At 44.9% G+C, this 57,646-nt stretch overlaps 3 protein-coding genes across 3 annotated transcripts; all 3 read left to right on the top strand.

Annotated features, from left to right (window-relative positions):
* The first annotated feature begins 1,107 nt into the window (after positions 1-1,107).
* Positions 1,108-19,390, top strand: GOLGA7 (golgin A7). The gene is made up of 6 exons (XM_060250742.1): positions 1,108-1,364; positions 3,279-3,411; positions 8,641-8,793; positions 13,786-13,887; positions 15,018-15,081; positions 18,082-19,390. The coding sequence occupies exons 1-5, from the start codon at positions 1,216-1,218 to the stop codon at positions 15,063-15,065; spliced, it is 585 nt and encodes a 194-aa protein (XP_060106725.1). The 5' UTR covers positions 1,108-1,215; the 3' UTR covers positions 15,066-15,081; positions 18,082-19,390.
* An 8,877-nt stretch (positions 19,391-28,267) lies between these two features.
* GINS4 (GINS complex subunit 4) lies at positions 28,268-41,073 on the top strand. The gene is made up of 7 exons (XM_060251109.1): positions 28,268-28,502; positions 30,683-30,769; positions 31,784-31,897; positions 33,390-33,487; positions 35,973-36,061; positions 36,656-36,746; positions 40,181-41,073. The coding sequence occupies exons 1-7, from the start codon at positions 28,419-28,421 to the stop codon at positions 40,275-40,277; spliced, it is 660 nt and encodes a 219-aa protein (XP_060107092.1). The 5' UTR covers positions 28,268-28,418; the 3' UTR covers positions 40,278-41,073.
* Positions 41,074-44,277: 3,204 nt separating this feature from the next.
* On the top strand, positions 44,278-48,970 carry LOC132580265 (protein phosphatase 1 regulatory subunit 3C-B-like). Its single transcript, XM_060250974.1, has 2 exons — positions 44,278-44,329; positions 47,738-48,970. The coding sequence occupies exons 1-2, from the start codon at positions 44,316-44,318 to the stop codon at positions 48,636-48,638; spliced, it is 915 nt and encodes a 304-aa protein (XP_060106957.1). The 5' UTR covers positions 44,278-44,315; the 3' UTR covers positions 48,639-48,970.
* Positions 48,971-57,646: the final 8,676 nt, after the last annotated feature.

A 57,646-nucleotide genomic window follows, 5' to 3' on the forward strand; every position in this document is an offset into this window, starting at 1 on the left:
TTTTCAAGATGGGTGGCGGAGGGTGGATGGGACTTTTCACTTCTATACTATTATTTTCTGCTGTGAAGGGAAGATCTGTGAAAAGTGGACAATTTGTTTTTGTGCTAGTTATGTTCTGTGCTTGGTAGTATTTTATTTTATGCAGCTATTTATATGTCCTCTGAGCTGCTATTATTTCCATTTCTTAAACGCATAGCGCTGGAAGTGGCCTTATAGGCAATTGAATGCAACACTCCTTCTTCCCTTCCCAACCAGTGCAGGAAATCCAGAGCTAGAGCAAGGCAAGTCAATGACTTCCCAGTGACAGTCTCTGCTTGAAGACCTCCAGCAGGCAGCAGCCCTTCTAGATTGCCAGTTCCCATGCTGAACTCTTCTCAGGGGGAATTGTTCACCACCCTGGACATGGGAAGGCAGGATATCAAATGCAAAGAACAGTGACCCAAAGGCATGAAGAGTGGCCTGATGCCTTAGCCTAGTCCAACCTCATCAGAGCTTGCAAGTGAAGCCCAGTTGACCATAGTCAGTACTTAAGATGACAGACCACCAAAGAAGGCTGGGGTTGCTAGGCAAAGGCAAAACCACCTCTGGTCACCTTTTGTCTGGAAAACCCCACGGTCCTGGGGTTGGTGGCACACAATTATTCTTAAAGGCAATGTAGGTTTTACTTTTGTCCATTCAAAAAATAAACCTTTTCAGACACAAAAGTAGCATGCGTCTGTATTTTTACTTTAGAACTGAAAGCGTGTATTTGCCTTTGTACTATTTGCTTTTGTGGGCGCGCGTGACTGCCATGAAGGTTAAGATTAGAACTCTATAGCGTCCTCGAGTCCCACCACCACGACTAAGGCGTGCTATCGGAGAAGAGGCAATGTCAGCATTGCAAATTCTCAATCAACAACTTCCGCTTCGGCAAAAATAAATAAACTGGCGTTTACAGCTGGATTTTAAACCCCTTCGTCACGCCGCAAAACCGACTAACGCACTCCCGCTCTTGGGCAGATAGGGGGCACTCGCTCTCACTGCAGCCAGAAAAGGGGGAAGGAACAACAAGAGAGGAGGATAAAAATTAAAGCAAGGGAAACTTGGCGCATGCGCTAAGGCACGCGCACTTTTTTCCCTCGCTTTCTCCATTCTACCTAGCCCTTCGGAGGGAAAGGGCGCATGCTCCGGCGCTTTAACAGCGGCTCAACCGCTATTTAGGTTGCTTTCCAGTAGATGAGAGGAAGACGGGAAAGGAGGGGCCAGTGTAGTGTTGCTTTTACGGCAGACGTAAGTGAAGGCGTGGAGCTGGCGCGACAGAAGCACGAAGCGGAGGAGGTGGAGGAGGCGGCGGCCGCACTGGCGGAGGGGCTCCGGCTCTGCCCGTAAGGAGGGGAGGAGAGAGAATGGGTGTCTGAGAAGACCGGGGGGCGGTCTCTCCCCTTCGAAGGAGAGCGGCTGTTGAGGGGCGGGGTTTGATGAGGGGCGAAGGGTGATGACGGTTGGCCGTCGGCGGCTGTGGGGGAGGGGTGGCAGTCTGCCTGGAGTGGGGACGTAGTTTGAATTATGAGTATAGGCAGGAAGGGCATCTCGAAATATGCTGACCAAATGAGGTAGGGAGTGTGGAGTAATTCCGTTTACATAATTTTTTTTGGAGGGGGAGGGCAGTGGATGGTGTTCTTAGTAAAGTATTTCAGAGACTTCTTTTGCCATCCTTTCAACAAAGTATCCGTATAAAAGAGGCCCGTATTCTTTGCCCTATACTTCAGTTGAGGGGGAGGGGAGTTGAGAGTGATTTGCTTATGAGCATCTATTGTGAGATGCGCGGTCTGAACTGGAGACTTTGAGTGTTTTCACCCATGCTAAATAATGCAGTTTCAGTCCACTTCAGTGACCGTTTGTAAGTGGATTTTGCCATTTCACACTGTAAAAGCCAATTACAAAGTGCATTGAAAATGGACTGAAAGTGCGTTGTTTAGTGTGTGGGAAAGTGCCTTTCTGAATTGTCAGCTGCTCTCTCAGCTGCTGTGTTATGCCACTTTCTGATTCAGTGTTTGGAAGGGGAGAGAGTAGCAACAGTGGAGTATTTGGACTGAGGCAGTTTGGTTTGAGGTGCTAAGAAGGGCGATCTAAAGACAACTGTGGAATGGGGACGACTTAAATTCATTGTTAAAAATTGGCCTCCTTTCTACATGCAAAGCTGCTTGTTCTTTTAATTGCTTCAAATGAAATTGTGTATTATTGTAAACTGGCTGGCTTCTGTGTGGGTGGTAAAAGCTACGTAGTTAAACCATTTATATATAAAGGAAGGGTCTATACATCCTTGGGGAGATTTTCTAAGTATACAGCAAAATACAGTCTTGTAAATTAACCAGAGGAGAGAACCTCAGAAATCCATTGAGGACTAAGTATATTCTGGGAGGTGTGGACCAGTTGAGAAGAGCCGGGTGACCCTCTAAAGAAAAGGGAGGGGGTAGCAGCCTGCTTAAGTCCTTGAGAGGGAGGACTTGAAGCCTGGAGAGGGAGCTTTTAAGGGGATAGGTTTCCAGTTTTGTTCTTGCCCCCAGTGCTTTATTTATGGCTCATGGTTGTAGACTACTGTAGAAAAACAAAGATGAACAAACTTTTCAATATAACTTTTAAAAGCTTTGCCTGTCATACAAGAGCACAGAACTTATATTTACTTTAGATTTCTATCCTCTCCTCTCCTCAAGGATAACTTTTTTTTTTTAATTGGAATGTTTCCACTTCCAGAGAAAGACAGGTAGCAAAGAGAACGGAGAGACGTACCTCCTGGATGGTTTGAAATGAAGTTTGTGTTATGCATGTTGAGGGAGAAGGGAAGATGCTCGGTACCATTTCTTTTTGTTGGAAATAAACTTTTTATTGGATGGTGAGAAGAGAACAAAGCTTAAAGGCTACAACTTAAGCTTGTGTTTTGATTAGTTATACAGTGTAACAGCAATACACCTATTGCTGCAAGCCTCTTTGTTGTTTTGACTGTGACAGTATTATCAGTGCAGGTCAAATGGTAACCTTAAAATTGAAATGTGGCAGGATCATTTGATGCTGAGTGCAAAGTTGGTTAAGCATACAGATGTTCCTGAAGAAGAACCACATAGGGTGTAAAACAGGTTGTGGGACTGTCTTTGCTAAAGGGTCTTCCTGAATGGCAGTTCAAAATAGAAGGTGGATGATACAATGGCAGCCTCTGTGCTTTGGGATGAGATTGGGCTTCTTCCCTGAATGAGTCTGCATAAGGACCTCTGTGTCTAAGTGTCTTCTCTCCCTACCTCCAGACTGGCCGGTTCGAGCTGCGAGATGAGGCCACAGCAGCCACCTGTTGCTAGCAAGGTCTTTGTCCAGCGGGACTACAGTAGTGGCACCAGGTGCCAGTTCCAGACCAAGTTCCCTCCAGAACTGGAGAACCGGGTAAGTGATTGGTAGCTCTAATCAGCTTTGTTTATAGTTTGACATAGTGAAAAGAATTGAGCAGCACCAAAGCAATGCCAAACTTACTGTGGTGTTGCATATTCTTTCCTGATGCTATAGGGTTTTCTTGAGTGTTGTGGGTTCATGTGTGTGTTGGACTGGATGGGCCATTGGCCTGATCCAACATGGCTTCGCTTATGTTACATCCAGTAAAGTGCCGTTGTGGGGAGTGACGCAGCAAAGTGGTTGCATTCTTATGAGTGCAGGGCTTCTGGTGGAAATTGTTAGGAATCCCTAAACATCTGGTGTTTTAGCTGATCTCTTTTTGATGAACTGTAAACAATTATAAAGCCAATAATGTGTCTTCTGAGTTGTTTTTTTTAAAGCAGTGTATCTTATGTAGTTCTTCATTCTGGCAATGTTAAGACATGTGTGGCAAGTCCAAGAGAACATGTACAGTAAACCCTGAAGTCTTCAACTGTGACTCTGTCCATATCACAGCCCAACTGAAAGCAATAACTGAAATGGATACACTGTCAACTTCACAAGCAAGTCAGATTACCATAATCACGTAATTCCAGTAGTGAGGCAGGAAAACCGGCAATTTCTGGCAGGTCTGCAGACTCTAATTACATCATAGTTTATCACCTTTAAAGATTAAAATCCCTCCCCTGAATCTGTGAAACACACAAGCAAAAGGCTGGGGCTGTTGAAGGGGCTGTATGTTAAACTGATGTATACTGATTCTGTTTTCCCTGCACCAAATTTCATGGAGGGAAAAATCTTAAAGGTGTCATCCTATTCCAAAATTAGTGCTCTGCCTGTTGCCTTGAAACTACTATAGGTTTTCATCCTAGCAGGAATTAGGGGCAGCTAACAGTGCTCTGTGTTGTGGGTCCGTCAGGGCTCAGCAATAGTGAGGACTCCTTGGGAGAAGAGGACTCCTCAGGAGAAGAGGAGTCTCATGTAGTCAGCCCTCAGCAGAAGCTAACAAGCAGGAAGAGGAGCTGCAGGCTTGTTAGAGTTCACAGCCAATGGCTGGTACAGAGCCACCAAGACCCTCCAGCCCAGATTCAACACGTGAATCTCAGGTGGCTATTTCCAGCCCTCCAGTATCACCTACATCATCAGAGCATCACAGACAGAGGCCAAGATTAGCTATAGGAGAGATGATGAAGTGTGCACTTTCTGGCCCAATGCCAGCTGCTCGCTGATAGCAAAGGTTCACCATAGCTGTCCTCCCAAGGAACAAACATCTTTTAATTTCATGGCTATAGTCACCATCTGCAGTGATCTTTGATCCCAGAAATGTGAAGTCTGTCACTACTTCCATGTCTTCCCCTTCTATTTGCCAAGGTGTGATGGGGCCAGATGCCATGATCTTAGTTTTTTTGATGTTGAGTTTCAAGCCTACTTTTGTGCTCTCCTCTTTCACCCTCAACAAGAGGTTCTTTAGGTCCTCCTCACTTTCTGCCATTAGAGTAGTGTCGTCTGCATACCTGAGGTTGTTGATGTTTTCCCGGCAATCTTAATTCCGGCCTGTGCTTCTTCCAGGCCAGCATTCCGCATGATGTACTCTGCATATAAATTAAATAAGCCGGGTGACAATATACATCCTTGTTGAACTCCTTTTCCTATTCTAAACCAATCAGTTGTTCCATATCCTGTTCTGACAGTTGCTTCTTGACTCTTATACAGGTTTTTCAGGAGACATGTGAGGTGGTCTGGTACTCCCATCTCTTTAAGGACTTGCCGCAGTTTGTTGTGATCCACACAATCAAAGGCTTTAGCATAGTCAATGAAGCAGAAATAGACGTTTTTCTGATACTCCCATGCTTTCTCCATAATCCATCGAATGTTGGCAATTTGATCTCTAGTTCCTCTCTACCTTTTATATTTTATGTTTATTTATTGATTTTATTTTATATTATTTTATATAAAGTTATAAAATATGCCAAATAAGTTTTATATAAGGAAAAATTGTGAACATACCCAATATCAGAGCTGCAAAACTGCTCCACTGCGTGCTACCTTACCTCATGTCTTTTACCATCTCAGAAGCAGGAAGAATATTTTAAAAATAGAAAACATACATTTTGCAGTAAACAAAGTGTTACTTGGACAGGAATAGTCTCATAGAGTCACAGTAGGACTAAGAGCATTGAGCTCTTCAATAATGTATTGACACATACATTATAGCATATTAATGGTGAAGAATTATTAGACTTAAACAATATACTTGCCAGTATTATAAGTCTGCAGTATTCTCTAATGCTGTACATTGTCCTGCTTAAAAATATGTTTGTTAAGCATTCTGAATCAAAATCTTGTATTTAAAACCTTTCACTCTTTTGAAAACAATATATTTCAGTTTCCCCACAACTTTCAGTAACTTCCATTTTGGAAGTTATTGGGCTGAGGGCAGAAAAAACATTCCCCGTAATATTTCTTGTTCCACTCCTTCCCACACCTCCAGGACTTCACATCTCTATCCTGTGTTATTTTAGCAGGGAAATCTCATGTTCCACATGCTCACATTTTATTTGAAAAGTTTTTTTCCCATAACAATGGCTAGTGAGTTTTTTAATTGTGAAGTTCCCTTTCTGTTAAAAATGTGTACAAAGTCACTTACAGAAATAGAACAGCCACTCCCAAATGGGAGCAATGATAATGTTTTTGTATCTTGCAACAACTTCTGAGGTGCATAATAAAGGGTGGGGGGCATGCTAGGTACCAGATGAGAAATCCCTGTATGTGAGAGCTGGCCTTTGGGCCCCCAGTTGCCTATTCTTCCACTGAAAAAATCTGAAGATGTGCCAATACATATGACTCATATTAGTGGCACCTTAGGCTGTTGACTCTTCCTTGTGTGAACTATTAGTGCAGAAATTCTCAGGATGCCAAATGAAAGTGAAGACTTTGGATGTCTTTCTGCCATCTCTAGTGGATGTCAGTTCCTGTTTACAAGTTCACTGAACTAGTAGATCCTGCTGAACATTTGAGAGCAGGTAATAACTGGGTGAGTTGTTCTAGTGTCATGTTTGTGTGGGAGTCTTTTCATTACAAAGTCTGACTAATTCAACTGTCACATTACCTGCCTTCCAGAGTCTTGCTTCGGGGCGTGAGGAGACTGTTGCTTTAAGATTGTATTCAAAATTGTTGGCATGCTGGTTCAGATTCCTCATTAAATCTGTGCTGATTGTGAAAAGAAGTTATGGGATTTAGTAGAGTTTGGCTTGGCATCTGTGCCAAGCAAAACGATTTGAACACAGTTGCCGAAATACACTCTCATTTAAGTCTATAGTGAGTCTCCAGATGAGAAATTTTTCTGACCCATCTCTCACTATTTCAATGGGGAGACTTGGGTATATTGGGGAGATCTGTGGTTCACACTGATGATAAAGCTCAGCTGTGACCTGTGTAGCTTCAAACGTTCCCCAGAATTCTCTGTAATAAACACAGGGTTCTTGGTTGCAAAATGATATGGAATGGTTCCCTAGATGTAGAATATTGGGATTACAGTAATTGAAGTGTTTTGTCTTTACAGGTAAATCTGTTGGGCACTGCCCTGAGCCTGCTTGTGGGGTGGGTGGTATAAAAGCCTAATGTAGTAATAAAAAAATCTTTAATGCTAAGAGCAGTTATCTAGAATTGCACAGGTGTCTTTAATAGAATACTGATTATTATGATGTAATGCATATAAGGCAGGGGTGGCCAACGGTAGCTCGCCAGATGTTTTTTGCCTACAACTTCAATCAGCCCCAGCCAGCATGGGGAGGTGCATGTGTGTATGTGTACACACACATCATCCTCAGTCTTTCCTCTAAGGCAGGTCAGTATTATCCCCATCTTGTAGAACTGTGGTTGGTGGGGGGGGGGGGGTTTGCAGCTGAGAACAATGACTTTTCTAAGGCACCTAATGAATTAGTGGCTGAGATTAGATTTGAACTGGAGACTTCTTAGTTACATTCATGCAGCTTTTCCTCCAAGAAGTCCAAAACAACATCATAAAAAGCCTGAGAGGTGGGCTAAACTGAGAATGGCTTGACTCCTTGAGCCTGTGTATATTTACTGAGAAGTAAGTTCTTTCGAGTTCAGTGGAAAGTATGTCATGTGAATGAGCATAAGATTGCAGTCTGAGCCTAGGTTTCCAGTTCCAAGTACCACATGCCATCAGCTCAGAATTTAAACAAAGGGAAGGAGCTTTTGAAGCAACAGTGTGTTGTCATCCATAATTGTTGTGAAAATAATGAAACCCTCATTGTTGCTTAGTGAGGTCATCAGCCTCCCTTGCATTGGTATGTCTTCTGACTCCTGTTCTAATCAAGTGCTTCTTTGAGCCTCCTTATGTCTTTGGTCTCCAGTGCTCCTTAAGTTGCTGGCCAGCTAGTTTTCAACAAACATTAATGAGAGAACTTACTTGCTATATTGACTGCAGTGATAGATCAAAATAAGTACAGCTGTATTATGCACCCATAGCAGAATATTGCTTTAATGGTGGTAGTTGGTAGCTTAATTTTGAAGAGATTTTATTCTCCACTGGAAGGATATTGTGGTTCATACTGTCAAAATCTGCAAGTAGTTTGGAACATAAAAATTGTGAACTGTCAGTTACCCCTCCATGAGAAAGATGATTGAAATGATCTGAACAGCTAGTAAGCTATGTCAGTGGTGGACAGTGATGTCCGATTGTTTCATTCTTGGCACTATATGAATTTATGAACTTTGAAGGATTATAAAGAAATTTTTGCACAAGCACTTTATTGGATTGGATTACTGTGAGCTCATTGCCGATTGAAATCCATTTCATTGTCACAATGCTTGTTTGAATGAGAGACTTCTATATTGATTTAGTAAATATTATAAGTTGGAATATAGTTCAAGTATTGAATTTGTTATTTTTCACGGTCTTTTGGTTTTTGTGAGAGTCTTTTTCCATGATTCTTTTTTGGTTTCTGTTTCTAATTTTATTAACTGGCTTTCATCAACAGTAGCTGCATAATGTACCTTAAAGCGCTCTACTAAACCAGACTGTATTCTGCCAAAACCTGTAATTTAAGATTTTGTATAATCTACAGTCTGTGCTGAAACATTTCAGCCCTAAAGACACAAGTTTAACCCATTAGTCCTTTGCTGTGGAGGTTAAGGAACTGTCACTGTGTAGCAAACCATTTTGACAGAGAAGCTCTGCTGCATGTATTAACTTCTAAATTTGATGGCATTTTTCAGATTGACAGGCAGCAATTTGAAGAAACGGTGCGAACGCTAAACAATCTTTATGCAGAAGCAGAGAAGCTTGGGAGCCAATCTTATCTTGAAGGTTGCCTGGCATGTCTGACTGCCTACACTATATTCTTGTGCATTGAGACACATTATGAAAAGGTATGTTAGCTTTCCGTGGCCTCTTGAAAAGAAGGGAACACATGTGGCTGTTGAAGGTAGGAAGAAATTCTGAGCATAACCATATTAGTCTCTTTCAGTAGAGTCCAATGGCACATGAAAGACTAACTTTTTGCGTCACAGGCTGTTCTGAATGGTATCATTCTAGCTTCCTGACAATAGATAAGGGTGCTGTTCTTTCTAAGTTGTCTGTAAGAAATAGGACTTGATCAGCCTTCCAGGTCTGTGTGACTTCAGGTTGCCAAAAGGAGGTGCTTGCTGACAGAATGGTCCAAAATTTAAAAACCAGCAAACCCTGCACATACACATCAAGGCATGGAGAAGGCTTGGCTAGAACCCTTCTCATGGACATTAGTTTTCTTTTTATGTGTGCAGGAAAATAGAATCATGTGATCCCACACACACACACACACAATCTGAAGTGGTATAGCCCAGCTACAGCTTGACCACTTCGGGAATAAATTACGTAAAGGAAATAGGCCTTAAGTCCAAATCTGTTTACCTCTGTGAAGAGGCATAATAGAAGTGAAAGTCTAGTGTGGCTTGTGTCTATGCTGGCATGTTCAGTTACCATTCATGTTTTTCTTTATTAAGCTGCCACCCAAAGATACAAATAGCATTTATTGCATACAGCCAAAGACTTAATCAGACACAAATAACATAATAACTTAATTGTATTTTCATTAATGCTGACTTCCTACAGTAATTTTGTAGGGAGGAGGTTAGGACAACTTTTGTCCCCATTACCTAACTGTAAATGATGTGGCTTTTAATAAAAGAACTGGAAAAGGCCCAGTTGTCCTCTCAGAGAGGACTTGCCATAAATTAAAGCCATATTCACAAGTACCAGCAGCCAAAAGAGCCACACTGACATTGATTGATGTATCGATATATTAGTTGTTTTAATTATGTAAATTATTATTGTATTTTAATTCTGAATTTTATTGTTAGAACTTTTATGCTGTGAGCCACCCTGAGCCCGCTTTGGTGGGGTAGGGCGGGATATAAATCAAATCAAATAAATAAATAAAAAAACATGATTATTGCATGCCCTGTCCCCCACCTAACATGTACAATAATATAAGATACCTAATAATATTGTAACTATACTTTGATATGTAGGATGGCCACTTCCCACCACTGTTGAACCTTAGCCAGCCCTTGTGTATCTGGAGAGAGGGGAAGATCTTCCGTCTTGCCCTTCTCATTAGCATAAGACACAGCAGGTCCTGTGGTAGTTTTACTGTCTCTTCTCTGCAGCCAGGTTACTATCCTCCTGGAAGTTGCCCTGTGCTGAGATGAGAACCCAGAGGTTGCAGAGAAAAGGGGACCGTTGGAGAGGACTGATCCTTTACTTCTGCCCCTGGAGCAAAGCCCACAGCTCAGGGGGGATCTCAGCTTATCTAGGAGTGGCTGTTCTAAGGTGGTAACTGCCTGCCAATAAGAAGATGAAGAAGAAGATATTGGATTTATATCCCGCCCTCCACTCCGAAGAGTCTCAGAGCGGTTCACAATCTCCTTTACCTTCCTCCCCCACAACAGACACCCTGTGAGGTGGGTGGGGCTGGAGAGGGCTCTCACAGCAGCTGCCCTTTCAAGGACAACCTCTGCCAGAGCTATGGCTGACCCAAGGCCATGCTAGCAGGTGCAAGTGGAGGAGTGGGGAATCAAACCCGGTTCTCCCAGATAAGAGTCCGCACACTTAACCACTACACCAAACTGGCTCTCAATAACGGGCCCTGTTGGGCAATGACCCTCCTCACTTTTCTGATACATGGGAATGGTGTCATATTGGGCAAGAGCTACAGGTATCCTCTCTGACCCACATGTGGCTCCTGAGCTATTAATTATCACTGTCTTAAAGCATCAAAATGACTTTTCAACAACTTCTTGACATTCTACAAGAAGGAAGGCCATCAACAATGGACTGAGCTGATTCTCCCCTATTTCATTTATTTCCATTGGGTTGTGCTCCATATCTGTACACAGTGGTGAGAAAATTTTGTCTGCAGCTGCCACAGAGCTACTCCAGTATCCCAGGGCTTAGAATTATTACTACTTGGAGCAAGGGACTGCCCTGTTTTACTTGCCAGCCATTCACATATACCAGACAACTCCTTCACAGCAGTAAAGAGTACTCCTGTCAGAAACTCCCCTCATGTTGTATTTCTTCCTATTTTCAACATCATACAGGGGTTCTCTCTCTCCTCAATGGAAATGTTTTTCTTGGCTTTTCCATAACAGCATTAGCTAGAGTTGTTCCTGCTTGCCAGCTGGCTATCTAATAATTTACTTTCCTGGATAACTTTAATAAAAAGATGGATGGAAAAAAATCTACCTAAGACCATTTTCTTGGCTTTAAAGTTGCTATCTAAATGTTGGGCATACAGCTGACTTCAGAAGTAAAAGATCTTTACTTTTCTAATAAATCATTCTCCCATATACAGTCAATTTCACATTCTGTTCCTGATTTGTGCAGTCTGAGTCTGATGCCAATTCCATACTACTCAAAGAGCTTAAAAACAGTGCTTTTATAGAGAAGAGATACTCTGCTTTCATGGAGAAGAGGTACTTGGAGTCTAGCAGATATATGTTGTCTTAAAACACTTTGCAAAGGTCATACTTATGTGCAATTTCTTCTGTGAATTAATAGTCTCTTACTGCTACTTCAGAATACAGTGATGAATTTTATGTGCAGTAAAGTTATGTGAATAAACTTGGCCTATCCTCCCATAAAAAGCAACTTTTCTGATATTCTTTTGACAATAAATATGAAATACATTATTCACTTCAATGCTTAAACGTGTTAGCTGGATCAAACTGCCTAAAATTATTTAGATATCTGCTTGAGTCGAAAAGTTTTCTTATATTCCAGTTTTAAAAGTTGGGTGTAGGTAATAAGAATAATTAGTATTTGTGCGGTGTTTTCCCTAAGTATTCAGAGTACCCTAACATTCATTATTTCAGTTATCCATCCATAACATTAGGAATTGTGAGGTATATTTGGCTGAAATGAGCTTCATTGCTCTCGCTGTTTCTACACCTTTAAGAGCATGGGTACAGATCTCTGAAACAAAAGTTATTTAGTTGCATATTAATGTTGCTTGAACTGAGATAAAACACTGACTTCTCTGATAAGCTAGAAAGGGGACAAACTACTTTTGAAAATGTATAATAGTCACTTTAGTGTTTGTCCTTTCAGGCTGTTTGATATACTTCACAATGATAGTATGCTGGACTTGTTCAAAGTCAGTTTCACCTGAGAAACTGGATGTTGCAAAACAAAATTCAGTTTGTGATGGGCATAAGGCTGGTTAAATAGAGGCTAACACCATTTTCCTGCAGGGTGCCAAGGTTGAAAAATAAAAGTTTAACTAATTAGCCATAACGTTCTTGCACCGACTCCATTCAAACAGTTTGCTTTTCCCCTAGTATCTGGAACTGTTACACTTTAATCTGAGAGGGAAGGTAACCTAGGTTTATACAGGAGTCCACATTAGGATATCATGATTACTTGGGATTTCTGCTTTCCATCTCAACATGGTGAGGAAGGGCATATCGCACAGACCGCACATATAATCAGATTCATGGTCTTTATAAATAGATTTATTTGTGACATATGAATGCAGCATTTTTGGACAGTGTACTAAATCTATTACCAGCATGGGTCAGTGAATACAGCCTTAAGGCCTGTATCTGTTAAAACCAAATACTATAATTACAATTTGATGATTTATACAGAGTTGTCGCACAGCAGGAGATCAGGAAGGGCCTTCTACTGGCTCCCACCACGCTGGTAGGGGTCTGCCTGGGAGGGCCCCAGAGCACCCACCCAACCTCTGTGTCTTCCTTATTAACAGATACCTTTTAACCGTGACCAGAGACATGAGGACCCAGGCAGTTCAACAATAACAACAGATTTATTATAAGTGCTCAAACAATAAGTGGGTAGTAAAGACTTTTAGTGCAACAGTGAATGTGGAAAAACAGTAAAGGTTGGTACAAAATGAACAAGAAAAGCCCTAACGTGACTAGATACACATTCCCTTCTCTAAGTCAAACCAGTTCACTCACCCTCCCTGAATGAGGAATATCTCTACAGCTGCAACCGCCTCCAGCCTCAGCAGAGAGAACAACTTCCCTTTCCAGCCAAGCCTATTTATGCTTTCCTCCCAGGTCCCATGCCTCTTGGGCTAGTTTTCCCTCCAAAAACTCTGCTACCTAATCAGAGGGATGGAAGGGATCCTGGGAGATGTAGGCCCACTAGAAACTCCTAGGCAGGCTTCTCCTTGCCCTCTAGGCTGCAGTATGCCTCAGATCATGACAAGAGCCATCAGTGTAAGGGTGATGGATATACATAAGCAATATACATATCTGCCTTTGAAGAGCTCGCAGTCTAAAATTTAACAATAGTAACAAGAAATTTTCTTGACCAGTTGCTACCTTGCATGTCTGTTTTCCTCAATTATAAAATGGGAATGATACAACTAAAGCATGGTGTGTTATAATGCACTTAGAAAAATGAGGCTTTGATAAGCAGGAGGGCATCTCATTTTCCTCTCCCCTGCTGCCACTTCTCTCCCTTTGCTGAAAGCCTTTGTAGCCTCTTTCCTTTTCCTGCTTCCTTCTTTCATTCCCACTCACCAGCCATCTTATCTTTAACTGGCAATACCGATGTGCTTGCTTAGCAATGGCCACAGAGGCCATTTCTTTCTTAAACATACCAGTGCTACTTTCATTATTTTGGGGGGAGCAGGATTTAAGCCCTTGGTATAATTATGTTTCAGTTGCAGATTTCTTTCTAAACCTGTGGCTTTTTTTAGGTTTGTAGAAAGATCTGTCTTGTCCATTCATAGCTCTGGTCTCTGGATTTAAATATACATAGATTTGGCAGTGTTGAGACTTAGATATATTGATGATGATGGAACTGATGCAAATACTATACAGCTTTTCTTTTCTTTTTCCTTTTTCCAGGTTCTAAAGAAAATTGCCAAGTACATTCAGGAACAAAATGAAAAGATTTATGCCCCACAGGGACTCCTCCTGACTGACCCAATTGAGAGAGGACTAAGAGTTGTATCTTTTTTCAGTAGTTCCTTGATCTTTATGTATTGTCCTCAGAAATGTGTCTTCAAGGTTCTAAAAAAGACCAAACTGCTAAAACAAATGATGCAGTTCTCCTGAAGTATAACACATCAGGGTTAAAGATGGGTAGCCATGTTAGTCTGTCTTAAGCAGTAAAAACAGCAGGAGCCCAGTACCACCTTAAAGACTAACAAAATTTGTGGCAGGGTTTGAACATTCATGAGTCACTGCTCAGTTAGCTATGACTCATGAAAACTCATGCCCTGCCACAAATTTTGTTAGTCTTTAAGGTTTTACTGGAAGCTTGCTCTTGTCTACTACATTAGGGTAAAATTATTTCAGTTCAGATTTATGTATAAAGATTGTATTAGTCTTCAAGGGACAACTCAGGTGCCAAGTTAATTTTCCAATAGAAATGACAACTGTTTTTCAAAAAGTGGGGGGAGGGATGCTTCAGATCCGTTGGCTAGCTGGATAGAGGAAGATGTTCTGTGCATAGTGGACATCATTGCCTGCCAGTGCATTTCAGCAGAGTCTGAGCAATGAAATAATCTCTTCATTGCAAGAATTGCTTAGTCTAGTTGTTCAAAAAAGTGTGCAGATTAAGCAGAGGTTTTCCTTCTGTCAGTTGAAGAACAAAACCAGACAAAATCCTGTGTTGTATTATAGGTCCTCCTCTGTTCTTCATGGCTGTGTGTGGAGTTGGATTGATTGCTTTAATTTATACCCTGCCCTATCCCAGGGGTGGGCTTAGGGCAGCTTATAACATAAAACTATAATGTGTTTACTGCTTATGATGAGCCTCCAGAGCCTGATAAATACATGGATTTAGTCCTGTTGAAAGTCAATCTGAAACAGGAGCTCTTTCTTTCCTGGGAATGAGGTGAAATGCATGCTAGTTCTTAAGTGTTCCCCACTCTTCTCTGCCTGTAAGGAACTGTAGATTTCAGCAATGTTGCTCCCTTCAGGAATCCAAGAGCATAGCATGTTAGCTGGCTATTAGAAACAAGGATTATCCCTTAACTAGGTGTGTGTTATAATAAGACCCTTCTCTTTTATCTTGCTCTTTTTTTACTGCTGACTCCTCTGCAGTCTATTTCTTTAACAACCCTACAATGCAGATTGAAATTACCATTTATGAAGACAGAGGTGTGAGTAGTGGAAGATAAGTCTGAGGCATCCAAGGTAAATATTTGCAGGTGGAGCTAATATGTATAGTACTTTGATGTATCTCACATGGCCCTATATGAAAAATTATTTCAATTCAGTTTTTAATCTGCTAAATCCTAAAGTTGTATTTTAACAGTGTATGAGGGAGCAGGATTTTACAGAGTTTGGGGATGGACAGATTGTATCCTTCTTGTAAAGTACTGAGAGCCTCTAATGCATTTAGTGTCATCTCAGTGTAAAAACTATTCCTGATATATGGCAAAAGGTAGGTGCAATATATAAAAGATGCTGGTGGGAACTAGAAGTGAGAGCCATAGGAAACCCTTTGTGATACAAACTGTGGAATCAAAACACTGCTCCTATCCCTGATTTCTCTGCGTGTATCAAAGGGTATAGCTGGCTGCCAAGACCTCTGGTCTGCCCTACATGGGCTAAATAGTTACCTTAAATATTTTCTCCATGATATTATTTTCTGGCTTGGGAACCTAATGGAAGATGTATGCAAAAGTAGGAAAACTCCAGATCCCCTTTGCTTTCTCTACATTAAAGGCTATCATTGCCATTTCATTGCTTTTATTTAATAACGTCAGAGGCCAGTCCTGCTTAAATTGGGTGGCTCTGCAAGCAATCTGTGTCCAAAATATTCTTGAGTTCCCAGGAGGAGAATATTTGCTTATGGCTGTCCTTGGCACCAGCATGAGTCTTTTGGGTGAATTCAGAGCAGCTTATAGTGAAAAAAAATCTCATTAGCTGATGTCCAGCCAATCTATTAACACTCAGGAGGAAGATGGCATATTATGGGCTGCTGTTTTCAATAGTTCAAATGCATTTTTCCATCTTGCAGCCACATCTGTTTGGCACAATCCATTAGATATGACTCATTTATCAGCTGCTAGTGGTAATGTTTTCTGGGAATTTTGAGCAATTACACACATGAAGCGCCTACACTGTTGATGTTCAAACAACCATGAAATGCCTGAACTGGAGGGAGGTGGACTGATGCTAAACTTCTGGAGGGCTTAATTAATTGCACATATATTTTAGTTCAGTGTAGCATTCTAAAGATCTTGAAAAAGTTAGTGTTAAGGGAAGAGAAGCCTTGTAAACTCTCTGGCTTCCAAAGCCTGCTCCCTCCTGTTTGGAAGCTGTTGAGGAAGTTCATGTTGAATAATATAGTGTGGGTACCCAAGCATGAGGGGGAATGGGCTTTCCAGGCTCTTTGGGGATCTTAGCATCTTGTAACTTGTCTCAGTAGTTTTCTGTAATGAATCACTTATAATAGATGTTGGACATCCAAATGGAGTTTGGAGAACTGTTTATCAAATTGATGTAGAATTGATTTATGGATACAAGCTTTGTTGGGTAGCTCTCTTAAACTGAGGCTTTACTTGTAATTTAAGGTAAGGTGAGATGGTTGACATCTGTGTTCTTGGAGAGAGGCTACTCTATTATCTATTGATTAGCTCAAAGGCAGAATGAATTATAACAAAGCTGGCAGGACTTCATAAGTACAAAGCATATGCTTGTGGGTGATGGTATAGGGGCAGGGATTAGGAGTTGGGGAAGCTCTTCAATCTTTGGCAGAGTTCCATGACTTACAGCAACAACATGGAGAGAGAAATCTTTACTGGCTTACAGAGTGAGCTTATGAGAACATTAGCCACGTCCTTATATAAGAAGGTATTGATGGAACTTGGCTCAAGTAGTGTGACAGCTGGTTGCAGAAGCCAGAAATGTTCTTATTTTTAGGCTTCAATAAAGGGTAAAACTTCTCAAGAGACGGCATTGAGCCATGGTCTTTATTGCCACATTTTACCCTAATCCAAGGGAGACATACCTATGGCCCACCCAGGTCTTTAATCTGACCAGGTGAATGGGGCTCTCTTCTTTCTCCCCTCCCCTGCTTATCCTTGCTGTTCTGAGCTTGAGGTGCCTCTGAGAACAGAGAGCACAGGATGGGGCTGCCTCTGAGAACAGAAATCAGAAGGCAGAGCTGCCAAACTTCCCAGTCACTTGCTCCCAGCCTCTGTAACCCTCCTCACAAGTAGGGGCTGAGGGGGGGGCAATATTTATCAGCTGTTGTGATCCTTGTGCTTTTTTATTTTAAAAATTGTTTTACAAAATCCCACTATTCCCCCACCTTTCCAATTCAGGCAGGCACCTTTTAAGGGGAGGGAGAGTTTGGAACCAGCCATAGTTAAAATATAGAGTTCTTCAAACCCAAGGAATTCCAGTTGTGCAGAGAAATATTAAACACCCGCCCTCTAATGTAGAACTTCAATGCAATAACAGCAGAACAAGTGCTGAAGGGGACAACCAAAGTTATTACCTCAAACCACCCTGTAAAAAAAAAACACCCTGAGACCCTGGAGAGCCACTGCCGCTCTGAGTAGACCTGGGGGGAGAGGGGGGGGGAAGCTTGCAATGCTCAGCCATTTCATGTTTTTCCCTTGGATCCTAGGCTCAGACCATTTATATTTTTAGTTTATTTTTTTAAAGGTGGGGGGAGGCTTGGGACCAACCACAGTTAAAATATAGAATTCAACAGACTCCAGGAGCTCCAGTTTTGCAGATAAATATTAGTTTTTAACACCCATCCTCCTAATGTGGGGCTGCAATGGAATAATTGTGTTTGTGTCCTTTATAAAGTTTATGGCTACACTACTTGGCATTACATTTTACAACGCACATGGTTGGGCCTGTCAAAGTTTCATTTATGTCAGATCTGGCTCTCATAACAAATGAGTTTGACACCCCTGCCCTAATTGTTCTACAAATGTACAATTGGAGGGGGTTGGCTAGTGTTGTTACTGAAGGTAGACAGGGTCACTTTTGAAGAAGCAGGCTTCTACTGATTTGTAAAATAGACCCCTATACTGGTCACTACTGGAAGCACTTTTGATCAGTGGATATGTTGCCTTCTACTTTTCTGAGAGTCTGGGAAAGAGTTGGTTTAAAAGTGCACAGCACACTTTGAATCATCTATTAGTCCTGTATTTTTCTTTTCTTTTTTAGGGTCCAGTATGTTCCAGAAAGTTCCCTTACTTCAGCTCTTAATGCATCATTCCTCTCTGCCACCGCCAAATCTATGGTGCCATCTACCACATGGACTAACTTCTTGAAATCCTGCTCCCTTAGAAGCTACATGCTGGCCAGCCCAGCATCCATTTTGTGTCATCATGGTAAGCCTTAAGTGGTGATGTTGTCCAAATCACTAGACTTCTCCTTGGAAGCCAGCAGCTCTGATCAATCTGTGTGGAATCTATAAAGAATCTCCTGAGAACAGTGTGGTTTTGAGGGTTCTTTTGTCTGCTGCATTCACAATGTGGCAGCTGCAAACCGCCTAAGCAACTGAGCTTCTGAAAATGCAGCTTCACTCACTTGAGCCTCAGGATGGTGTACCTCCAGTTGTTCAAAATGACTCAAGACAAAGGAGTTGAAGGTTGGCAAGAAAAAAAAAACTATTGGAAAGGGCTACCTTAATGCTTATGTAAGAGCTGGTGTAATCTGTGGAACACTTGAGCCTCTTGCTTCATCTTTCCAGACCTGAGAGTGCAGACCGTCCATTGCTTCTTTTGTTAGATGTGAGGATGTGCAATGACTAAAATGGATGCTGTACCAGTAAACGTAACCATCCCTGCTCTCCACTCCTTCTCAGTGTTGAATGTGTAAAATAGGTAATACATGGCTTTCTCAACTTTGTTATAAGTTCAGTTCTTAGGGCAAGCTGGTAGCTCAACTACGAATGGTGTTCTGATAGCACTTCATCTCTTCCCACAAACTTCTGAATAGTACATCTCTGCAGTATATGGTAGTACTTCCACTTGAGTTCAACATTCCTCCAGAAATGCTTGTGAAAACGTATGGAACATTAGTCTTTGAAGTAAATACCTTCTGCTAAATCGAGTTGGTTTGATAAATTTTGTGCTTTTTTTGTTAATTCCTTCTTTCTGGTCGCTTTGGTGTATATGCTTGAGTAGAAGCTAGCAGATTCACTCTGCTGCTTGGAATCACTTTTTCTTCCCATGCCCAGGTACTTAACAGACTTAGCAAACAAGAAAACTTTCAAAACAGAATATTTGACCTATGAGTGATAGAAGAGATGCCAATATCAAGATCTTCAAGCTGATTATTCTTCAATTCTGCTCCTTGACAATTTCTTTACTTTCCCTTCTAGAAATCTGTTCAATATTTTCATTGTAAAATACTTGTTTTTCTAATCAGTAACAGTGTTTTGCCTTTTGCACCCGTTACAGTTGTTTTTTCCAGAAACTAATTAATGGATTAGTAATGTTTTTCTTAAATAAACTGTCATTTACTATCAGCGACTTGAATGCAGCAATTTCTTTTTTCCACAATTGAAAATGACATTTTGTGGGAATTTATAATATCCTCTACAAATTAAGCTGGGGTACAGGATTGGAATCCTGATTTTGTTTCTTGTAACAGGTTGTGTAACTTGCATACATATTGGACGGGACTATTTTGCATCCTCGGACTCTCACAGGATTGCCAACTGAGTTGAGAAATTCCTGAGGATTTGGTGGTGCAGACCAGGGAGGGTGGGATCTCTCAGTGGTATATAATGCCATGGAGTCCACCCTCCAAAACTGCCATTTTCTCTCAGGGAACTGGTGATTATAATCTGAAGATCAGTTGTAATTTCTAGGGATATCCAGGCCCCACCTGGAGGTTGGGAACTAGGAATATTTGCCCAGGATTCTGTGCAGGGGACAGTAATAGTGTGTATGCATCACACCATACAAAACTGAAAGCTATCAACTCACCTGGCAGAGTTACTCAGCACAGAGTATTTAACATTGAAGCCATAATTCAGCAGCAAGTGAAACTGTGTATGACTTAAGTCTATAAAACAATCATGCTGCATATGAACAGTATGCTGGTAAAAGAACTTTGTTACCTGTTAATGCTAACTTTCCCCAGGAAGGAATTCTTAAACATGTAGTCAGATGTGAAACCTCATAGATCCAGGTGGGTAGCCATGTTGGTCTGAAGTAATACAGCAAAGTTAGTCCAATGGCACCTTTAAGACCAACAAAGTTTTATTCAAGGTATGAGCTTTTGTGTGCATGCACATTCCTCAGGTACACAGAAATGGAAGATAACCATTCAAACTTAGGGACAGAGGCTGAACAGCAAATTAGCATCTGTATCTAAGGACATGGGCATGTACACAAAAGTTATTACTTTGAATAAAACCGGAGCCATCCCTGTGATACAACCTGTCTGAATAGGGCAGCAGTATTTCTAAAAGTACTTGGTGAAGCAGAATGCTATACCCCAGAATCTGCAGAAACACTTCAAAGGGATCTTGGGGCATATCTTCTTGCTGTGGCATCATTTGCTGGCAAATCTAGGGTCTTTCTGGTTGGGGTTTTGTTTCCCTATGCCTTTAACACCGCTCTAACAATGCAATAGCTGAGTTTCCACAGTCTTGAAAATTCAGTGAAGGGTCATGCTTTGCTTGTTGGATGCCTATCTTATGCAGCTGCTGAAGGTCATAGATGATCTGCCTGGAGGGGAAGGGGAGGGGAGATTTGCTATAAACTGGATAGCACAAATAGCATTTGGCTGATATGTTATAGTAGCTACTGAACAAAGTTTGGGTCCCGTGGCACCTTTAAGACCACCAAAGATTAATTCTAGGTATAAGCTTTCGTGTACTGCACGCTTCAAACTTCGTTAGTCTTAAAGGGGTTGCTTTGGTCTGTTGCTTCAGACTAACGTAACTACCCATGTAGTAGTGGCTACTGGTGGACTAGGACAGTGGTGGGGTTCACATTCAAATTCCTGTTTGCCATGAAATCCACTGGGTGACTTTGGACTACACATTATCTCTCAGCGTAATTTACTTCAAGAGAAAAAAGTTCCAGTTGGATAGCTGTGTGAATCTTGCATAGCAAGCATAAATAGAAGGCCTGTAACACATTGAATATGTGAAAAAGTATTCCAACACAAGTTTGCATGAGTCGGGGCTCAGTTCATCTGTCACATGTACACTCCAATGCATCAGAGGAAGTGAGCTTTGACTCACAAAAGGCTAAGCTAGAATATTTTTTTTGGTCTTTAATGTGCCCATTGGACATTTGTTGCTGGGAGGATAAAACAGAAGATGGGAGAACCATGCATACTGCCTTTTAGTTTTGTGGAGAAGGGGAGGGATCACAAAATATGTGCTGTTGCTTGGAGTGTTGGCCTACAACTCTGGAAGATCTGGGTTTAGAATCCCGCTGTCATGATGAAGCTGACTGCTTCAATCACTTTCCTTCAACTTAACCAACCTTGCAGAGTTGCTGTGAGGATACCCTTTAGTTATGGGATGCTGCTCTATAAAAGGGTACCATCAGCATCTGGCAAAAAATTACAATGATTCAGGCTACTTACCATCACCTATAAAAGGTTTGGGTCAAGAACATAAGCCATGTTGGATCAGACTAATGGCCCATCCAGTCCAACACTGTCACACAGTGGCAACCCCCCCCCCTAAACCTGGTGCCATCAGGAGGATCTTCTTCGTGGTCTCTGTGCAGTCCCACACATGGGTTTTCCTATCAGGACGAACCCTACCTCGGAGATTTTAAATAGCTAGCCTAGGCGTTATTTTTGGCGCGCACTCCCTCCCGCTCTGGGGAGCAGGCATCCACTGCGCATGCCTGTAGCGCGAGGGAGGCGCCCAACCCACTCAGTTTCTTTCCAACCGCCGCCCGGGATAGTCCTACCTCGTTGCGCTCCTCACTTACCTCAGATATCTAGCCTTCGTTTTCCTCAAGTTTCCTCTTCTTTCATCCTTCGCTATTTCTTCATATTCTTATCTTCAAAAAAAAAAAAAAAAAAGGATTTAGATAAATATCTTCCCCGCTTTTTCCTCAGACCTCCCTTCCCCCACCCCCACCCCCCCCCCGGGCGTATGGAAGGAAGGGACAGTAAAATAACTTTCAAAAGGTGCTCGCGCTGTAGGGCGAAAATCCCTACATCGGACGGGCATTCGCTTTGCTTGTTCTGTTTGGGAGAATCCCATAAAGTGGACGCCTGTGCGCACTGCCTTCAATTTTGCAAACAGGCGCGAAAAAACAGAGCCGCTAGACTCAGAAGTCACTTAATGGAGTCTGTGCTCCAGCCTGATATGTCGCAATCTTCGTCAGCAAGTAAGTCGCCTCCCCTACTGACTCCCCAAGGGGACGGCGCAAGGTCGGCAGCTTCAGTGGCCATTGCTCCCAGCAAGCATAAGTCCGGCGATGCCGCGAAAGCCGGCGACGGCGCGAGAACGTCAGAACAAACGGCCGCGGCGACTAAACCAAAGGGCGGGAAGCACACTAAGAAACATAAGCATTCCGACCCGAAGGGCCAGAAGGATTCGAGAAAACCGTCCGATCCGAAGGCTCCGCGGAAACCGACAGACCCGAAGGACCCGAAGATTCCGAAGGACTCGAGAAAATCCTCCGAACAACAGAATGAGCCTGAGACGCAATGCGAGCCTTCCACTCCCGGATCCGACACCCAGGAAGTGACCACCCCGGCTACGGAGTCGCCGCACCAGCAGACGGAAGAAGTTATTCCCATTCCGTCCCGATCCCCTTCCCCGCATGGATCCATGCTAGACCCTGCGCTGGAGCCGATTCGAGACCCGCAACAGTGGACTCGACACCACATCAATCCTAGATCGTTCCGCGATATGTCGAATCCCATCCAGTACAAACATGATGCTTACAGGTACTTCGATGCGCATCGGTTCCCAGCCAGGTCTCCCAGCATGGAGAGATATAGGTACCATCATGCGCGTTTCCCGGAGAGATCCCCTAGTAGAGGGAGGGACCGCCATCGCTACAACCCGAGATCTCGGTCCCCATCCATGTCCCCGAGGCGACGCCATTATGCTTCAAGGTCTCCTTCCATCGAATCCCATGCATGCTGCGGATACCATCATTCTCGGTACCGAACCGATTATCACATGAACCCATCCAAGGAAGCGACTCCTGTCCAACGGAGCAAGCAACCACCGAGACAGCCGTCTCCGACTCCTTCCACTTCGACTTCTAAACCTAGGGGTGCGATTCCAGTGGAACCCAAAAGCACGACTCCAACCAGACCGGACCTACCTGAACCCGAACCTGACTCTGATGCTGAATCCGAAGCTCAATCATCGGATTCGATACAGTCCATGTCCCCTGGGTCCCCTGCTTCAGATATCGCCAAGCCCGCGGATTTGTCACCTTCCGAAGGGGCAAAGACATACCTGGACTTGATTGCCAATATGGCCTCTGCACTTAACGTAACTCTTACTTCGGATGCACCCAAGGTGACAGACGTGGTACACGACCTGGTGCACTCAGATTTACCTGCTGGTTCCTTTCTGCCGATGCTGCCGGTACACCTAGAAGCCATCAAAGAAGCTTGGGACAACCCAGCCTCCATTCCCCCGACTTCAAAACGAATCGAATCCCTTTATAGGATCCAAGCACCGGATTCGAAATTTTTATTTAGCCATCCAGCACCGAATTCTCTGATAGTGCATTCATCTTCTAAAACCAAACAGACCCGCCACCCGGTACCCCCTGAGAAGGAAGGCAGGAAGTTAGATACTCTTGGAAGGAAAATGTATTCAATCTCGACGGCAACTGCCAAGATCAACAATTACCTAGCATACTTCGCCGCGTATTCCCACAATATCTCCTCCCAACTGAATACGCTAGTCTCTGCCCTGCCTGAGCCCTCCCAGAAACAAGCCTGCAAGCTACTTCAGGAGCTCAACAGGATTTCAAAGCAACAGATAAACACCATCCGTCACTCTGTGGGGTGCACTTCCAAGGCGATGGCCGCCTCCATTGCCCTAAGACGACATGCTTGGCTTCGATCCTCTTCGTTGCAGCCTGATCTAAAATTCAAGATAGAAGACCTTCCCTTCGATGGCCAAGGTCTCTTTAATGCCACAACGGACGATATACTGTCCACCGTGGATGACAGCCGCAAACGAGCGAAAAGATTGGGGGTAGCCCAACAGCAGCAACAACAACAGAGCTATAAGCCCAGATCATGGAAACCAACCCCCTTCAAACGTTCCAGATCCCCTCGACAATCTGAATACTGGAAACGTAAAGCTCCTCCTCCAAAGCAATCCTTTAACCAGAGACAGCAGAGACCACAACCACCTAAAAAGGCTGCATCTTCATCGAAGCAGTCTCTTTGACTTTCTACCTCTACCACTTCAGCACGTCTCCAGACTTCTTCCATTTATCGACAATTGGCAACAAATAACCACAGACAAATGGGTTCTGAACATTATTTTGAGGGGCTACTCCATAGAGTTCCAAGCACCACCAAAAAGACATCATTTTGTTTCCACTCCCCCATCACCTTCCCTTCAGGAAGAAATAGACACCTTAACAGCCAAAGCGGCTATAGAGCCTGTCCCAGTCCAGTATCATCGGACAGGTTTTTATTCCAGGTACTTTCTAGTCCCGAAAAGGGATGGGGGACAGCGCCCGATTCTGGATCTAAGAGCCCTAAACAAATTCATCCGCCACAGAAAATTCAGAATGATCACCTTACAATCGATTCTGCCATTAATCCCCAGAAACTCCTGGATGGCACTGGTAGATTTACAGGACGCATACTTCCACCTGACAATACACCAATGCCACAGGAAGTTTCTGCGTTTCGCCGTTGGCAACAACCACTACCAGTTCCGAGCTCTGCCCTTCGGACTTTCCACGGCACCACGGACATTCACAAAATGTATGGCGGTTATTGCAGCGTACCTCAGGCAACGCGGCGTTGCAACCTACCCATACATAGACGATTGGCTCCTTGTGGGAGCTTCAAGGACACAGTTGATGAAGGACATTTCCATCACACTTGCGCTCCTAGCAAACCTGGGCCTCCAGGTCAATCATCAAAAGTCACACCTTACCCCAACTCAAGACATTCAGTTTATTGGGGCTCGTTTGTGCACCACGGACCACAAGGCGTATCTTCCTGTGGACAGGATATCCTCCATTCAGACGCTGGCCACACAAATAATGCAACAACCCAAACAAGCGGCCTTCAACATTCAGCGCATGTTAGGACTTATGGCAGCCACAACGGCAGTTCTGACACACGCAAGACTACGCATGCGAACCCTACAAATCTGGTTCGTCCGCGCGTTTCGACCCCAACACCAATCTCAAGGAACGGTCCTCACTGTTCCGAGCCACATCCTCCCTTCGCTCGAATGGTGGACAGTTCGAGCTCACCTGCTTGCGGGAATGCCCTTTTTACGGCCAAGTCCATCAGCAGTGGTTACAACAGACGCCTCGAGATGGGGCTGGGGAGCTCATCTCGACGTACTCACGGTCCAGGGGCAATGGACACCGTACGAACAGTCGCTCCACATCAATTGCTTAGAGCTTCTAGCTGTTCACAGAGCGTTAAAATCGTTCCTTCCATCTCTTCAAGGCCTACACGTACAGATCGCCTCAGACAATGTGGCGACGGTTTTTTATATAAACAGGCAAGGAGGGACAGCATCCACCCGCCTTTGCAAAAGAGCAATGCACCTGTGGCATTGGAGTATTGCCCATCAGATTCACCTCACTGCGGTACATCTTCCTGGCATACAGAATGTTCAAGCGGACAGACTGAGCAGATATTCCATCAACGACCACGAGTGGTCACTCCACCGGTCATACCTTCTGCCAGTATTCCGGAAATTCGGAACTCCGTCAATAGATGCGTTTGCTGCACCAGACAATGCACAGTGTGCGATCTTTTTTATGAGAGGTCCGCCCTCACAACAGTCTGCAGGGGATGCCTTCATACAGACGTGGGCCGGTCCACTACACTTCCTCTTCCCTCCCTTTCCGTTAATAACACGGTGCATACAGAAAATTCAACTGGACAACACAAATTGCATTCTCGTGACGCCATGGTGGCCACGTCAGCCATGGTTCACAACCCTTCTCCTCCTGTCAGAAAGCACTTACCATCACTTCCCTCTGGCACACAACCTCCTGTCCCAACAGAACGGCAGGGTTCTGCACCACGACCCGAACAGACTTCGCCTGACGGCCTGGAGGATATGTTCTCAGACTTTCCTGAAGGAGTAAGACACGTTCTCCTTAATGCAAGGAAACCGTCAACAAGGAAGTCATATTCCATGAAATGGAAAAGGTTTTCCATCTACGCTACCAAGCATAATTTCAGACCCTCCTCGGCTTCCATGCCTCAAATCTTAGCATATACACTGCATTTGTCAGAAAAGGGCCTTACGTACTCCTCTCTGAAGGTGCACCTGGCAGCAATCTCAGCTTTTCACCCGCATGTACAGGGTCGAACTGTCTTCTCACACCCTGCTGCGAAATCCTTCTTAAAGGGAATCTTACATTTGCACCCACCACTACGGCAAATGTATCCTAGCTGGAGTTTGTCACTAGTGCTTAGCCAACTAGTAAAACCACCTTTTGAACCTATGGCTACGATACCACTTCACCTCCTCTCATGGAAAACGGCTCTTTTAGTTGCACTCACCTCTGCTAAAAGAGCAAGTGATCTCTGCGCGTTCAGAGCGGACTCGCCTTACACCATGTTTCACCATGATAAGGTGGTGTTACGGCCAGATCCCGCTTTCTTACCGAAGGTGGTCTCCGCATTCCATCTGCATAGAACCACTACCTTACCTGCCTTTTTCCAACGGCCTACGGATAAGGGCCAAGAAGCTCTACACTGTCTAGACGTGAGAAGAGCACTCGCCTACTATATAGATCGAACTGCATCGTTCCGCACAGACTCCAGACTTTTCGTGGCCTACGGCCGCCGTCATAAGGGAAAAAAGATATCTACGCAGAGACTATCAAAGTGGTTGGTTGCTGCTATAGAGCTGTGCTACAAGCTCGCGAAGCAACCAGTTCCATCTGCCATAAGAGCTCATTCTACAAGAGCTTTGTCAACGTCATCTGCCCTTGCCAGGGGTGTATCCATGGAGGACATTTGCGCTGCTGCCGCTTGGTCTTCCTCCTCGACCTTCGCCACGCACTACGCTTTGGACGTTCGTGCTAGGCGGGATGCATCCTTTGGACAGGCAGTTCTTCGCTCCATCTTTGACTAAGAAGCTGGTCCGGGCTTGGTGAGTAGTTACTTACCTTATAGCCTATAATGTGCTGCCTATGTTGCACTAACCTTTGCACTATTTTTTCCTCCAACTCTAGTGCCAGCACCCACCGCCTTGCAGATCAGCTTATCAGTCACCCATGTGTGGGACTGCACAGAGACCACGAAGAAGATAAACAGGTTACTCACCTGTAATTGATGATCTTCGAGTGGTCATCTGTGCAGTCACACACGCCCGCCCAGCCGTCCCCGCTGCTGGCTACTTGTCTTATATATCCGCGCTCCTATTATGTCAGCGGCGGGGAAAGAAACTGAGTGGGTTGGGCGCCTCCCTCGCGCTACAGGCATGCGCAGTGGATGCCTGCTCCCCAGAGCGGGAGGGAGTGCGCGCCAAAAATAACGCCTAGGCTAGCTATTTAAAATCTCCGAGGTAGGGTTCGTCCTGATAGGAAAACCCATGTGTGTGACTGCACAGATGACCACTCGAAGATCATCAATTACAGGTGAGTAACCTGTTTTTCATCAGTGAGGCCAGGACACTAGAAGCCCTCCCACTGTGCCCCCCCCCCCAAGCACCAAGAATACAGCGCGTCACTGCCCCAGACAGTTCCAACAATACACTGTGGCTAATAGCCACTGATGGACCTCTGCTCCATATGCTTATCCAATCCCCTCGTGAAGCTGTCTATGCTTGCAGCCGCCACCACCTCCTATGGCAGTGAATTCCATGTGTTAATCACCCTTTGGGTGAAGAAGCACTTCCTTTTATCAGTTTTAACCCGACTGCTCAGCAATTTCATTGAATGTCCACGAGTTCTCATATTGCGAGAAAGGGAGAAAAGTTCTTCCTCTACCCCATGCATAATCTTGTAAACCTCTATCATGTTACCCCTCAGTCGACGTTTCTCCAAGCTGAAGAACCCCAAGCGTTCTAACTTTCATTAGTAGTAGTAGTATTTTATTGCCATCAAAATGACCCGATTGTGATTTTACTATGGTCAGTTGCCCTGAGCCCACTTGTGGGGTAGAGCGGGATATAAGTTAAATAAAATTTTTAAAGAACGGGATAAATACGCAGCACTCAGCCGTCGGAGCCGAGTCCGAAGCGCGGGGCGGGGAGGCCAGCGGTGGAAAGGCCGATTCTCCTCCTGCATATTCATGAGGCGGGTTCGCCTGGGTGCGGCGCGCGGCGTTGACGTCACTGCGTTGGAAGCGGTGGCGGGAGATCGCGGAGCTCTTGGCCGGCCATGGCGGAGGAGGCGGAGGGCTCGGACGCTGGCAGCGAAGAGGTGTTGCTGACCCCCGCCCAGCTCATCCGCAGCCTGGAGCAGGTCAGGTCGCCTAAGCCCTGCGCTCAGTAGAAGGGCGGGACGGGAAATCAGGACGACGAGGCAGCCTGGGAGAGTAGGGGAATGCGCCACCGTGGCTCTAAGCATTTTTTTTTTAAGTCATACAAATCGGGCTTTCTCAGTTTAAAACATTCTCGTTTAATTATAGGGTTTTAAGCATCACCACTGCGATCCCATGTTTATTCGGAAGTAACTCCCCTTTGTTCGCTTGGTGTTGCCGCCAAGCCTACAGCTTGATTTGAGGCTAAGGAAGACTTTTGCTCGTGCCCCTCCTCAAAAACCTGCCCGGCTCAGCCTAACTGCACGCTTTGCTCTTGGCGAGTACGTTAAATTGCCCGGGGGAGCTGCGGGCCTAGGGTTGCCAAGTCCAAGTCAAGAAATATCTGGGGACTTTGGGAATGGAGCCAGGAGCAAGGTTGTGACAAGCATAATTTAACTCCAAAGGGAGTTCTGGCCATCACATTTAAGGGGACCATGCTCCTTTTAAATGCCTTCCCTCCATTAGAAATAATGAAGGATGGGGCACCTTCTTTTGGGGCTCATAGAATTGGGCTCCCTGGTCCAATCTTTTTGAAACTTGGAGGGTATTTTGAGGAGAGGCACTGGATTCTATGCTGCAAATTTGGTACGTCTACCTCAAAAAGCAGCCTCCCCAGAGCCCCGTGGATCAATTCTCCATTATACCCTATGGGAATTGCTCTTCTTAGGAAATAATGGAGAGCCCAGCAGACATCTCCCCCCCCCCCGGCTTTTTTATGTCCCTGAAGCAGGGGGAGGGCCTCCAAACCAGGGGATCCCCTGCCCCCACCTGGGGATTGGCAACCCTAGCTGCAGCTATGCGCCCTGTTGGGGAAACTTCCATATACTGGTGCTTGCTTGCACTTGCAGCATGGTTCCACCCCACCCCCAGCATTTCAGCTCTAGCAGCCTCCTCTCCATTGTGGCCAACCGGATTATTGTTTTGTTAGCAAAGTTCTAGGCCACTTTTGTGTTTTAAAAGAATGTTTGAGAGCTGTTGATAAACAGTAACTTTTAAAACGGCAAGAAAACCCCATCAAGACAAAGACCTCTCTCCTGTTGTTGGAACTTTCTCTGACCCTGGTGGTTCTACTTAATCGCCATGACTGTTGACAGAGCGCCATGCATTTGGCTAGCTCCCTTTTACAGCCATCTACATGCTACATCTTAAGCCACAGAGTTCCACAAATTAATCGTGCATTGTGTGAGGAGGCACTTCCAACATCTTGAAAAAGTAGATCTGTATCTCTTTGGTGTCCATCAACTTCCATGAGAGATTCCAGGTTCTAATATTATGGGATACAGAGAAGAAAACTTTCTTGTTATCCTTCCACACAGTGCCATCTCATTTTGTAAACATCTTTCACAATAAGCACCAAACTCTCTTTAGCTTTTCTTTGCAGGGAAGGTGCTGCAACCTGTTGATGATTTTGGTTGCCCCTTTTTCGCATCTCTTCTGGAGCAGAAATGAAAGCTTTTGCAGGTAGCATAGCTCCCTCCCTCTTCAGGGGCTTCACCATGTATTGTAAAATCTTCTATGGAAGATGGTTCCAGGCTGGAAGGATTATACAGTGTGTTTATAGAATGCCACATGTGATGATTACATGTGCAGATTTATTGTCACAAGGCCACAATGTGAGAATTACCAACTGGCTGTGCACTTCATGCTGTATACACACCATGTGCCCCTTGAAAAGCCAAGTGTACATGATGGCCGTGTGTTACAATCTACATGGTACTTGCATCTTCTTCTCTTTGCAACCATCCCCTGGTGTTTTCAACTGTTAATGCAGATTAGAATACCATGGTCCCTGACTCCAATACGTGAATACTGACAGTGTAAGAAATGCCTGCTAACTGAATAGAACAGAAAGGGCTGAAGTGGATGATGGAGTAAATAATCAGCATTGGGTGTCATGCCCTGAAGCTCAGAAGACAGGATGTCTTGCAAAAGAAAGTACTGCAAGAAAGATTGGATCCTTGGAATTGGGGGAGGATTCTGATGTTTGAGGCCTGCAGTGTCACAAGACTGGGACCTTCTATTGCAGCATCTTCCCTGCTGTAGGGATGCTATTCTGAAGACTGGGGGGAGAGCCCTGAAAATGGAGCATCCTTGATCCTCACTGTCCATTTTGACTTTCCAGGCCTGGATGAATGAGAAGTTTGCCCCAGAGCTGCTGGAGAGCAAGTCGGAAATTGTCGAGTGTGTTGTGGAGCAGCTGGAACACATGGTACTGCACTGGGGAGAGGGGAGAGAAGCCGAGTGGCTGGCAGGTGGAAGGGGTGCCAGCTCAGTAGTGTGGTATAGGGGTTGGAGTGGCAGGCTAAGACTGAAGAGATGCAAACTGCCACTGCCACGAAGCTCACTGTGCAATGTGGGGTAAGGCCCACTCTCTGAGTCTAGCCTGCCTCACAGGGTTATTGGGAAGATCAAATAAAAGAGAAAAGAACCACAAATTCCATCTTCAACTCCTTGAAGGAATGGAGGAATAAAAATATGTTTTTATTAATGTAATACATACAACTCTTGCCCTTCTTCCAAAGACTACAGGTGGTGTGCATTGTTATATATGCTTCCCTTTTATCCTCACAGTGAGCCTAAAACTATTTTCAGACCAAAAGTAGCATAAAAATCTAGATGTTAGCTGGAGCACTGATGAAATAGTCCTGTGAAGACTGTGAAAGTGGGAATAGGGATAAGACAGAGAGCACCAGGAAAACAGCTATACTGTCACCTGGTGCCCAGGTTGTTGCATTGCTTCCTGCCAACCCAGTCCTTCCCAAATTTTGCATTCCTTTCACAGAGGCATAATCTGTACAACTGAGCAGGATATATAGATTGCTCCTACCAAATTCAGAGTCTTGTGCCACTTTGGAAGACTATAGAATTTATTTTTACCTCAGTTTTTGTGAACCACGGCCTATTGCATTATGAAGTGCTGTGTTCTCTTATCTTGTTTGGATCACCTTGGCAACAATGATGATCAGGGAGGGGCCATGACACAGGCAGAATATGTGTTTGATGTGTAGAAGATCCCAGGTTCAGTCCCAAGCCTCTCCTGCTTTAACATATTAAACTTAACATTTAAATATTGGGGAACCTCTAAAATCCTGAGCCAGCCAGTGAATGGAACAGTTAAGGCAGCTTCATGCGATGGGTTCGCCCTCAGCAGAGACAAACAAAAAAAGGCTTGGTGGCTGTTGAAGCCTTTCCTGTCATTAAAGCCCTTTGACTCTTCTTGCAGGAGGAGAACCTGAAACGTGCCAAGGGAGGTGATCTGAAAGTCGGCATCCACCGCATGGAGGTTGAAAGGATCCGCTATGTCCTCAGCAGCTATTTGCGCTGCCGGCTCAGAAAGGTAACAGCCCCTTTGGCGCAAGCAACAAGCAGTGTATGAAGTCCTTCATGCATGGAGGCTTCCCAGGAGTTGCCTCTTCAGGGACCAGCCACCTGCCCAGTTCTCTCTCCAGAAACTTTTTATAATTTCCAGTAGGAACTGTTAAATGGTCCTGACCTCCCTTTCCAGAACACTCTCATGTGGCATGCATAGAATAGGATTCTGTAAAGCTGTTCTGATTTTGGTTGTGTTGCAGAGAAATCTGGGATAGATTCCTAGTGCACCTTCTCAGTTTCCACAGGGCACCTGCCATGCCAGAAATGAGCCCTAAGGCTGCATGTTGCAGGAGATGACTGTGGAGGTGATCTATAAAGTCCTGCTCCAGATGTGCTCTGATGGTAGCAGGGAGGAAAAGAGCGGCTGGCAGGTTACTCTGCACTGGCCCATTGACTTTGACTCACTTTTCTTGAGGAACAGCATGAGAACTTCTTTTTGGGTGGAAGTATTATGTTATCTCATTTTTGCATCCTTTTTGTAATGGTGGTTTAGAAAGCAACTCATGGGAAGTGATTCTCAATAAGAAAAATGGCTTGAGGTAAAAGGAGTTTTAAAAGCCACTCTCTGTCATGCTCACGTCCTTTAAACTATGGCTGCAGCAGCTGCATTCTGTGTCACAGGAAACCATCTGTAAAAAGGATCCCAGTGAATGAAAAACAGCTCTGATCCTTTGAGGTGGGGGTGGGGGCAGGACTGAATGGCATTAGGAACCTGTTGGCTGCTTTGTATTTCTGTATTTTTAATCAGTGTTTTGGAATGGAGTTTTTGGTTAGGCTCACTGGAAACTCTTTAGCTAAAAGGCAGGATGTAAATATTTTAAACAAATAGTGGCAGGCCTTTCTGAGATGGTTCCAGCTTACTGGCCTTCTCAATGAGGAGCTAGGAGAAGATTTTGACAAGCCCTGGATTTCCAAAGAGTGTCACAGTCTGAAAGCCATTTGCTGTGGATGGAATGCCCTGTTCACAGCTGGAGTGACGTAACTCAGAGCTGAACTACAGAAAGCACTGTGTGTATGTTTCCCCCCCTATAAAAACCAAGGGGTAGGGGGAGCTCTTTTCTGCACTGATCAAATGTATGCTGATGGAACTCCCATGCATAGATCTTACATAGTTGAGCCCTAAATAGTGGAGTGGAAGGAAGTGATGAATTGAGTGGCTTTTGAACATTAGCATCTACTGTGCTGGGAAACCTGGCTAATGTAACTGCTTCTGGGGCACTCTGCCTTCCTTGTGCCCTGCTGTGGCACATGTTAAGCCAGGAGAATGGAAGGCATCATTGTTTGAGTGGATGCTGGGCTGGAGCACTTTGTAGGATTCACATTCCTGGGGAGGTTTTGGATCAGTCTTGGTTTTTCATTAGAGGTTCTTGGCAGTCATCATGGTTGCAATTCTTTATAGCACTTTTGCCATATACGGATGGCTTTGCAATTCACATGCTGTGTCTTTCCTTTTGCAGATTGAGAAATATTTCCCCCACATCTTGGAGAAGGAGAAGACTCGGGCTGAAGGGGACCCATCCATCCTTTCCCCAGAAGAGTTTGCCTTTGCTAAAGAGTAGGTAGATGGTAAAGGCTGATGATGGGGGAGAGCTAGCTATGCAACTGGGGTTGCCACAGGGCAGTTGCTGACAAGCAGTTTTGCATAAATTGTGCAGTTCTGAACCAGATTTCTGCCATACAGAGAAGAAGAGATTGGATTTATACCCTGCCCTTCGGTCAGAGTCTCAGAGTGGCTTACAATCTCCCTCCCTTCCTCTCCCGACAACAGGCACCCTGTGAGGTAGGAGGACCTGAGAGAGCAGCTCTTTCAAGAACTGTGACTAACCCAAGATCACAGCAGCAGCTGCATACGCAGGAGTGGGGAATCAAACCCAGTTCTCCAGATTAGAGTGCACCTCTCTTAAACACCACATCAAACTGGCTCTCCAAGAAGAGTTGGATTTATACCCTGCCCTTCTCTCGGAGTCTTAGAATGGCTTACAATCTCCTTCCCTTGTTCTCCCCACAACAGACACCCTGTGAGGTAGGCGGGGCTGAGAGAGCTCTTTCCAGAACTGCTCTTGAGAGAACAGCTCTGAGAGAACTGTGGCTGACCCAAGGTCACACCAGCAGGAGTGGGGAATCAACTCAGTTCTCCTAGATTAGAGTCCGCAAACTTAACCACTACAACAAAATGACTCTCCAGTGGGATTCCTGGAATTTAGTCAAAGAAAGAGAGAAGATGGCAGAAAACATATTTTGTTATTTGGTGAACCTGATGCAGCGTGCATCTTCTGTGTGTTCTCATGTTCCCGTGACCCTGCAAATGTCTTCAGTAAGCAGCCTTGTTGGTCTGCATTAGAACAGCTAGATTCAAGCCCTGTTGTTGCACCTGAGAGACCAACAAGATTTTCAGGGTATCTTGGGAGTCTAAGGTCTTGCTTCTGACCAAGGGAGCCTTGACTCTTGAAAGCTCATACTGAAAATGCTTTGGCTTTCCTTCTAGTCATTCAGAAGTCCCACCAAAGGTTAACATAACTACTAAAGTAGCAAACTGGAGGGCAGAGCTCACTGGAGGGGGCAGAAAGGAGAGTCCAAAAGTCTGTGTGTGCTCACAACCAGAACACACAAAAATTCCATAACAGCATATAGAGCATATAGTACATGTGCAGATGAATCACAGATGGCTTAACATGTGTGCATCACTGCAATTCCAAAATTTATCTTCCACCTTTGTGCAGTCATGAATTTTCTCTGGATTGCCAGCTCATCAGAAAATTCTGGGCCTGGCTTGCTCCTGTGAGTTTAATAACCGCTTTCTGCAGAAACAGACAAAGAAGCTTTTCGTGTTACAGAAATAAGACCAGCTGTCTTCAGAGCAAGGTGCTGCTGAAGGCACAGGGACAGCTAAGTAAGCCGGCAGATAACGAAGTAAACATCTGCAAGGGAAACTTGAAAATAGACAAGTAGAAATAATTTAAACCTTCCATGTCAGCTGGCTGCACATAGGAGCACGAGTCGAACTTCCAGCCTAGATGAGAGCCAAGGGTTTAGCGGATGAAACCACGGAACTTGGCAAATGTTAAAATTAGGACTGAAAGCAAAATCCATGAACACACAAAGCTGCCTTGTAATAAGTCAGACCACTAGTCTGTCAAGGTCAGTCTTGTCTGCTCCAACTGGTTCTCTTGGTCCACTGGAAGACGTCCATCGCATCATCTGCTGCTTGATCCTTCAACTAGTGATGTTGAGGACTGAATCTGGGACCTTCAGCATGCAAAGCAGATCATCTGCCTCTGAGCCAGAACTCCCCATTCAAAACATCTTTTTTTTTAAAGAAAAGGAGCAAGTTTCTAATTCTTAAGGTATATAAAGAGAGGCTAGAGTGACAGCAAAGAGCCAGAGTGGTCTCTGAGCAGGGCATCCCGGGGTGAAGGGAGCCTTGCAGAGCTTTCTGCCCTGCCCCATAATTAATACAAACATGCAGAATAACTAAGCATATGCATTAATTTACATAATAACCCACTTTTACTCGCCCCACATCTGTGTCTTTAACCGCAACCCAGCATGAAGAAATTGACCGGGTGAAGGTTTATCATCTTGCCAAGAAAAGGTTTGCTTCCTTGCTGTGTCTGCAGTGTGCTCCTCTTTTAAAGACATGGAGCTGGACCGGTCAAGAAAAACAGACAAGCTTGTGTTGTCCTGTACATGACATTAGGTGGTGCAAAGACTCAAATCCTCCATAAGAACATTAGAGAAGCCATGTTGGATCAGGCCAGTGGCCCATCCAGTCCAGCGCTCTGTGTCACACAGTGGCCAAAAAACCCACGGTGCCATCAAGAGGTCCACCAGTGGGGCCAGAACACTAGAAGCCCTCCCACTGTTGCCCCTCCCAAGCACCAAGAATACAGAGCATCACTTGCCTCAGACAGAGAGTTCCAACAATATGCTGTTGCGTATTGTCCATGGGTATTCTTTGCTCATGGCTGGTGACTGGCCAATTTCAGCCATTCTGTTTTCCCTCCGAGTTAAAGACCAAAGCTGTTGCTCCTTGCTTGCAGGTACATGGCAAACACAGAAGCCCATTTCCGGAATGTGGCTCTGAAGCACATGCCTCCCAACCTGCAAAAGGTGGACCTCCTGAAGGCAGGTAAGCAAGGCCTAAGTTTATCTGGCCCCATCTAAATCTGGCTTGGAAGAGTGATTTAAAGAGAAATGCCTTTCCCAAGCTGGCAGATGGAGTAGTGAGAGCTTCAAGAGCCACACAATACGTGTGAAAAGAGCCACAGTTTGGCCACCCTTGATCTAACAGATAGGCATTGCTGTCAGCACATCTGGACAGCTAGTAGGGCTCAGTGGAATTGAATGAAGTATGTCCTCTATTCCTTGCCCACTGTGAAGCCCGGCACAGATCAAGTTGCCTTTTGTGGTGTCTGACTCTTCTGGCTCAGTATAGCCTGCTCCAACAAGCCATGGTTTTCCAGTGTCCTGGAAAGAAGTCTTTTGTCATCCTGGCTACCCAGCTGGTTGAATCTTCATGCCAAGCCTGTGCTCTGCCACCTAAGCTGTGGGCCCTGTGAAATCGCTTTGCATCCATCCAGCCAAGTATTCTCAAGTAGACATCTCCAAAGTCACCTGCTACCCAAGGCCCTTTAACGGGTTGGACTGGGACTGTCTGCATACATGCAACGCAGGCACTGCAGCTCCCATGGCATTCCTGGTCTTGTATGGTCTTTCCTTGCAGTCGCCAAACCGAACCTGGATGCTTTTGTGTTCCTGCGGGTGAAGGAGAGGCAAGAGAACATCTTGGTGGAACCGGAGACAGATGAGCAAAGGTAGAGAAGGGGCTTGGGATGTTGCTCGGGATGCAAATGTAACATATATCATGTCATCTTAAAAAGCAGCAGGGGGAATGGGAGGCTGATTTGAATCTAGGTCATGTCATAGGGATGTTTGTCTCTTGCCCCTCTGCTGCTTCCCAGATTGACAGGGCTCCCCTCCCGGCGGTGCTATCAGACCTGCCAAGGCAAAAAGACAGGGCCACTGCGGGCGTCTGATCGGTTTCTGTTGGGAAAACAGCATGGGGGAAGGAATTAACCCTGCCCCAATACCACAGCCCTGGTTCTAACATTAAATAAAATGCCACAAGATCTGATCACAAATGTCCTGCCTGAAAGGTAAAAAAGGTAAAGGTAGTCCCTTGTGTAAGCACCGAGTTGTTATCAACCCATGGGGTGATGTCACATCACAACATTTTCTTGGCAGACTTCTTAATGGGATGGTTTGCCATTGCCTTCCCCAGTCATCTACACTTTTCCCCCAGCAAGCTGGGTACTCATTTTACCAACCTTGGAAGGATGGAAGGCTGAGTCAACCTTGAGCCAGCTACCTGAACCCAGCTTCAGCTGAGATCCAACTTAGGTTGTGAGCAGAGCTTGGACTGCAGTACTGCAGCTTGACCACTCTGCATCAGGGGGCTCCTGCCTGAAAGGTAGTTTCATCCAATGTTCCCTCTAAGCTGCAGAGTCTTGTGAGCAAAAATTCTACTTTGTGAGCTACTGGCATTAAAGTTGGGAGCTATGGCATAAATTAGTGTGCTCTGGAGTCCTTCTTCCTGACAATGTGTGTTTGAGGGTAAAAATCTGTGAGCTAGCTCATGCCAACTCAGCTTAGAGGGAACATTGGTTTCATCTAAGTGGACTTTGTACAGATAACTGAAAGCCATGCTTGTTGAGTTAATGAGCTCAAGTACATAAATAAAAAGGGGGAAGAGAAGATGATCTATAGGAAGATCTTCATATAACAGTGCCCTGTGTTTATTTTACTTCATTCATACCCTGCTTTTCTCCCCAGTGGGGACCCAAAATGGGTTACATAATTATCGTCTCCCTTTTATGCTCATTCCTCCCTTGTATTCTCACGACAACCCTGTGAGGTGGGTTAGGCTGAGAGGTTTGACCATACCGAGAGCTTCCATGGCAGAGTGGTAGATTCTAGCCTGAATGGTAGTCTGTCACATTACCCACGGTGCCACACTGGCTCTGTAGGCTGGATTGTCGTTCGATGGAGACATACAGTATGATTTCCACCCACCTGATGGGCCATGTTTTTCCTGCATCATTGGTGAATTATAGGAACAATTTTCTGTGCTTCATCAGTGTCCTTGGAGAATCTGACCCCAGGATATTTGATGCTTCTATCCTCTTTTGATTTACTTGCAGTGCTATGCTAAGCAGAGTTGTCTCTTCGAAGCCCATTTATTTCAGGGGACATAGAGGGGTACAACTCTGCTTGGGGCTGCATTGTTAATCATCTTTCTGTTATCCTCATCCAAATCTGTTTATACCAAACAGCTCCATTCTGCCTTGATTAACTTTGAATCCTGCCAGGTTTCTGAATTTCCCTAATACTTCCTGTTACTCTTCCCAGATATAATCCAGGGTTATATATGCGTATTATACTAAGATCAGCATTTATTTCATTCATTCATTTATGTATTTCATTTGATTTATAACCCACTCTCCCCAAAACCAGCGGGCAACAACAATTTGTAAATATACAATTTAAAACCTTCTAAAATATAACATAACGTTTTTAAAAATTAATAAGTAACAAGATCAATAAAACAGTTTCTGTACAATTTAAGATTCCACTGAAATAACTGCAACAAAGTGGGACAGCAGATGCTGATCAGCATACTAATACCTGGCCGTTTGTTGGGGAGCCCCCAATTCTAAACTCGCCTCAGCCAGAAACTAGCCTGAGCTCTTGGTAATCCTTACACGGACCTTTTTAGGTGAGCCATTGTTTATCTCTTCATTACGGATGGGCAGGTGAAAAATGAATGTATTTGAGGTGAAACTCTGGCCTTGGTCAGTTCCAGCTCTTCTGATTGCCATTCAAGCTCATCTGCTGGGCAACTTCCCAGGTTGCTCAGGAAGCTTTGCATGCAGGCCTTTCCAATTTTATTCTAAGCACTATGCCATACTGTTTTTCTCCTCTGAACTGCTGATAATGCATCACAAGGAATAATATTTTGAACATTTCAGCTCTCAGGGAGGGTTGGCTGGAGTTCTCTGTGCCCTTCCCTATTATGCCCCTTCTGACCCACGATGGCATGTAGAGATCTTCTAAGAGAACCACACTGGAGTCCCTCCCTCCCTCACCCCCCATCCTGGTCCTTGTGAGAAGGTCACCAGCATTGCTCCGTTTTTTGCTAGGTGGATGCTCAACACATGCTTGAGCAAAGAGGTCTTAATCCTTGCTGTTTACATGGATCTTGACTGTAATGATGGTCGTAGTCTTACCATTTAAACCTTTACTTCAGGCTTGATGTTGTGGCATGTCTAGACTCTGACATCTTGAGTGCCTAGTTGGAAAAATGAAAGTTTAAAAAACCTCCACCTTAAAAAGGACTTAAAGAGCTCCACTTTAAAAAGGACTGGTTTTGCAAATGCCTAGAGGGGTTGCCATCAGGCAGGAATGTGGAATTAGGGATGCCAGCTTCCAGGCGGGGTCTGGGGATCCCCTGGAATTACATCTCATCTCCAGATTACAGAGATCAGTTCCCCAGGGGGAAAAAATGGAAGTTTTGGAGGGTGGACTCAGTGACATTGTGCCCTGCTGTAGCTCACTGGCAGAGTATCTGCTTGGCATGCTGAAGGTCCCAGGTTCAATCCCTGGCATCTCCAGTTAAAAGGATCAGATAGGAGGTGATGTGAAAGACCTCAGCCTGAGACCCCAGAGAGCTGCTGCCAGTCTGAATAGACATTTCCAGTGTTCCCTCTAAGCTGCGTTAGTGTGAGCTAACTCACAGTTTTTTAGCTTCCAACTCACACATTTTTGTCTCAACTCAGGAAGGATGGCCCTAAAGCAAACTAATTTATGTGGTAGCTCACAACTTTATGCCAGTAGCTCACAAAGAATTTTTGCTCACAAGGCTCAATTTAGAGGGAACATTGGACATTTCTGGCATGATTCAGTACAAGGCAGCTTCATGTGTGCTCACTGAGGTCCCTGTCCTCCTTAGGCCCACCTCCAGATCTCCAGGGGTTTCCTAACCTAAAGATGGCACCTTTACCCATCCCCCATCCCCTGCCAGGGAACATCTGGTGCTACATGGAATTAATTAAATACTTGAAAATGTAGCATGCTCAATCATACATATGTAACATGCAGCTAAATCCCACTGTGCATTGTAGGTTTACTCCCAAGAAACAGGGTTGCAACTCTAAACCGGTGTTTTTTCTTTGTTCTCGCTCTCTTTCAGAGATTATGTGATTGACCTGGATGAAGATTCTCAGCACCTGATCCGATACAAAACAATTGCTCCTTTAGTGGCTTCGGGGGCAGTCCAGCTCATTTAAACATCGTGGAAACCCCTGGGCATTCTGCAAGTCCCAAGTGAAGGATTTACCCCGAAACCACCAGGGCCGCTTGGCTGACAGCAATACCATCCCTGCCTGCCTCAAGGATTTGACATCAGGAGTCCGAACTGTCCTCAGTGCAGCTCAGCTAAGCTCATGAGACTCTTGTGTGTGAAATTTGCCCAGGTGGCTGCAAAGAAGAGAGGGTGTTGCTGACATCAAAGAAAGGATGGTGGGTGTGGGAGAGCCTGACCTTTGGCAGGGCTGGAGGAGCACATCTGATGTTCTGTTGGATATCCAGCAGGTGGCAGTGTTGCACCATAGCCTTTTGCTCAAGACTGCACAGTTCTAGAAACTATCTTTTGAAAATCGTATGAGTTCCTTCTCACCAGTGCAAGTGGGTGTTGGTGAATTGTGTTTGTTCCCATGCAGGATATTGTGATGCCCAGGCCTTCCTTACCTTGCTGTACGAACATTGCTGCAGTCCATGACCATTCACACATGCAGCAACAACAAAATACCAGCTGCCGTTGGCATGCCACAGAAAGATGCTAGAATACCTCCAGGAATGAAGGACCTTAAGCTATGCTCTTTGCAGACCCTGTTTGTTTTTTAAAAGAAGTTTAAAATAATGAACCATGCTCTCCATTTTAAAATGTCCCAATATTCCTCCCAGTATCAATCATTAAATATGTGCATGTAAAAGATACCAAACAGCCCATTAGTTGTAAATGATATGATTTCTAATTGAAAGCTTCTGCTGATTTATAACAGCAATAAAATATGAAATGCTGTTCTTGCTGTAGTGAAGGGAATTCAGGAATCAAGGTGCCCCTGCAGAAAAGGCCCTGTCTTTGGTCACCTAAGAGGTGAGCACACAGAGTTAACCTCTGTAGAATGTCTTTAACTGGTAGGCAGTTGCAAACGCCAGTACTCATATATAAGGTTGAACCCCCTCAGAACTTGGACGAGCCCCCTAAAAAAGTACTGATACTCACTCAGTACCAGTAAGCACTATCACAAAAAAGCCCTAGCCTGACTCAATAAAAAGCAGGACCACTTCTACTATTGTTCAGCACTACTGCTGCTTTCATCTCCTGAAGGACTCTACCAAAATCATTTTGGCCTCTCACCTTTTCTACAGCAACATCTAGAGAATGCAGCCTGGTTTTCTCTTGTTCTGTGCCATGTCCCTATCGCCCACCCTCTTTCCAGGCCTCTGATAAGGCTTGAAGATTTATATATCTTGCTGCCGTTTACATCTTCATAGTGGCTCATGGATACATTCCAGCAAAGTTGTTTGCAAGGCCAATGGTAAACTGATCAGTGCAAACTAGCAGCTTCTCACCTGCTCTCCGGCCAGAGGGCTGATAACTCTCTGGCTCTGTGCTCCAGCACCATTCCTTGATACTATCTCCAGAGAGGGGGGGAGAAAAGAACAATTTGTCCTGGACCAGACCAGCAGCAGAATGGCTAACATCTGGCTGGAGGCTGTTCTTTCCCTGCAAGAAAGGGAAGGAGGAAAGGACTGAGAAAACTGCAGCTCCATCTGTCGCTGCAGAGCTGTTAAGGAGGCAACCTCTGGCTTTACACATATAACACCTTCTTCCAATTTTATCCCAGCCTTCTTGGAACTCCTCATGACCAAATGCCCTAAGTCCCCAGCGATCTGTCCTCCAGAGGGAACAAACCTGGGTAATCGTTACACCCTAGAATAGCTCATCATTTGGAAAAGGGTGCATGTAACAGTTCTACGTTAGACAGCCCACTGATCTGTATCAGTATAAGAAAGCTTTGTGATTATGGCTCAATAGCAGAGCACACTTCAAGCATGCAGTCGGTCCAAGGTTCAAATTCCAGCTAAGGATCCCTGCTTGCAGGTTCTGAAAAGGGACCTTCTCTACTTGAAATCCTGGGGTACTGAAAGCTTCCCATTTTTTTCTATGTACAAAATGGTGGTTTGGGGGAAATCTGACAGTTATCTTGTGGTTATTTGTTTTTCCCTTGGACCAACACCTGCATCTTTGTCTGTCTTGGAGATGGATTGTATGTGTGGCTGTGAATGAATGGCTTTTTGCTTTGTTCTCCCTGCCTGTGAACTCACCAGCTGACATATGCACGTGCAGTCTCTCTGGCCATTCCCGGCGGGGTGTGTGAGTCACTGTCTGGCCATGACCCTGATTAGAGAGGCAGCAGGCAAATTACAGGCGGCTGTTTTTAGACACATTGTCTCCTGGATCCGGCACTGCGTGGCTTCTGTGGAGGATTAACAGCCATTGGCTAATTCTAATCAGCCAAGGAATTGCTGCTGTGGCCCAAAGGCCAAGAACTCTGCTTTCACAGGAAAACAGAGGCTTTCATGTGTTGTTTTCATCTATCCCTTTCCTAAACTGCAATTCTAGTTAGATTTTTAAAAACAGATATGTATGCCCTGCTTTTCTCCACAATGGGGACCCAAAACAGCTTTCAACATTGTTTTCTTCTCACAGCAAGCCTGTGTGGTAGGTTAGCCTGATTAAGTATAGCCTCACGAGTTTTTTTCATGACAGAACTCTGAGATCCAAGTCCAGCATTATAGCCACGCTGGCTAAAACTTCCTGATACGGCTTCCACGGTGGATTGCCAACCTTTTTCTTTTTTTTGCCTAAGAGGCAAAAATTCAACTGGTGTAAAGGTAAAGGGTAGTCCCCTGTGCAAACACCAGTCATTTCTGACTCTGGGGTGATGTCGCATCACACTGTTTTCATGGCAGACTTTTTACAGGGTGGTTTGTCATTGCCTTCCCCAGTCATCTACACTTTAGCCCTGCAAAAAGAGGCAATGGGGGAAAGCTTTGCCCCCTAGATTTCTTCTTTGCACTTTTTATTGGTCCTTTGGTATTGTGTGTGCGCGTGCACCTGGAAGTCATGGTGACCTACTGGGGGCATGGTGGTTGAATAAAGCATGCCTCTGCTTCTGGCTCTGGTCTTCCAAGGAGGTCTCCCATCCAAGTACTTGCCAGAGTCAACCCTGCTTAGCTTCCAAGTTCTGATGAGAACAGGCTTGCCTGGGCTATCTAGGTCAGGGCTCTTAGCACATTTAAAAAAAAGTGGTACCCTTAATTACAATGTTGCTAGATTTTTCATCAAACCATGGATTGGATCTTGTATTGTCAGATCTGGAATGTGTTCTCATCCATCCTTCCTAGCCCCATTAAATCCAAGGATAGAAGCCTTAGTCCTTGTATGCTAAAAAGTCTTTGCCCTCCCAACAACCCTGTGAGGCAAGCTACTGGCATTCCTGCTTTGGTGCCACTGAGGCTGCGAGCGAGAATGTGGCTTGCTGTTTGCCAGAGGATCCATAGCAGAGCGCTCAGATCTCCTATGGTGAAATGTAATGCTTTTAGCCAGAGAACCAGAGCAGATCTGGGAGAGGGAATGGCTTAAATTGTGCACAGAGAGGCGTCAGGACACACACCTTTCCATGGAGGAGTCTAGGGCTGCCAGATCTGTGTCGGAAAATACCTGGAGACTTTGGGGGTGGATCTGGGAGAGGGCGGGGTTTGTGGAGGGGAGGGGCCTCGGCACGGCCCAAGAGTTCACCCTTCAAAGCAGCCATTTTCTCCAGGGGAGCTGATTTCTGCCAGCTGGAGCTCAGTTGTAAAAGCGGGAGATCTCCAGGCCCTACCTGGGGGCTGGTAACCCTTGGAGGCAGAAAGCTTTCCCTTCTCCATTTGGGAGCAACTGATTGCATGCAATTCCGCAACGGTGAAACGGAGTGCACTCTGCACGTGCTCAAGGAGCCTTGGTCTTCCAAATTCCAAGAATGAGTCCTTGCATTAAAACCGGGCTGATCTTCTCAAGGATCTTCTCTCTGAGCAGAAGGAACGCCCGCCGCGGTAGCCTTTGGGGGTCTACGAAGCACGTGTCGGGCTTGGGCGGGGGTGTGTCGCGGGCGTTGATTGGCCACCCGCGTGGGTGTGGCCAGGTCGGTGCCTTGCTCTGTCTGCGGCTCTTCATTCATTCGTGACTCCGAGGAGCTGGGACAGCAGCCGGCGCCATGAGTTGTGGCGAGTGAGTGCGGGGGCGGGGGGCGGGGAGCAGGGGTGAGGCGCGGGAAGGGGGCGGAGTGGGGTTACTCGTTTCCGAAGATTGGGGCCGTGTTCGGATGCATGCTGGCTGCAGCCCTTCTTCCCTTTTAACTCTGCTCGGGAAATAATCGCTAGCTTTAAGCAGAGCGCCCACATGCTCTTCCTCGCTTAGTCGGACCCGTGTGCTATTAAGCAGTTGGATGGCAGGCGGAACTTCAACCGGAAAAGAAGTTTCCCTTGGCCTACATCTCGAGGGAGGGGCGACTAGCCTCTGCTGAGTTTCTCCATGGTAATGGTAAAGATGCAAAAGACCAGCCGGGGGAGGGGGGCAGGTATCAACCTGTGCAACAGAAGACTTGGCAGTTGGCACCAATATATGAGAGAATTATACCTGGCGCAGCTTCTCTCATGGAAGTGCTACAGGGATGTGAAAAGCTGGACCTACTGGAAATCCTTATTCTGTCCCTCTAGGCTAGGTGCAGGGGGACCTAGTTGTTCTATTGGACCACCTCAGTGAAAATCTCTAAAAGTAAACTGGGAGTTAAGCTAGTAAAAGAATATTCAGACTTTAATAGGTCTGGCTGTCCTGGATTCTCTGTTTATAACCTCACTTGTGGGTTGTTATCATGGAGGATCAAATGTGGGGTATGTGCTGTAGAAGTGGGGGACGGATGGATGGATGAACAGACAGACAGATGGTTGCTAATTTGCAGAGGTTTGAGGACAGTTTAGGGTTTGCGGCAGGGATGGCAGCTTCTCAATTGCCCGCTGTAGTTTTGCCCATAGCAACACATTAGCAAGTACCCATATTTATCTCCATGCAGCTATAAGTTTCATTGGTGGTGTTCTGCCAGTCAAGCAGTTGTTAAAGGTACAAGAGCAGGCTACACTGTTTTTCATTTGTCTCCCCCCCCCCCCCCCGCCTAGTCTGATGGCAAAAATAGGGACAGATTCACAGAGGCTCTTGAAGCAACCTGCATTGTTCATATAACAGCTGCTAATCTCTGACAACAGCATTAGCCAAGGCATGCACAGCCTATATTTTACTAGCAGCAGGAACAGGTTGGTGCCACCTGAAGTAGGCCCATAAGTCATTTGGTTTCCAACCTGGACACCTGTTTCTCATTTGTGGTAGAGGGCAGTCTGGCTAGGGAGGGGATCTTGACTCAGTAGTGAAATGTCTTCCTTTCAGGTTGAAAGCCTTGCTTGCAGTTCCTGGCATCTTGCTTTAGTAAGGAACTGGGCCGTGACAGCTTGCTGGGTGACCCTGGGTGAGTTATGCGCTCTGAATGTAACATCCCTCATAGGGTTGTTGTGAGCATAAGAAGAGCAGAGGGCCCCATTGGGAAGAAAGGCAGCATTTATAATGAAGGACATCAAATCCTGGGCTGCTGAGCTAAGACCCACCTCTTCCTAAGATTCTGCAAAGTTGCTAACAGTCAGAGGAGACAATACTCTACATGACAGATCAGTGTTCTGATTCCATGAAAGGTGTCTTCCTGTAGACTGGAAGGCAGCTATGATGCAGATGATTGTGTTTGAATGAATGGGCCTTATCCATTCATTCTGGTCCTTGGCAGTATCGCTTGCTGACACCTAAAGAACTTCTACATGCCAGTTGCTGGTGGGGCAACAACTCAGGGTGCCTTTGGCCTACTTATCGGTAAGCCTTCATTGGGCATCTAGTTAACCACTGTGGAGAACTGAGTGCTTGCTAAGCTAGATGGAGCTTTGGTCTCATCCAGCAGGGGTCAAGGTATCTTTTAACCAGGTCTGGGGTTTCTCAGAATCCCCCTTCCTTCCTATATCAGGGGTTATGTGCCCAGAAATGATACCCTTCAGGTGTCACAAGGACAGCAGAGTGTGGGGCTGGAGCATTGGTGCATCTCCCATTTATTTCAGTGAGGCTCAAGTTGGTCAGCTTTCCCATAGGGAGGAACTGGCATTCAGATTTTCCTGTTCTGGGATCAATGTCTGCTAGGCTGACCTTTTGTTTGCACTCCACTTCAATAAGTAGGTAGAATCCCACCACTTAAACTGGGCTGGCTGTGCAAATTGTACTCAGCACATGTTGTCTTTGCAAGGCTGCCAGCAATTTAAATAACTTTGACTTAATTGAAGTACCTGCCTTTTAACTGATGAATCAATTAGTCAGATCTGTTATACAAACCTCAGCATAGGTGCTTTTTGTCAAGTAATGAAAGACGTTTATTAAGCGATAGGGGTCCAACTTAATAAATGGATGCTATTACTTGTTAAAGGAGCAGCTTTAAAAAAACCCCGAAAGAATCGTTGTCCTTAATCTTTCATCTGTCGTTTCCTATTATAGTAAAGCATCAGAACCAAAATAGCTTCCAATGAAGCAATGAGGATGCCCTTCACCTGCTGCCTTCCTTAGTAAATTTCAGCCGTGGTGGGGCTTATTGGTAGAGCGCATCTGCTCTGTGTGCAGAAAGTCTCAGGTTCACTCCCCAGCATCTCCAAACAAAAGGATGCCCACATAGAATCATGGAGTTGGAAGGGGCCATAGAGGCCATGTAGTCCAACCCCCTGCTCAATGCAGGATCAGCCTAGAGTGTCCCTGACAGATGTTTGTCCAGCTGCTGCTTAAGGACTGCCAATGAGAGGGAGCTCATCACCTCCCTCAATAGCTGCTTCCACTGTCAAACAATTTGTACTGTAAAAAGCTATTTCCTAATATCCAGCCGGTAGTTTCCCTCCCTTAGTTTAGACCCATTATTGTAAGTCCTATCCTCTGCTGTCAACAGGAACAGCTGGGCCCTGGAAGATCACTGAAACTGTAGTTTGAATGTGCTTATTTGCCTCTGTGCTCTTTTGTCACTGATGCGTGCATGGGAAAACCTTCGCATGCATCAGCCTTCCAGCATGGGAGTGAACATAGAGATTTGCATGAACTGATGAGCCCTTCGTCTGACCAGGGCTTTTTTTGAGCAGGAATGCACAGAAACGCAGCTCCGGCTGGCTTGGCCAGGGTTCAAAGGGTGTGATGTCTATCCATTCTAGTTGTCACATTTGCATCTATCCATTCTAGTTGTCACATGCCATTGCTTGAGGGCAATGGCATGGCACAGTGTCTGTCCCAAAAGGCCATCAAACACTATGCTTTGATGATAAAAAATTCAAACGCTTCAACTCAGGGTCAGGGGGGTTATAAAAATCCTTGTTTCCAGGGCTTTTTCTGAGCAGGAACACAGTTCCAGCTGGCTTGGTGTGAGGAGTGTGTAGCCTAACATGCAAATGAGTTTCTGCTTCTGACTTTCTGTATATTTGGAGCACTTAGGCACATGTGAAGCAGCCCTAAGTTGCATGCCATTTTGACTCCTTCTGTGGCATCTCTGAGTTGGCCACTAACCCCCTCTCTTGCTTTCAGCCTTTTCCAGGTGTTCAGTACACGGGCCATTGTGCCCCGAGCTACGCCAGGAGACCGGGCCACACAGCTTTGCCTGAGCCACCCTCCTCCCATCCGTAAGCTGCTGGACTCCTACGAGGAGCTGCGAGGTGGCCTCGGGCACCAGCCCTTGAGGTCTTGCCTCTGTGCCGAAGAACCCGAGAGGCAGGAGGGTGCCAAGGGCTGTCGGGGTAAGAAGAAGAAGAAGGTGGTCTTTGCCGACATGAAGGGCTTCTCTCTCACAGCCGTCCGGATCTTCTCCAAAATCGAGGAAGACCTGTGTGATTTGCACCATGCCCTGTCCAATCTGACCAGCTTCCGGAACAAATGTCGGGGCTCCCGGCTGGAGATGAAGTACGTGCTGGACTTCTCCCAACCCTCTGCTGATTATTCGGCTTTCCGTAGCCGCTTACAGAGCAATTTTGTTGCCTTGGAGAGCTGCCTGATCCAAGAGAAATCCCTTTCTGGGACTGTCAAAGTCAGAAACATTAGTTACGAGAAACAAATGTACATCCGGATCACCTTTGACTCCTGGAAGACTTTCCAGGACATCTATTGTCAGTATATGCACAATACATATGGATATACAGACACGGATACTTTTTCCTTCCAGGTAGCTCTGCCCAAAAGTCCAGTTCCTTGTGGGTCTGTTGAGTTTTGTATCTCCTTCCAGTGTGGCTCAACAGTCTACTGGGACAACAACCAAGGGAAGAACTATAGAATACGCCAGGTGGTAGCTACTTCCCCTCCTGGTGCCCTTTCACGGCTGGCAAAGAGCACTCTTGGGGCTGGGGAGCCTCTGGGGACTTCTCGGGCTGCAGCTTTAGTCCTCTCTCGCTTGCACACCTGGCGGCGGTCAGAGAACCGAGACCCTTATTGGTAGGAAGGTTTTGGATTGCGCACTCTCTCTCTGCAATTCCTGACATTTCCTACCAGGTGCTAGCTGGTGGAGAGCCAGTTTGGTGTAGTGGTTAAGTGCGTGGACTCTTACCTGGGAGAACCGAGTTTGATTCCCCGCTCCTCCACTTGCAGCTGCTGGAATGGCCTTGGGTCAGCCATAGCTCCTGCAAAGCTGTCTTTGAAAGGGCAGCTTCTGTGAGAGCTGTCTCAGCCCCACCTACCTCACAGGGTGTCTGTTGTGGGGGAGGAAGGTAAAGAAGATTGTAAGCCGCTCTGAGATTCAGAGTGAAGGGGGGGTATAAATCCAATATCTTCTTCTGGTGAGGACTGTTCTGTGGCTGATGCCACATGCCCAGTTAATAGTTTGGCAACCTGCGCTGTGTCTATGGTTTGCAATAGAGTCTTGAGGAAGCCTTGAAAACTGAAACTTGCTGTAGTGGAGATGTTGCTACCCAGTGGGCTACCTAGATTCACATGCAGGCAACGTGCAGGTCTAGGAGAATGAAGGAACAGCTTGGTTTTTCTACCATGTCACCATTAACATGAGTTGAAAGGTTACACAGAAGAGGCTTGGCAGAACTTGGTTTTTATTACCATGTGCTAACAAAACTCCCAAGAGCTAGAATAGCATAGAGCCAGAGCTGTGATCTGGGAGAACCAGGGTTCAAATTTTGCTCTTGCCATTCACTACTGTGGCTGCCTTAGGTAATGTTCTCTGTCTTAGCCTCAGTTCCCCATCTGCAAAAATAGGGATAATAATAATGTGACCTGCCTTACAGGGCTGTTGTAAGAATGAGCAAGAAAAGGCATGTGAAGAGCTCTGAAGGGCCCATAGGGCTGCTATTATGGATATTCCTTCTAGAGAACAAACAGAAGTCCAGTGGCACCTTCAAGACTAAGAAACTTCATTTCAGCACAAGCTTTTGTGAGTAAAGCTCACTCCATCAGATGCATGGAGGGAGGGTACATCCATATTCATCTATCTCCAGTTGTGAGTGGTCCTCACCCACTCTGAATGGACTGAATTCTCTTGTATTCATTCTTGTTCCTTAATTGTCCTCACCTTCCTGCTGCTTGTAATTTTAAGAAATATCTCCTATGGATGTACACTTCACGCAGTTGAAATAAATTTTGTTGGTCTTTAAGGTGCCACTGGGCCTTCTGCTTTTGCTGCAATGGCCTAACTTGGCTCCCTCCCTGCAATTACCTGAGAATAAGTACCTTTGAACTCAGCAGATCTTACTTCTGAATAAACATGCACAAGATCAAGCAGGAAAGCACTACATAAAAGTTATTAAAAGCTATTACATTCCCAGTGACCTGATTTCACTGCCCGTTTGGCAAACTCCTTTGAGTTAAGGCTCAGTTTGTCTGTGATTCTGGAGAGCAAGATTGGCCCTGTGCAGCATTGCTTGTGCTCGGTAAAGGGTGTAACTGAGAGGTTATGCTGCTGCAACATGCAAAGCTGCTGCGTGTGCAATATTAGCAGCTCAGGTGGTAGCACAACTGTGCTGAGGACCTCCAGAGTGGGAAACGGATTGCATCACAGCCCTCAGTTTTTATAATGCAACAAAGCATTTGTGAACTAGGAGCTAACTGTGTGGGGTGATGGCAGACTTGTGTGCATGGCTGTGAAGTGGGGTGTGGTTTAAAACAACAAAGTGGGTGGCAGGCCAAAGAGTGGAGCTGAGCCTTTCCTTCAGCTGTGTTTCTACCAGCCAGCCGGGATTTGAGAGTAGTAGTTATCCCAGAGGACAGAGTTAAGATGGCAGATACCATGAGACTGCAGTACAATCTGACCTGCTCTCTTGGCAAGGTGCTGCATGCATCTGTGTTCTAGGATGCATCGTGGTGCTGACATTGCCTTCAGGCCCAGGTGCTGACCGACATTTCAAACCTGACTGGGGCCAGAAAACCCTCCCTGCAGTGTACCTGATCCCCAGAACACCTGGCAGCTGCTGGCTTTGGCCTGGCTGCCACATTGTTTGCATGGAAGAAAATGAACTGGCAGGCTTTGTAAGTTCAAGGTCCTTCTGGCACCACTGGTGGGCAGGCACCTGTAAGGTGAGGTCTCTTTGCTAGGGGCCTCCCCTCTTGACAGTTAGCAGAGTGCTCTTGTTCTCCTATGGGAATTACTCCCTCCTCTTGATTCTGGAATAATGCTGGTTTACATCATGTACACTACATCAAGTGCTCAACACTGGTCACTGAACACAGGGCTCTAAAAATACAAACTCAAAATATTGTCTCGAACAAGAGAAAGACAAAAATGTGATTGGTGCAGTGGGAAAAAATTATGCATGTTATTGGAATCATAGTTATTAAAAATAGATGTGCATAAATTAAAGCAAGATGAATTCAGATAACTTGTATAGCAGCACTGCCAGACAGTTCCCATAGCAGCTAGGCTGCAAAGAAAAGGGTACAACCAGAATGGAGTTTTTACCGTATATGAGCCGTAGTCATCCCAAACTTTCATTTAACCCATTAGCAACCAGAGCTTTTCAGTCTGAAAATCAACTCTGCCTCTTATTTTAGTGACATTTTGTCATTATGGCGATCTGATCTATATAGCCCAAAATGTCAAGTCTGTGGGGCAGCGGTTGTGCTCTAAAAAATGTTGGGCCAGAGAACCACCCGTAGGCAAAAGATGTAGGCATCATCAGGTCTCATGAAATATTATTCGGGGCTTTTTTTGTAGCAGGAACTCCTTTGCATATTAAGCCACACACCCCTGATGTAGCTAATCCTTCTGGAGCTTACAGGGCTCTTAGTACAGGGCCTACTGTAAGCTCCAGGAGGATTGGCTACATTGGGGGGGGGCTAATATGCAAAGGAGTTCCTGCTACAAAAAAATGGCAATATTTTCCCCCACTCTGCCAATTGCTTTTTTGCCTTCTCTTGTTCTGCTGAACACAACCAACAAATGGGGAAAATCCTGAGCTGAAGATGACAGTGGGTTATAGAATACCCATATCTGTGATGGGATGGACTGAGACATTAAAGCAGCACAACAGCAAGCTCAGCTGAGTCCCCAGTAGGACTAGCAGCCCCACAAACACTGCTTAGTTCTGACCACTGGGATGCAATTCATCTAGAATTACTCCTCACCCACCAGAACAGTTGTCTATTGGGAATTTTCCGGATAAATGAATGGGCCAATCCACCCCACAGACCTGTAGCAATGTATTGCAGAGTCACTTTTTCAAGTCCTCAGTGGATAGGTAGTGCTTGAGCATTCGTGTGTCAACCAGCCCTCATAAGTCAGATGATCCACTGGGTTATGAGAGAGCAAGCTGGTTCTTAGACTGTAAAAATAAGAATGAATATAATTGCTTCCTTTTGTGCATCCAAACACATTTGGCAGGAATCAGCCACTGCATTGCCATAGATTGCTGGGCACGTTCTCAGGATTTAGATGGTAGCAACTGATATGAGCAGGATAATGAATATCTTTTCTAAATCTTATCAGTTACCTTACCCACAGATCCACTTCCCTCTTTTCCATAGCCTTCCAGGCAAAATGTAGTTGTTTGCACTTCCAGTAGCAGCTTTTCTTGTGTAAAGAAAGAAGTCACTGAGAAATGGTTTCTGGATGCTACATGAAAAGGTCTTGAAAGCTGCATTTTTGAATACTCTCATATGTCAAACAATTCCTGCATGTAGAAAGTCAGCTGAGCAGGAAATCGGCTGGGATCTATCCTGATGTGCTAGCTCTTTTACTTGCAGGCGTGGGAAGGACATTTTAAAGATGGTGACAATGCAAGAAAGCCCTTTGGGATCAGATCACAGTGCCTAATTAGTTTAGGCTCCTGTGTCTAATGGTGGCCTGCCAGATGTTTTCCAGGAAGCACACAAGCTGGTGAGGCAAACTGGAGGATAAAACAAGGGTGTGATCTGCAGTGTTAACAGTCCACTCTACCATTCTGCTGCCTGCCTGGATCTCAAGAAAGTAGACCTCTTTTTGCCCTGACCTGGATGGCCCAGGCTAGCCAGACTGCAGAAGCTAAGCAGAATTGGCCCTGGTTAATACTTGGATGGGTGACCACTAAGGAAGTTCAGAGCTGCTATGCAGAGGCAGGCAATGGCAAACCACCTCTGGACATCTCTTGCCTTGACAACCCTACAGAGTCACCATAAGTCAGCTGAGACATTATGACACCTTATACACACCCTTATTTCACATGGTTCTTATAAGCATCGCTGAGATAATTTGCACAAAATTTAGAAACTGGCAAATCAGGGATTTTTAAAAAAAATATTTTTGGCACAGTAAAGCAGAATTGTCACGAATGGAGATCATCACCTTTGCAAAAAGGGAGAAATGGCCTCTCTGCTTTTTCCAAATTGCCACTGGTAGAACCTCCTTTGATTCCCTATGCCTTTCTTAGCACCTCCATCTTTAGCTGGTGAATTAATCTGGCCCATGACACTTGGATTTCCTGAGCTTGCGTCATGGAATTTAAATCCTGTTAGGGGCCGTGTCCTCTGCCAGCATGATTAGCAGGCAGCAGGACAGGGAAGGCTGAAAACTAAAACTGACCATGCAGCAGTTCTTCAGCTGAGAGTCCATTTAGAAAGAAAGCCTCTTTGGTGTAGAGTGAAGCCAGAGATTTTGTCTCTGTAGCAACAGGCCCCAGCAAACACAGTGCAGTTGTCTGTGGTAGGTGAGGTGCAGACCAGAGATGAGCTAAGATCTGGGAGACCCAGGTTTGATTCCGCTCCCTCAAAAAAATACTCTTGCATGAACGCTTGCCAGGTGACCTTGGTCCAGTCTCACACTCTCAGCATAACCTATTCCTCAGGAGAGTGATGTAAACTGGGTATAAATGAAGTTTTGCAAAGGTGATGACCTTGAAAGGCTTTTGAGAGTCGGGGTGGTGTAGTGGATGGATTGCTGCATTGGGAAATGTTATGTGCATATAAAAAGGTAAATGCCTAAAAAAAAGAAAGAGGGATGAAAATAAACTGCCTGGGATCCATCATGCCATCTGCTCTGGAAGCCCTGTGCCTTAATTCCAACAAATTATGCAGTATTAAAGGAACTTTGCACATGCACAGAACTTTTCCTAAGTATCATTTCATGCATTCCACAATTTAGCCCAGGAACGGAAAACAGATTTTAGAGCTTTCTCCTGGTGAGGCAAACTAGAGGATAAACCAGCAAAGTGAGAAGTAAATATTAACACTGTCTGCTAACTGAAATGGAAAATGAGACTCCAATATGTAATGTAAATGTTTGCTGTGACGTGACACATGGATGCTGAAAAAATCTTGGTCTGCAAAAAATGCACATTAAATAGGGAAAAAAAATCTGAACATTGCTGTTGCAGAGCTTGATGTTAGATTTTTAAAAAGGAATACTTCTGCAAAGGTGAACAGTGTGTTGCTTCCCAGTCATGGCCAAACTGGACTGTCTAGTGGTTGAAAGACCTGATTGCAGACTTGCCAACAATAAAACTGTTTGGTTGTTACATAGATCAGATAGTACTTCCATTATTGCATACAATGTCTCTTTCATTTTGTCTGTGTATCCTGCCACAGTTATCTAGCAATGGATCTTGCAAGTACATACAGAAATGAAAACCTCAGGGTGCATAAAACATGGATTCTAATGTCTCTACACTAATGCACAGAGTATGGGAAACAAGCAGGAGGAACTGGAAGTCTTGATACAGGAAGGGAACTATTACCTAATAGGCCTTAGTGAAACTTGGTGGGATGACATTTAGGGTTTTAAAGGTTGTACCTAGCACTTTGAATTCACTTCAGAAACAAATGGGCTGCTAGTACTGATAATGCAGAAGAGGATTCCTGCACTCCCGATGCCTTATCACAGAGGAGGAGATGGGCTCTCAGTATATTGTCACCACCAGCAACATGGCAGCCACATTTGGGCCACCTAAATTTTTTGAATATTGCCAATACTGGATCTGAGCTACCAGCCCAGCAGTAGTGTAGGAGAAATAATTTAGTGATCCAGTCATCTGTATGCATTCCAAACTCAGTGGGACTTACTTCTGAGTAAGGAAGAGATGAGCTGCATATCTCTTAAATGCCAATTGATTGATTCAAATATTTATTAGGATATAAAATCACAATTAGCAAATTTGGTTGCCTGTGAGAATTTCTGCACAGATGGACGGAGGGAGCAATAAACAAGATGAGCTTGAACGCCTAGTGCAGGGAGGTAAATATGACGTAACAGCTATCTCTGAAACTTGGGGAGAGATGACTGTCATGACTAGAATGTAGCAATGGAATAAATGCAATCAGCTGTTGCAAAAGAAGTAGAGTAGCATTATACGTCAAAAAATGTATATACCTGTGGAGAAATTCAGAGGAATTCATATGGTAGTCCTGTTGATAACATCTAAGTAAATATTTATAGCTGGAATAAATGCAGTTTTGTGACTGTCATCTACTACTACAAACATGAGAGGACATGTACAATGCTTCCTGGAATAAATGAAGTAAATAAAATGGATGGTTAGAGAGTGATGCTTGAAGGAGGAGATTGGAAATAGAAAACTTCATATTTATGGAGGGCCAGAAAATGACTAAGATAATGCAGAACTGCCCAACTCTTCTTCTGCCTCTACCTTCTCCCAAAAGGGGAGCTGTGTGTAACCTTGCAAAAGAAGCATGAATTGTGAAAGGTCAGGACTGCTGCACAAGACTGATAATGACTTGGGAAGGAAATATGTTACCTTACATGAGTTCAAGTCTTCAGAATTATATGAATTGTGTCCTAGAGTACTAAAGGAAATTGCTGATGCAGTCAATGCCTCTAATTTCTGATAAATAATGGAGGACTTGTGATGGGCCACTAGTTTGGAGAGGACAAATGTTGTTCCAGTCTTCAAAAGAGGAAGAAGAGGAATCTGGGAAATATTGGTGAGTCTGATTTCAGTATGAGGGAAGATACTAGAACAGATTGTAAAGCTAACAATCTGTAAGTGTCTCATGCAGTGACTGGCAGAACCCAGAATGGATTTGTCAAGAAGAAATCCTCCCAGACTAATCTTATATTTTTCAGATAGGGTTACTAGCTTAGTGAGCCATGGGAATGCTCTGGATACATGATTTATTGGCTCTCTGGCTTGCTATACTAGGATATTTCTGGAATGGATTCAGCCTCTTAGCACGAGCATTTTCAATTTCCGGTTCTAGTCCCATTTGGCTCTTGAGAGTAAGTACAATGATGTTACCACTTGGGCCTTCTCTTTAGAATACATAGCAGAGGCAGGCAATGGTAAACCACATCTGAAACGTCTCTTGCCTTAAAAACAAGTCTAGCTTGCCAACTAGTGGTGCATAACACTAAAAGCTAGATCCGGGTGGGCATCCGCGTTGGTCTGAAGCAACAGAACAATATAGGAGTCAAGTAGCACCTTTAAGACTTTTATTCAGAGTTATAACTTTTGACTGCCAGGATCTCCTGGCTATGCTATACACACTGCCATACAATAATAAATTGATCTAAATTTCAGTGAAGAATTTGACAAAGTCCCCCATAATTTTTTTTCTGTTTAGCAAACTGGTTACATTTGGAAAATATGACAGTATCACATAACAGTTGTTTAAGAACCAAACTTCAAGAGTGCTCACCAATAACAAATCTGGGGGGGGGGGGGTGTTCAAGTGGGGTAGTGTAAGGCTCAGTCCCAGGCCTATCATGCTTTAATATTTTTATCAATTACTTTGGTGAAGGAATGAAGGGAAAACAAAACAAGGAGGAATACCTGACATCATAGAAGGGAGAAGTAAAACTCAAAATCATCTCGATAGATTGGAATGCTGAGGTAAAACATAACGAAATTCAATGCATGCAAATGTTTGCATTCAAACAAAAAGACTCAAGTGCACAATTGTACAGGGGAAGAGAGAACCTAGTTTAGCACTGGTGCTTGTGAAAAGGATCTCATGATTTCAGGCGAACCAATCACAAGCAGAACAGGAGTCAGATGTGATGTGACTTCACAAAAAGCCAATATGATTTTAGCCTACATTAACAGAAGCCTAAGAAATAATAGTTGCACTCTATTCAACAGACCTCATCTGGAATACTGTGTCCTGCACCCTTTAAGGCTGTAGACAGTGGAACCACTTCAAAGGAAGGGAATGAAATTAGGTAGGATTCTAGAAAGCAATCCCTACACAGAGAGGATTATTGAATTGGGCATGCTTAGCCTAAAGAAAATTGAAGGCAGTGTGTGCATGCTCTTCAGAAACCTTTAACTACAGGTTGTCAGAAGAAGGCAGGTACTTCTCTGCTGCTGCAGAGGGCAGCACTAGATCATAAATAACAGGTGGTCCAATTGCAGTTAAATGTTCAGAAAAACTTACTACCAGTTAATAGTTCAACAGTGGAGCAACAATAGAAGAATGGTGGTCTCTCCTTTATTAGAGGATTTCAATCTAATTCTACCGTAAATCCTCCTCCTCAAGAATTTATAAACTGTTAGTGGCTTGAGCTAGCCAATGTGTTTATCTCCCTCTTTATTGTTCCTTTAACTTTCAGTATTCTGTGCCTCCTGAGGTATGGTTAGTACCCATCAGACAGTGTGTATGCGTGTGGAGTGATCTTATTTGAATTAGTTTACAAAGTCTTGATTTTCTACATAGCTAATGTGCCCTGTCTGTGGGGTTCGCTGCTTTTGTGGTTGACATGAACTACACTTTACTACTACATGCCACAGCATTTTTTTTTAAAAAAACACACATACATATTAGAAGAGTTTTTTGTCGCACCATAAAGGGTAGCATTAGACCCTTTTGTTATCTTCGCTGCAACAGGCTAACAAACCCTCTGCAATTTTTTCTTGATCACAATACGTTGCTCGACTAAGATTCCAAAGTTCCCCTTAAAAATGCGTAAAATAACCTTCCCCTATTAAAAAACCTACAAACAACTCATAAAGCAAAATCAGGGGTAAAAGGGGCGTGCTTTTTAAGACATGTGGCGCCCTTCCAAGAGGAGGCAGTCCG

The sequence above is a fragment of the Heteronotia binoei genome, chromosome 12 (genome assembly GCF_032191835.1).
Source record: "Heteronotia binoei isolate CCM8104 ecotype False Entrance Well chromosome 12, APGP_CSIRO_Hbin_v1, whole genome shotgun sequence".
Taxonomy (NCBI): Eukaryota; Metazoa; Chordata; class Lepidosauria; order Squamata; family Gekkonidae; genus Heteronotia; species Heteronotia binoei.

Coding starts and splice junctions, on each gene's coding strand:
- GOLGA7 (XM_060250742.1), top strand. CDS start 1,216: ATGAGAGGAAGACGGGAAAGGAGGGGCCAGTGTAGTGTTGCTTTTACG. Junction 3,412..8,640: donor CTCCAGAACTGGAGAACCGG/GTAAGTGATTGG, acceptor GGCATTTTTCAG/ATTGACAGGCAGCAATTTGA. Junction 8,794..13,785: donor TTGAGACACATTATGAAAAG/GTATGTTAGCTT, acceptor TCCTTTTTCCAG/GTTCTAAAGAAAATTGCCAA.
- GINS4 (XM_060251109.1), top strand. CDS start 28,419: ATGGCGGAGGAGGCGGAGGGCTCGGACGCTGGCAGCGAAGAGGTGTTG. Junction 31,898..33,389: donor TGCGCTGCCGGCTCAGAAAG/GTAACAGCCCCT, acceptor TTCCTTTTGCAG/ATTGAGAAATATTTCCCCCA. Junction 36,747..40,180: donor CCGGAGACAGATGAGCAAAG/GTAGAGAAGGGG, acceptor GCTCTCTTTCAG/AGATTATGTGATTGACCTGG.